Genomic DNA, 68,541 nt, shown 5'->3' on the forward strand with positions numbered 1-68,541 from the left:
GTATGGGATTATTACACCCGGAAACGTGTTCCGCCAATCGACTAACAACAACAGGATTATATTTGTATGGACAGTGACAGCATTTCAGACCCGAGCTGGGGTCGGGGAGAGTGACCAATGGTATGGTCGAAGAGGAGAGTCTAGAGGTGGGACTTGAAGGAGGTTAAGGAGGGGGTGAGGCGGAGTGATTGGGGGATGGAATTCCAGAGGTTGGGGGCAGAGTGGCTGAAGGCTCTCCCGCCAATGGTGGGGCGGGTGGGTCGGGGGACGTGGAGCAGCCAGAGCCGGCTGAGCAGAGGGAACGGGCGGGTTGGTAGGGGGTTAGGAGGTGGCAGAGGTAGGGTGGGGCGAGGCCATGGAGGACTTTGTATGTGAGGACCAGGATCTTGAACTGGATCCTCTGAAGGATAAGGAGCCAATGGAGTCGGGCGAGAGTGGGGGAGATGGGGTCACAGAGTTTGGTGTGGAAGAGGACACGGGCTGCAAAGTTAGTTCTGGATTATCTGCAGTCTGTGGAGGGAGGAGTTGGGAAGGCCGACACGCAGGGTGTTTGCGTAGTCGAGCCTGGAGATGATGAATGGATAAACAAGAGTTTCAGTGGCCTGAGGGGTGAGGTAGTGGCAGAGTCGGGCCATGTTACGGAGGTGAGGGAAGGCCGAGCGGGTCAAGGCTTGGATGTGGAGGAGAAAAGACAGTTGAGGGTCAAACAAGACACCTCGGTTCCTGACTGGCGGTGAGTTGTAGTGTCCAACCATGGAGGGTGATGTTGCCGGAGCCTGAGGTGCGGAGGCGCTGGTTTGAGCCAATCAGGAGGGTCTCAGTCTTATTCACATTCAACTGTAGGAAATTTGCCCTCATCCAGGACTTGATGTCCGACAGACAGTCTGTCAGGACAGCAGTGGTCCTGGAGTTGAGGGTGGAGGCAGAAAGATAGAGTTGGGTGTCATCCCATACATGTGGAAGTTGACCCCATGTCTGCGGATGATGTCACCGAGGGGGACCATGTAGATATTAAAGAGGAGACAAGGACAGAGCCCTGGGGGACGCCAGACGTGACAGTGCGGGGGCTGGAGGAGAAACCGTTAGAGGCAACAAAGTGGAGACGGTGAGAGAGACAGGAATCGAGCCAGGCAAGGGCAGGTCCGCGAAGATTAAGTAAGGAGGAGAGGCGGTGTATGAGGATGGAGTGGTCGACAGTGTTGAAGGCGGCAGAGAGGTCGAGGAGGACAAAGAGACAGAGGGAGTCCTGTCACAAATGTTCAGAATGTCATTAGTGACTTTGACCCCCAGGGCTGTTTCAGTGCTGTCGGCAGAGCGGAAGCCGGATTGGAGGGGTTCAAAGAGAGAATGGCGAGAGAGAAAAGAGCAGAGCTGGGACGTTCCAGGACCTTGGAGAGAAATGGGAGGTTAGAGATGGGGGATAGCTGGAGAGGAGGGATGGGTCCAGGGAAGGTTTTTCAGGATGCGGGTGATGACGGCTGTTTTTAGGGGGGCGGGAACTGAACTGGTGGACAGGGAGAGGTTGATGACGTCGGACAGGAGAGGGTAAGAAGGTCGAGCTGGGAGATGAGGAGAGAGGTGGGGATGGGATCGAGGGAGCAGGTGGTGGGTTTGAGTTTGCGAACGATGGTGGTGAGGGAGGAGGGAGAGATAGGGTTCCTACTTACTGCTAGGTAAACAGCGTGTGGAGTAAGGAAACTTGTCTAACGTTTTGGCCTGCCGGGAATCGAACCGCTGAGCTTCCCAACTCCACTAATCTAAGGATGGGCTGGTTGGGCATCAATTTTGTTGAGTTGCTCAGTAACTCATGGGAGGGTAGCTATGCATTGGGAGGTATGACTAACACTGAAACTCTTGTTTAATTATAATTTAATCTGATGTTTAAATCAAAGCCCAAAACAATTGTGGTTCTAGCTGGACAAGCAGTGGGAAAGCTTACCATTCAATCAATGGCAAACTGGACGGTTTTAGCTGGTCAGACTCCAGCAGATTTCCCCAACGTATACTCTGGGCTCCCCCCCCCCCAAGCCTTGGCTCTTGCCAACCTAAGCTGTGTAACCTCACTGAGATTCCTTATGAGAATTAATTAATTGCAGCGTCCACCGCCAACCCCCCTCCACACACATACACAGACGCGCACACAGAGACACACACACAGACGCAAACAATAACACACACAACCCGCAGTCACTACCTGACTCAATAAACAGATAAAATAATAATTCAGTTATAACGTCACTATGTCTGAAGAACTTCGCAGGGAGTTGATGCACAGTGTAGTGACTGTGTGTTGGTTGACAAACATGGCAGTAATTTTACACACAGACATGAAATGAGTGATGTATCTGGGGAGATTGTCGGGCAGGTCACCAGAGGGAGGCATCTCCTGTCTCTTTTCTGACATCCCCATAGGATTGTTGATGTCTGTCTGAACAGGGCACAGTTTGAAGTCTTATCAAAGAACAGCAACCCCCAAAGCAGCACTCCACCCCCTTTCCCTTTCCCCTCCCCCAGTGCTACACTGGAGCATCAGCCTGCACTGTAAGATAGTGAGTTAAGTTTAGAAGCTGAGAATGGTACCAAAAATAGGCTTTAATTAGTGCAGGGTATGTGTGCGTCTCTCTCTCTCCCCACCTATTACGAGTGAGTGTGTGTGTGTCTTTCTCCCCCCTTATCTTCCTTAGTGTGTGTGGGGTGGGGGGGGGAGTGGCTGCCTCTCCCCCCAATATCTGAAGTTATATTGTCTTTGCAAACCCTACATTTACCCTGTGCTCCCGGCTGGAGAGAGAGAGAGAGAGAGAGAGAGATGTTTAAGGTTTCTGCCTTACCCCAGGCATTAAATGGCGCTGAGTTCGAGCCAGTGACACACACAACATTTACCCACCAGCAGATTAAGGAGATCTTTGATCTCTATACAATCCACATAAACATATGTTTTATTTATGATTAACAATTTAAAGGAGAGTGTTTAAACGCATCATAAACACTGTAAATAACGGGTAGGTAGAGAGGCAATTGCAAAAGAAAATCCCATTTTAAATGTATTATTTAATCTGATAAATATATCAAACGTATTATTTGATATATACAAATAGAAATAAGATATATATATATACGCACACAGCCAGGGAATGGGTAATTGGCTTCAGAGGGATGACATATTTTTAAGGCTTGTTTTGTGATGTATAAAGTGATTGATACACAGAGGCACACACATGTAGAGACACACACAGACATAGAGAGACACACACACACATATATACATACATACAAACACACACACACACACACATACACAAACATGTAGAGAGCTAATTTGCAGTGATGAGGACCCAAATTAAGTGGGTTAAGGCTGCAGCTTGTCAGATGCTGCTGTGCTGAAGAGAGGAGAGGGAAGGAGATAGAGGGAGAGATGGAGAAGGTAAGGCTGGCCGGTTGACTTACCCCAGGCGCTGGACAGCAGGACAAGGAGAAAGCCTCGGGTCCAAACCCTCAGGGGTGATGGAGAAGGTGGGAAAGCAACTCTCATCCTCTCCTCCCGGCGGCTACACACAGAGTAGAGCAGAGACAGACTGGGCTGGGGCTGGGACGTGCCTTGTGCAATATGGCTGGTTCTTTCTGTGTGTGTGTATGTCTGTGTGTGTGTATGTGTCTGTGTGTGTGTGTATATGTGTCTGTGTGTGTGTTTAGGTATCTGTATATGTGTCTGTGTGTGTGTTTATGTGTCTGTGTGTGTGTATATGTATGTCTATATGCTGTGTATGTATATGTGTGTGTAGATGTCTGTGTTTGTGTGTGTGTATGTGTATATGTCTGTGTGTGTATATATGTATGTTATGTCTGTGTGTATATGTATGTGTGTTATGTATGTGTGTATATATGTGTCTGTGTGTGTATGTGTATGTGTGTGTATATGTGTGTTTGTATATGTCTGTGTATGTGTGTATGTATGTGTGTGTGTGTGTATGGCTGTGTGTATGTGTATATGTGTCTGTGTATGTGTGTGTATATGTCTGTGCATGTGTGTGTATATGTGTCTGCGTATGTGTGTGTATATATGTCTGTGTAGTGTGTGTGTATATGTGTCTATGTATGTGTATGTATGCCGGCACAAACTCGATGGGCCGAATGGCCTCTTTTTGTGCTGTACAATTCTATATGTCTGTGTATGTTATTTGTCTGTGTGTGTATAAATGTGTGTATATGTCTGTGTATGCGTGAGTGTGTATGTGTGTGTCTGTGTGTATATCTGTCTGTGTATGTGTATATGTCTGTGTGTGTATATGTCTGCGTGTGTGTATGTGTGTCCGTGTGAGTGTATTCTTTAGCCTCCCATGGCCACCATGTCCCAGGGTATGCCCCTTAAATGCCTGCTCCCAGTCTCCATGTCCGTGTTTTGGCTGCTACCCTGACCCAAGCCGCACCTCCCCTCCGAAAATGCTCCCTTTCTACTCCCCACCCTCCACTACTTCCAATTAGTCTTTCTATCCCACTGCCCTCCTCGCCTTCTCTCTCCTGGACCCCATCACTGCCTCCCCTGCTCTAGCTTGGGCATCCTCTGCCAGGTCCATTGTGGCTCTGGGCAATGGTTGTCCCAAAGCAGCCCCCTCCAACTGCCCCATCACTGACTCTCCCGACACAGATCCCTCACCCACCTCCAAAAGGCAAACACCCCTCCCTTGTCCACGTGACATGTTTTCCTAACCCTTCCCAACTCCCCCACCCTTCACGGTCAATTCTCCCCCAGAGCCTAAAACCCTCCCTTCCCTCCCTCCTCCACCAGCTCACATTTCTTTCCAAAATTTCTGCTCCCTCTCCAATAAAGCCCTCATGATCCATGGTCTCATCCTGAATGATAACATCGACACTCTTAGGCTCACTGAAACCTGTCTGACCCCTGGTGATCCTGTCTCCCTGATCGAAGCCTCTTCCCCCACCCCCGGCTACACCTTTCACCAGACCGTACCCCACCCCCCACATCCCCCGGCCAAACTGACACTGTGGTGGGGGTGGCCCTCATCTCCCAAACGTCCCTCACTCTATCCCCCTATTCCTCCAGTTCCTTCCTCTCTTTTGAACACGTAACCCTGTACCCTCCCTCCCTTTCCTTCAAAATCATCCTCATTTATCATCCTCCCAAACCATCTGGTTCCTTCATCCCTGACATCTCCTCCCTCCTTCTCCCTCCGCCTCTGCACTGACCACCTAATCATAATGGGTGATTTCAACCTTCACCTAAACTCCCCTTCCCTCATCTCCTCCGACTTCACTGCCCTCCTCTCCTCGCTAAACCTCACCCTCCACATCAGCTCCCTGACCCACGACCGTGGCCACCCCCTCGACCTCATCATCACTTACGGCCTTGACATCTCTAGTCTGTCCACAGACAAGGTCATGTCTGACCATTTCCTCATCTCTCTCTCCTCCTGCATTCCCCTCCCCTCTTCCAAACTCTCCACCATCTTTTTCCAGCTTTAGAAAAAGCTTCTAACCGAGTCCCTCTCTTCCTCGGATCTCTTCTCCTTCTGGACTTCCATTCCCAGTGATCCTGATGGAGCCATCAAGCTGCTAACCGATTGTCTCTCTGTTACGCTCAACTCTCTTGCCCCCCTCCCCGAAATCCAGGTCTGTCTCCAAATCAACCCACTCCCCCTGGTATAACAGTCACCTCCGCTCCCTCAAAACTAAAGCCCAGATGGCACAAATCCAGCCTCACAATCCACCTTCAATTGCTGTGAGAAAGGGCACAGGGAAAGATGGTGGGGGAGGGGGGAGAGAGGGGAGGGGGGAGAGAGGGGAGGGGGGAGAGAGGGGAGGAGAGGGGAGGGGGGAGAGAGGGGAGGGGGGAGAGAGGGGAGGAGAGGGGAAGGGGGAGAGAGGGGAGTGGGGAGAGAGGGGAGGAGAGGGGAAGGGGGAGAGAGGGGAGGGGGGAGAGAGGGGAGGGGGGAGAGAGGGGAGGAGGAGGGAGGTGTTTATGAAGCAGTGAGTGTGCGAGAGGTGCCAGGATCAGTGTGACAAAGCAGTGGATTCCTGTTAGATAATCTATCACCACTTTAGACCCCAAGAACAAGTTGTATATGTCCAGCGCCACTCACACTGGGCAGCCACGGGAACAGCCGGAGGTGGAGGAGGAAGGATCAGTGAGCAGTGAGGTCAGGTTAGCTTTGCCATCACACACTCACCACTTCTCCCTTCACACTCACACACTCTCGCACACACACACACCACTTGCACACACCGCCCCACTCACACACTTACACTCGCACTCTCACAAAGTCACATGCATTCACATGCACTTTCACGTATGCTCACACACGCACACTCACACACAACTCTCCACTCACACACACCCCTCTGCACATATATACACTCACACACCCCTCCCCACTCACACACACATACATACACCCTCACACACACCCTGACACACACCCTCAAGCACACACCCTCACACACCATTGCCCCACACACCCTCATACATACCCTCACACACACCCCTCCCCACACACACACACATTCATACACCTTCACACACACACCCTCATTCAAACACACACATTCACACGCACCCATCCCCACACACCCTCATTTACACACTCTTACACATACAGACAGCCACACACACTCACACCCCTCCCTCCTCCCACACACCCTCGCACACACACCCTCACAGCCACACACACTCACACACTGCTCCACACAGACATACATACTATCATACATACACTTTCTCTCACACACACTCACTTACATACCACACACACACACATGTGGGGGGGGGTTACAATCTCTCATTCACAAGGTGTTTGATCCCTGTATTTGTTCACCCTACTCCCCTCCAACCCCCATTCCCCCCTCACCTCCCCCCCCCCGGGTCCTGGTCAAAATCCCACAATTGTTCTCGATTCATTTTCTGCAGTTTATAAACAGATTTTCTTACAAAAGTTTTAAAAATTTCCTCCAGAAACTCGCTGTGACATGAGGCGTCTCAAACAGTATATAAAGCAATGTCAAAAACACAAGTTCATTCATTCTTTCCTTCTTTCCTTCACTCTTTCCTTTGCTCCTTCCTTCCTTCCTCTCGTTCCTGTGCCCAGTGAGGGCACGGAGGTGACTGATTGGCTGAGATGCCGGACACATACTCTGTGTGTTAGCATCTCAACACGACATGGCCCCGAGTGTGATCACTGTTGTGGTTCCGCAGTCAATGTTCCTGTGGCTACCCGGGAACCTCCATCGGAGACGTCTCCTGTGTTAGTTATTGCCCCTGGACATGGGTCTGGATGAGGGTGTGGATGAAGGTCTGGGTGTTGGTGAGGGTCTGGGTGTTGGTGAGGGTCTGGGTGTTGGTGAGGGTCTGGGTGTTGGTGAGGGTCTGGGTGTTGGTGAGGGTCTGGGTGTTGGTGTAGAGTCAATGCCGGGCGTGGTCTTGGACACAAACCTTTCTGGAATCCCATCCACGCACGCTGGGGGAGGAAAAACATTTATTAATGACTTTGCCAACTCCCTGCTTGTCAGACTTCCCATCACTTCATGGTCTCACTCCTTCCTTCCTCTGTGACCCCAAATCAACCTGTCCGCTCCCTCTGCTCAGTGGGATCCAGCCTGTTCCACGTCCCCTGCCCGGCCCACTCCACCATTGTAGGTTGGGCCTTCAGCCTCTCTGTGCCCATCCTCTGGAACTCCATCCCACATTCCCTCCACCTTGTTCCCTCCCTTGCCTCCTTCAAGGCCCTTCTCAGGACCTTCCTCTTCGGCCTTAAGTCCTACCCCCACCCTCCCTGCCCTCCACCCCTCCTGATACCAACCCCCAGCTCGGGTCCAAATCCCTGACTGTCCAGCGCCTTGGGAAGTCCTCTCGACATGAAAGGCACTGTGTAAATGTAACTTTGCATTGTATTTTATAATAATAATCTTTGCATTTGATATAGCGCCTTATTACAACGTTCAAACGTCTCAAAGTGTTTCACAGGATATACTGTAAAGTGAGTGATTGTGTACTTTGTGGGTGAAACCCGGCAGTCAATTGCACACAACAGCACCTCACGTGGATTGAGTGACCAATTTCTTATAATTTTTTGGGGGGAGGGATTATTACCCCTGGAAAGTGATCCACCAATTGACTAACAACCGGGTTCCTACTGACTGCTGGTAAACAGGCGCGTGGAGTAAGGAAACTTGCCCAACGTTTTGCCCTGCCCGGGAATCAAACCCAGGTCGAGTGCTCTAACCACTGAGCTACAGGACTCCAGGGAGTTTCTCACCATCGTCATGTAGGTTTCATTGGAGGCTGCTTCCTTCTCCTGATCTCTTGTTCTCTCTGTGGGTTTCCCTGGCTCCGCTCCGAGGCCAGATCTCCGGTTCACAGTCACGTAGATGTCCGGCTCCTGTGGAAACGTATTTAGTTTAAGAATAAAAACAGAAGTCGCTGATGAGATCCTGTCCTCCACCTCAATGTTTCCTTTGTTTTTCTTTCCCCGCCACCTTCTCTGCTTGTCCTTATAATCTGCTCCCTTCCAAAACCCCCCGGTTCTGACGAAAAGTCATCGTCCTGAAACGTTAACTCACTTTCCTCTCTCCATGGATGCTGCCTGACCTGTCGAGTATTCCCAGCCGCTTCTGTTTTTATTTCAGATTTCCAGCATCTGCAGTATTTTGCCTTTTCTTTAGTTTAAGAATGTTTCCTGACAGTAATTTGGATACTTAATCCACGACTGTTTTGGGGACACTGCTGTGCGCAATTGGCTGCTGAGGTTCGCCTACAAATGTACAGTCACTACAATGTGATAAGGCGCGATATCAAATGCAAGGATTATTATTATTATTAATCCTCCATTTGCTAATCTCAGTTCCATCCACCCAGACCCTGCTCTCTTTTCCTCTCCAACTCAACAATGACAACAACAAAATTACATATATAGAGCTCCTTTCACATCAGGAGGACATCCCAAGGCGTTGAACAGTCAGGGGCGGGGCCTGAGGGAAGGCAGAGAGGTGGGAGGGTGACCGAAGGCACGATTGAAGGGGAGGGTCTTGAGGCCTTGAAGGAGGCGAGGGAGGAAGTGAGGAAAGGGACCGTGGGATAGAGTTCCAGAGTGTGGGGGCAGAGAGGCTGAAAGCCCGGCCCCCGATAGTAGGGCGGGTCGGGCGGGAGACATGGAGCAGACCGGAGCCCACTGAACGGAGGGAGCGGGCAGGTTGGTAGGGAGGTCAGAGAGATAGGAGGGGGCGACGCCATGGATGGCCTTGAAAGTAAGGACGAGGATCGTGAACTCGATTCTCTGGGGGACTCGGGCGAGGGTGGGAGTGATGGGGTCGGGCGAGGGTGGGAGTGATGGGGTTATGGAGTCTGGTACATGAGAGTACATGAGCTGCAGAGCTTTGGATGATCTGCAGGTTGTGAAGGGAAGAGTTGGGAAGGCCGATGAGGAGGGAGTTTCTGTAATCGAGCCTCGATGTGACAAATGGTGAGGGTTTGGGGGCCTGAGGGGTGAGGCAGTGGCAGAGTGTGGCAATGTTGCGGAGGTGGTGGTAGGCAGTGCCGGTCATGGCGCGGATGTGGGAGAGAAAGGACAGTTCAGGGTCAAACAAGACACCCAGGTTCCTGACTGCCTTAGTGAGGGTGAGTGTGCAGCCGTGGAGGCTGTTGCTTCGGAGGTGTGGAGGTGCTGGCGTGATTGAGTGTTATCCGCATCCATGTGGAAATTTACCCCAAGTCTGTGGACGATGTCACCAAGGGGAACATGTAGAGGGTGAAGAGGAGGGGACCGAGGACAGAGCCCTGAGGAACACCGCACGAGACAGTGCGGGAGCTGGAGGAGAAGCCGTTTGCTGCGACTAAGTGGAGGCAGTGTGAAAGGTAGGACCTGAACCAGTCAAGGACAGAACCTTGAAGGTTCAGGTGAGAAGAGGCAGTTGAGGAGGATTGAATGGTCCACGGTGTCAAAGGTGGTGGAGAGATCGAGGAGGATGAGGAGGCAGAGGGAGCCCTGGTTGCACATGGTCAGGATGTAACTTGTGACCTTGACCAGAGCAGTTTCTGTGCTGTTGGCAGGATGGAAATCCGATTGGAGGGGTTCTTGGAGGAGGAGAGGAAAGAGCGTAGCTGGGAGGTGAAGGCTTTCTCAAGGACCTTAAACAGAAAAGGGAGTTGGGAGATGGGTCAGTAGCTGGATAGCTGTGATGGGTCAAGGAAAGGTTTCTTCAAGGTGGGGGTGATAATGGCTGTTTTGAGGGGGGAAGGAACAGTGCCAGATGACAGGGAGAGGTTGGTGATGTCGGCGAGTAGTGGGGCAAGAAGGTGGAGCTGGAATTTAAGGAGAGGGGTGGGGATGGGGTCCAGGGAGCAGGTGATGGGCTTCATATGGTGGTGAAGACAGAGGAGGGGTTGACAGGTTCAAAGATGTGAAACGCGGGATGGATAATTGTCGGAGTGTGGGCGTGGGGGGTAGGGGGGGGTGGAAGTTGGGGGGGAGGTGGCAGCTGAGCAGATTCCATCAATTTTGCAATCAAGGAAGTCCAGCATTTTCTCGCAGTGAGAGTCAGAGGAAAGAATCTGCGAGGCGTGCTGGGGAGGGCGGAGGAGCCAGTTGGTGGTGGAGAACAGGAGCCTGGGATTGCCTTTCCCCTCCAGGATTAACCTGGAGTAGAAGGACGATTTGGCTGAGGCGAGAGTGGAGCGGTAGTTCTTGATGAGGTCCAGCCAGATGTGGCGGTGGACCGTTCGGCCGGATTTGAGCCAAGTGCATTCGGCAGCCCACACCTGGCCCTTAAGCAAGCGGAGGTGGCTGGTGAACCAGGGTGAGGATCAGGAATAGGAGGCACTTTGGGAGGTGAGGGGGGCAAGGGCATCAAGTGTGGTGGAGAGCGTGCTGTGGAGAAGAGTAAGTGCAGCGAGTGGGTTGTTGCGAGAGGTGGGCCAGAGGGGGAGGAGATCAAAAGACTCCAGGGCAGCGGAGAGGGACTGTGGGGAGATCTTCTTCCATGGTTAGCAGAAGATGGTTGTAGGTTTGGAGACAGTGGGGAGACGGATATAGGAGTTGAGGGAGATGAAATGGTGGTCAGAGATAGCCTTGTCAGTGATGGTGACATCCGAGACGCTGAGGCCCTGGGTGATCACCAGGTCAAGTAGGTAGCAGTGAACGTGGGTAGCAGAGTCGATGTAGAGGAAGAGGTTGAGAGAGGAGAGGAGAGGAGAGAGGAGATCTGAGGAGGGAGAGTAGGAAGGGATGAAGTGGAGGTTGAAGTTACCTTGGATGATGAGGGGGTTGGAGCAGATACAGAGGGAAGCAAAGAGGGTGGAGATGTCAGAGATGAAGGTGGGGGAGGATTTTGGGGGGCGGTAAATTAGGAGGATTTTTGGAGAGAGATGGGAGGGATGACAGAGGGTAAACAACAACAACAAGATTCCATTTATAGAGTGCCTTTCACGTCGGGAGGACGTCCCAAGGCGCTGTACAGTTGGGTCAGGACCCGAGCAGGGGGGAAATGGTCAGGGTGAGGGGAGGGAAGGGAGGGGGCGAGGAGAGGGTAGAGAATCAAGAGGGGAGCTGAAGGCACAGTCAAAGAGAAAGGTCTTGAGACCGGCCTTGAAGGAGGAAAGGGAGGAAGCGGCGAAGGCACTGGGGATGGAGTTCCAGAGCCTCGGGGCTGAGAGGCTGAAGGCCACCGATGGTAGGGCGGTTGGGGCGGGGGATGTGGAGCAGACCGGAGCCAGAGGAACGGAGGGTACGGGCAGGTAAGTAGGGGGATAGTAGGTCGGAGAGGTAGGAGGGAGCGAGGCCGTGAATGGCCTTGTAGGTGAGGATGAGGATCTTGAATTCGATCCTCTGGGGGATGGGAAGCCAGTGGAGGCGAGCGAGGGCGAGGGCGAGGGTGAGGGCGAGGCTGAAGGTGAGGGCGAGGGTGAGGGTGAGGGCGAGGGTGGCAGTGATGTGGACGCGGTGTCTGGTGCGGGACAGTACACGAGCTGCAGAGTTCTGAATGACCTGCAGTGTGGAGGGAGGGCCGGGAAGGCCGACGAGGAGAGAGTTCCCATAGTCCAGCCTTGAGGTGATAAAGGTGTGGACCAGAGTTTCAGCCGCGTGAGGGGTGAGGTAGTGCCGTAGTCTGGCAATGTTTTAGAGGTGATGGAAGGCGGTGCCAGTTGTGGTGCGGATATGAGGAAGAAAGGACAGCTCAGGGTCGAACAGAACCCCGAGGTTCCTGATGGCTTTGAGAGGTGGAGAGTGCGGCCTTGGATGCTGATGCTGTCAGCGCCTGAAGTGCGGAGGCGCTGACGTGAGCCAATCAGGAGGGCCTCAGTTTTACGCACGTTGAGCTGAAGAAAGTTGTCTCTCGTCCAGGACTCGATGTCGGACAGACAGCTGTCAGGACATCGGGGGTCGTGGAGTTGAGGGTAGAGGAGGAAAGGTAGAGTTGGGTGTCATCCGCATACATGTGGGAGTTAACCCCATGTCTGCGGATGATGTCACCACAGGGGGAGCATATAGAGGGTGAAGAGGAGGGGACCGAGGACAGAGCCCTGAGGGACACCACACGAGACAGTGCGGGGGGGGAGGAAAAGCCATTCGTGGAAATAAAAAATGAAGACGGTGGGAGAGGTACGACTTAAACCACTCAAGGACAGGGCCTTGAAGGTTGAGGTGGGAGGACAAGCGGTGGAGGAGGTCGACCGTATCGAATGCTGCCGATAGGTCGAGGAGGACGAGGAGGCAGAGGGAGCCCTGGTCGCAGATGGTCAGGATGTCATTGGTGACCTTGACCAGGGCAGTTTCTGTGCTATGGGCAGCACCGAAACCCGACTGAACGGGTTTGAATAATGAATGGGTGGAGAGGAAAGAGCGCAACTGGGAGGCGACCACTCTTTCAAGGTCCTTGGACAGGAAGGGGAGATGGGCTTGATAGCTTGATAGCTTGATAGCTGCAACGCATCAATGGAGGTTTTTTTCAAAGTGGGAGTGATGATGGCAGTTTTTAGAGGAATGGGAACAGAGCCACAGGAGAGGGACAGGTTGGTGATGTCGATAAAGTGTTCGAAAGAGGGGAACGAGCCAGTGGAGTAGGGGGACAGAGCAAGTAACGCCCTGGAGATGAGGGCTATTCCGCCACCACAGCGGTTGGGGCGTAAGGCATGGTGGTAGTGGCCTCAGTGAGGGCGAAGGTATCACCTGGGGTGAGCCAGGTTTCAGTGAGGGCCATAATGTCAATGTTCTCATCAAGGATGAGTTCCTTGATGGCCAGGGTCTTGTTGCAGATGGAACTCTCTCCCAAAATTCCCGTGGATGGCTCTTATGCCAACAGACGCAAGTTATTATAGGTAAAGGAGGCATCCATTCAGCCGGTTGAGCCTGGTCTGCCATTCTATGGCTGATCTGTATCTCAATTCCAAATACCTGCTTTTGCCTCATATCTCTTGATACTTTGACCGAAGCGCTTTGGGACGTCCTCCCGACGTGAAAAGCGCTATATCAAATGCAAGGATTATTATTATTATTATTATTATCTATCCACTTCAGTCTTGTTCTTAAGAACTTCCCCAGATTCATTTTATTACCTCAGAGTTTGTGGGTCGGGCAGCCTCGTTCCTCCTGTTAAACAGGTCCCACATCAGGGGAGAGAGAGAGAGAGATGGAGAAATGACAAGTTTACAATTAGTTGTAAAAAACAACTTCTACATAAGAATTAGTTGGTGAAAGAAAACTAAGGCCCATCCCATTCGCCTTCCACCATCCTGGCAGTCGCTTACCATGTCATGTGCCAAACTATATTGTCTCAGATATAATAATAATCCTTGCATTTGATATAGCGCCTTATCTCATCGTTGAGACGTCTCAAAGCGCTTCACAGAATATACTGTAAAATGAATTGACTGTATATTTTGTGGGTGAAACGCGGCAGCCAATGGTGCACAGCAGCGTCCCACAAACAGTCGTAGATTGAGTACCAAATTATTATTTTATTTAAATTTATTTTGAAATCCCCAGAAAACTGATCTGACAATTCACTAACAACCAGTTTCCTCGTATTAGGTAAACAGAGGCGTGTGGAGTAAGGAAATTTGCCCAACATTTTTCCCTGCCCAGGAATCAAACCCAAGTCCTCTCGTATGCGAGGCGAGTGCTCTAACCACTGAGCTATAAGACTCCACATATATTCTCGAAATCTATTACCTTTGTCTCCTCAGCGCCCACACTGCCAGGAGAGCCAGAGTCACACACAATCCCAGCACTCCCACCACGGAATACACCGGTATGTGCCACAATTGCAACACCGGCATCGGAACCTTAAGTCTCCGCACCCTGAACCCTGAGGGAACCAGAGACAATTCATACAATTACACTGTACCTGTGGCAGGAGGAACTGTGTCTCTATCCCTGATCTGGGAGTGTGGACGGACGCACAGTGTAGAGGGAGTGTTACTGTGTCTCTAACCCTGACCTGGGAGTGTGGACACACAGTGTAGAGGAGCTTTACTGTGTCTCTAACCCTGACCTGGGAGTGTGGACGCACAGTGTAGAGGAGCTTTACTGTGTCTCTAACCCTGACCTGGGAGTGTGGACGCACAGTGTAGAGGGAGCTTCTGTGGTGGGAGGAGGATTGTGGTAAAAAAATAATCCTTGTATTTGATATAATACGTAATTACATCGTCGAGACGTCTCAAAGCGCTTCACAGAACACACTATAAAGTGAATTGACTGTATATTTTGTGGGCAAAATGTGGCAGCCAATTGCACACAGCAACGTCCTACAAACAGTCGTGGATTGAGTGACCAAACTATTATTGTTTATTTTGAAGGAGTATTATCCCCGGGAAAGCGATCCACCAATCGGCTAACAACCGGGTTCCCACTTACTGCTGGGTAAACAGTAAATACTGTGAAGTGTAGTGACTGTATTTCCTGGGTGAAACATGGCAGGCAATTGCACACAGCAGCGCCCCACAAACAGTCGTGGATTGAGTGACCACATTTCTTTTTGGAAGGCATTATTACCCCCGGAAAGCAATTCGCCAATCGACTAACAACCGGGTTCCTACTGACTGCTGAGAAAAGAGGTGTGTGCGCGTGTGTGTGATGTGTCTGTCTGTGTGTGTGTGGAGTAAGGAAACTTGTCTAAGGTTTTGTCATGTCCTTCCCGGGAATTGCAGTCGGGTCCTCTGGCTTGTGAGGCGAGGGCTCTAATCACTGAGCTACAGGGACACACATCGTATCCAGGCAGGAAAACTACATTGATATCTTCATTACCTGCACACAGGACCCTGACTGTCATGTTGGCTTTGCGGATGATACGATGGGTCCTGGGCGTCCGCACCTCACAGCTGTAGAGGCCGGAGTCGCTGCACTTGGCTGCGGTGAGGAGGATGGAGCAGTTGTTGTGCTGGATGTTGCCGGCCCAGAGCAGTCTGGACGTGAAGTTCGTGCCCGGGACAATCACCGATATGTTACTGTAATAATACAGGATCTGACGGCAAAGGATTTCACCTCAAAAGTTTAGTGTTTAGCTGGTCAATGACAATCACAGTCTCCAGTAGGACTTAGAGACACAGCAAAGCTCCCTCTACATTGTGTGTCCGTCCACACTCCCAGGTCAGGGTTAGAGACACAGTAAAGCTCCTCTACACTGTGCGTCCACACTCCCAGGTCAGGGTTAGAGACACAGTAAAGCTCCTCTACACTGTGTGTCCACACTCCCAGGTCAGGGTTAGAGACACAGTAAAGCTCCTCTACACTTGGCCAACTGGAGCTGGGAACCCAATCTCAGACATGGAATGAAGTCACAGTCCGTCCACATGTCCTTGAGCGGAGACTGGTTATGGTGATGCCCTCTCCCCCCCATCCCCCACCGTGGTGTGTTACCTCTTGTTGGGTCTCGGCACTGTGCGTGGAATGGTACCAATCCACCTTCACATCCCCCACGCTGGTATTGGGGGGCAGCTCGAGGTCGCACTGCAGTAAAGCCGGATCCCCCTCCCTCACGCCCTCTGGTGGCCACAACCGGAGTGCCAGGAGCCAGCGCACAGCTACAGCAAACACAGGGTTAATGTTAAAACAGTAATGATGTGATCAGTCAATCCACAGCCATTTGTGCGGCATTGCTGTGTACCATTGGCTGTCAAGTTTCACCCACAAAATGCTCAGTACACTTTGCATTGGAGTCCTGTAGCTCAGTGGTTAGACCACTCGCCTCACAAGTAAGAGACTTGGGTTCGATTCCTGGGCAAGTTTCCTTATTCCACACACCTCTGTTTACCAGCAGTCAGTAGGAACCCGGCTGTTAGTCGGTTGACGGATCGCTTTTCTGGGGATAATAATCCCTTCAAAAGTATTTTTTAAAAAGATAAGTAGTAATTTGGTCACTCAATCCACGACTGTTTGTGGAACGCTGCTCTGCGCAATTGGCTTTTGCTCATAAAATACCCGGTCACTACACTTCCTCTCCAGTGACAGAGGTGAGGAGAAAGAGAGGGGGCGAGAGGGGAGGGGGAGGACAGAGAGGCTCGAAGGTGGAGCTCCAGCTCATGGTGGGAGGGGGGCAGGGGGCTGGAGGGGTATCGGGTAGGTACATGAATAAGGTTGGTGTTTCCTGAATGAAGGAAGCGAGCCCTCAGTATGACCTTAGAGAGATTAGGGTTTGGGCGAGGATAGCTGGGGGAGGGAGCGCTGGGGTGGGGGGGGGGAGCGCTGGGGTGGGGGGGGGGAGCGCTGGGGTGGGGGGGGGGCGAGCGCTGGGGTGGGGGGGGGGGGAGCGCTGGTGGTGGGGTGGGTGGGAGAACTGGGGTGGGGGGGAAGGGAGCGCTGGGGTGGGGGGAGGGAGCGCTGGTGGTGGGTGGGTGGGAGAACTGGGGTGGGGGGGAAGGGAGCGCTGGGGTGGGGGGGAGGGAGCGGTGGTGGTGGGGTGGGTGGGAAGAACTGGGGTGGGGGGAGAAGGGAGCACTGGTGGTGGGGTGGATGGGGAGCACTGGGGTGGGGGGGAGGGAGCGCTGGTGGTGGGTGGATGGGGAGCATTGGGGGGGGGAGGGGCGCTGGTGTGGGGTGGGTGGGAGAACTGGGGTGGGGGGGAAGGGAGCGCTGGGGTGGGGGGAGGGAGCGCTGGTGGGGGGTGGGGGGAGAACGGGTGGGGGGAGGGAGCGCTGGGGGGGGGGAGGGAGCGCTGGTGGTGGGGTGGGTGGGGAGAACTGGGGTGGGGGAGAAGGGAGCACTGGTGGTGGGGTGGATGGGGAGCACTGGGGTGGGGGGGAGGGAGCGCTGGTGGTGGGTGGGTGGGGAGCACTGGGGTGGGGGGAGGGAGCGCTGGTGGTGGGGTGGGTGGGGAGCACTGGGGTGGGGGGGAGGGAGCACTGGGGTGGGGGGGAGGGAGCGCTGGTGGTGGGGTGGGTGGGAGCACTGGGGTGGGGGGGAAGGGAGCGCTGGGGTGGGGGGGAGGGAGCGCTGGTGGTGGGGTGGGTGGGGAGAACTGGGGGTGGGCGGGGAGGGAGCACTGGGGGTTGGATTGGGAGCACTGTCTGCCTCAGTGCGGTCCCTGTGACCCAGAAACACTTCACCAGTTACAGTCTCTTCATGACTCCGAGGCTCGACCTTACTTACCACCGAGGAAGAGGAAAAGAGAGGACAGGGGTAGAGCGGAGGCCATCCCGAGCACACACCGTGGGGTCCAGTGGCCACAAGAACCCTACGTCACCAGCTCCGGTTTCCCCCCTGTTGACACCCCACGTCTCGGAGCTGCTGAGCGGGTTGTGTCAGTTACTCAAACCACCAGCACTCGGCAAGAAGGAAACAGCGAGATACCAACTGTCTCTCAAGGTATTTATAGTGACTGATCTCTTCCGGTTTCATATCAGGTCACTTCAAGTTAATAACCACACACACGTACACACTCGCAGCTACACACACACATACCCGCACACCTACACACACACCCGCGCACCTACACACACACCCGCGCACCTACACACACACACATACCCGCACACCTACACACACCCGCGCACCTACACACACACCCGCGCACCTACACACACACACATACCCGCACACCTATACACACACCCGCGCACCTACACACACACACATACCCGCACACCTACACACACACCCGCGCACCTACACACACACCCGCGCACCTACACACACACATACCCGCACACCTATACACACACCCGCGCACCTATACACACACCCGCGCACCTACACACACACACATACCCGCACACCTATACACACACCCGCGCACCTACACACACACTCGCACCTACACACACACACATACCCGCGCACCTATACACACACCCGCGCACCTACTCGCACCTACACACACACACATACCCGCGCACCTATACACACACCCGCGCACCTACACACACACTCGCACCTACACACACACACACATACCCACACACCTTTACATACACCCGCGCACCTACACACACCCGCGCACCTACACACACACACATACCCGCACACCTATACACACACCCGCGCACCTACACACACACTCGCACCTACACACACACCCGTGCACCTACACACACCCGCGCACCTACACACACACTCGCACCTACGTACACACACATTCGCACCTACACACACACTCGCACCCGCCCTCACACACGTCCTCTCTCACACACACCCGCCCTTGTAAATGCACCCGCACACACTGACACACAGACACCTAACAACAAAAAATTACATTTATATAACGCCTTTCAGGTCAGTAGGACATCCCACACAAACACACACCACATTTCTGAGCCATTTTTGTTGAGCAGGTTTGGGATATTTGAGGTAAACCCAGTACATCACACATCAAAACATCTCAGATAGTCACAGCTTGTGACTCGTGCTCACCGTCACTGTGAGAGGTGAGAGACACCCCCACCCCCACCCCCACCCCCACGGCTCTCCCTATCATCCCCTTCCCTCTCGCTCTCTCACACACACTCTCTCGTACACTTTCTCTCCCTCTCTCTCTCTCACTCTCTCTCCCTCACTCTCGCGCTCTCCCTCACTCCCTCTCCCTCACTCTCTCTCTCTCTCTCTCTCACTCTCACTCACTCTCCCTCACTCTCTCTCCCTCTCTCTCTCTCTCCCTCACTCTCTCTCACTCTCTCTCCCTCTCTCCCTCTCTCTCTCTCTCCCTCACTCTCTCTCACTCTCTCTCCCTCGTTCACTCTCCCTCACTCTCGCGCTCTCTCCCTCACTCTCGCGCTCTCTCCCTCACTCTCGCGCTCTCTCCCTCACTCTCACTCCCTCGATCCCACTGTCGCTCTCTCTCTCTCCCTCACTCTCTCTCCCTCCCTCACTCTCTCCCTCACTCTCTCTCGCTCTCCCTCCCTCCCTCCCTCCCTCCCTCACTCACTCTCTCTCGCTCTCTCTCCCTCCCTCCCTCACTCTCTCTCTCTCTCTCCCTCACTCTCTCTCCCCTCTCACTCTCTCTCTCTCCCTCACTCTCTCTCCCCTCTCTCTCTCCCTCACTCTCTCTCTCTCTCTCACTCCCCCCCCCCCCCCCCCAGCTGAGCGGTTCAGGATGAAGGTGGAGGTGTTGATGTCGCTGTTGGTGTTGTTGCCGTCTCTGGTTGTGGTGGTGGCGCTGCTGCTGTGGATGGGGGTCTCAGGGCTCATCAGCTGTGATCCCCCCGACAAGGGGCTGGACACCCGGGTCACTGAGGGTGAGTACTGGGGGGGGGGGGGGGAGTGTGTGTGGGGGGGGAGTGTGTGTGGGGGGGGGGGAGTGTGTGGGGGAGGGGGAGTGTGTGTGGGGGGGGAGTGTTGTGTGGGGGCGGTGGGGAGTGTGTGGGGGGAGTGTGTGTGGGGGGGGGGGGAGTGTGTGGGGGGAGTGTGTGGGGGGGGGGGAGTGTGTGGGGGGGGGAGTGTGTGTGGGGGGGGAGTGTTATTGCCCATTTGCCAGACTTTGCCGCGTGCTGTTGTGTTCAGGACGGTGATCGGAGACGGAGACGGTGATGGAGGTGGGGGACGGGGCGAGAGGCTGTATGTGAAATGTGCGGCCTGTCTGCAGGTAGGAGCAGTGGTCCTGGGGGTCCCGGGTTCCTGGGGGTCCCGGGTTCCTGGGGGTCCCGGCGTTCCTGGGGTCCCGGGTTCCTGGGGTCCCGGGTTCTGGGGGTCCGGGTTCCTGGGGGTCCCGGGTTCCTGGGGGTCCCGGGTTCCTGGGGGTCCCGGGTTCCTGGGGGTCCCGGCGTTCCTGGGGGTCCCGGGTTCCTGGGGGTCCCGGGTTCCTGGGGGTCCCGGGTTCCTGGGGGTCCCGGGTTCCTGGGGGTCCCGGGTTCCTGGGGGTCCCGCGTTCCTGGGGTCCGGCGTTCCTGGGGTCCGGGTTCCTGGGGTCCGGTGTTCCTGGGGGTCCCGGGGTTCCTGGGGGTCCCGGGGTTCCTGGGGGTCCTGGGGGGTCCCGGGTTCCTGGGGGTCCCGGCGTTCCTGGGGGTCCCGGGTTCCTGGGGGTCCCGGGTTCCTGGGGGTCCCGGGTTCCTGGGGGTCCCGGGTTCCTGGGGGTCCCGGCGTTCCTGGGGGTCCCGGGTTCCTGGGGGTCCCGGTGTTCCTGGGGGTCCCGGGGTTCCTGGGGGTCCCGGGGTTCCTGGGGGTCCCGGGGGCTCAGACAGACAGAGAAACTCCTCTCATTCTCAACAGTGTTGCGGGAATCTTAACGTCTGTCCGGGGAGTGAATGGGGTTTAACGTCTCGTCTGAAGCCAATGTCTCTCTCCCTCCCCCCACCCCCAGCACTGTGCTGGAGCACCAGTGTGAGCCCCCCCCCCCCCCCGTGACCGCAGAAGCTCACCACTCAAATCCCCTCCCCCCCTCTCACTCCTCCCCCCTCTCCCTCTCTTTCCCTCCCACTCTCCCCCTCTTTCCTTCCCATTCTCCCTCCCTCTCTCCCTCCCCCTCTCTCTCACCCTCTTCCCCTCTCCCTCTCCCCCACTCTCCCCCGTCTCTCCCCCCCTCTCACTCCTCCTCTCCCTCTCTTCCCCTCTCTCTCTCTCTCTCCCACTCTCCCTCGTTTCCCCTCTCTCTCTCCCTCCCTCTCTCCCCCCCTTCCTCTCTCTCTCTCTCTCCCCCTCTACTTCCCTCTCCCCCCTCTCTCTCTCTCCCCTCCTCCTGTGTCCCCCCTCCCTCTCTCCCCCCCTCTCTCTGTGCTGCTGTGTCCTCACCTCTGACTCCCATGTGTGTGTTTCTCACCAGGATTCTGATGATGACGACGATGATGAAGATTTTCACCGTTTTTACCCCACATCACCGACACAGTCACCGACAGCAAACTAACCGGGGTGGGGGGTGGGGGTGGGGGCCCAGTGGTCGATTGGTTTTTAAATGCCATTTCATATTAAGAATTTGAGGCGTCTCAAAGCACTTCACAGAATATATTGTAAAGTGTAGTGACTGTGAATTTTGTGGGCGAAACGCAGGCAGCCGATTGCACACAGCAGCGTCCCCACAAACAGCCGTGGGTTGAGTGACCAAATTATTATTATTATGTTTTTGAAGGGATTAAACCCCCTTTTGTTTTGACAACTCGAACAGCAAACTGTGGTTTACTCAACAATACATCAACATATCGCAAACGGCACTCACTCCCCCACACATTGTACATTTAATGTAAACTGATTTCTCTCTCTCTCTCTTGTGGTGAATATAGCTTTTTTGTAAATAAAATAAAAAATACAATGATACATTTTGCTGCAGAGGAATGCTCTTTACATCACAGCCATCGTCAACCTGTCCCTCTCCTGTGGCTCTGTTCCCATTCTCTTAAAAACTGCCATCGTCACTCCCACCTTGAAAAAACCCTCCTTTGATGCGTCGCAGCTATCAATCTCCGGCCCATCTCCAACCTCCCCTTCCTGTCCAAGGTCCTGGAGAGTTGTCCCTCCCAGCTGCGCTCTTTCCTCTCCACCCATTCATTATTCGAACCCCTTCAGTCGGGTTTCATGCTGCCCATAGCACAGAAACTGCCCTGGTCAAGGTCACCAATGACATCCTGACCATCTGTGACCAGGGCTCCCTCTGCCTCCTCGTCCTCCTCGACCTATCGGCAGCATTCGATACGGTCGACCACACTATCCTCCTCCACCGCTTGTCCTCCCACCTCAACCTTCAAGGCCTGTCCTTGAGTGGTTTAGGTCGTACCTCTCCCACCATCTTCACTTTGTCTCCACAAATGGCTTTTCCTCCACCCCCCGCACTGTCTCGTGCGGTGTCCCTCAGGGCTCTGTCCTCGGTCCCCTCCTCTTCACCCTCTATATGCTCCCCCTGTGGTGACATCATCCGCAGACATGGGGTTAACTCCCACATGTATGCGGATGACACCCAACTCTACCTTTCCTCCTCTACCCTCAACCCCCGATGTCCTGACAGCTGTCTGTCCGACATCGAGTCCTGGACGAGAGACAACTTTCTTCAGCTCAACGTGCGCAAAACTGAGGCCCTCCTGATTGGCTCACGTCAGCGCCTCCGCACCTCAGGCGCTGACAGCATCAGCATCCAAGTCCGCACTCTCCACCTCTCAAAGCCATCAGGAACCTCGGGTTCTCGACCCTGAGCTGTCCTTTCTCCCTCATATCCGCACCACAACTGGCACCGCCTTCCATCACCTCCGGAATCGCCAGACTACGGCACTACCTCACCCCTCACGCGGCTGAAACTCTGGTCCACACCTTTATCACCTCAAGGCTGGACTATGGGAACTCTCTCCTCGTCGGCCTTCCCGGCCCTCCCTCCACACTGCAGGTCATTCAGAACTCTGCAGCTCGTGTACTGTCCCGCACCAGACACCGCGACCACATCACTCCCACCCTCGCCCTCACCCTCGCCCTCACCCTCGCCCTCGCTCGCCTCCACTGCTCCCCATCCCCAGAGGATCAATTCAAGATCCTCATCCTCACCTACAAGGCCATTCACGGCCTCGCTCCCTCCTACCTCTCCGACCTACTATCCCCCTACTACTGCCCGTACCCTCCGTTCCTCTGGCTCCGGTCTGCTCCACATCCCCCGCCCCAACCGCCCGACCATCGGTGGCCTTCAGCCTCTCAGCCCCGAGGCTCTGGAACTCCATCCCCAGTGCCTTCGCCGCTTCCTCCCTTTCCTCCTTCAAGGCCGGTCTCAAGACCTTTCTCTTTGACCTTCAGCCTTCAGCTCCCCTCTCGACTCTCTACCCCCTCCTCGCTCCCTCCCTTCCCTCCCCTCACCCTGACCATTTCCCCCCTCCTCGCTCCCTCCCTTCCCTCCCCTCACCCTGACCATTTCCCCCTCCTCGCTCCCTCCCTTCCCTCCCCTCACCCTGACCATTTCCCCCCTCCTCGCTCCCTCCCTTCCCTCCCCTCACCCTGACCATTTCCCCCCTCCTCGCTCCCTCCCTTCCCTCCCCTCACCCTGACCATTTCCCCCCTCCTCGCTCCCTCCCTTCCCTCCCCTCACCCTGACCATTTCCCCCTCCTCGCTCCCTCCCTTCCCTCCCCTCACCCTGACCATTTCCCCCTCCTCGCTCCCTCCCTTCCCTCCCCTCACCCTGACCATTTCCCCCCTCCTCGCTCCCTCCCTTCCCTCCCCTCACCCTGACCATTTCCCCCTCCTCGCTCCCTCCCTTCCCTCCCCTCACCCTGACCATTTCCCCCCTCCTCGCTCCCTCCCTTCCCTCCCCTCACCCTGACCATTTCCCCCCTCCTCGCTCCCTCCCTTCCCTCCCCTCACCCTGACCATTTCCCCCCTCCTCGCTCCCTCCCTTCCCTCCCCTCACCCTGACCATTTCCCCCCTCCTCGCTCCCTCCCTTCCCTCCCCTCACCCTGACCATTTCCCCCCTCCTCCCCTGACCATTTCCCCCCTGCTCGGGTCATGACCCAACTGTGCAGCGCCTTGGGACGTCCTCCTGACGTGAAAGGCGCTTTATAAATGGAATCTTGTTGTTGTTGTTGTTGATGAGTAGTTCAGGACATGTGTACATGTGACCACCAGGAAGGTGGAAGGCAAACTAGATGGACTTGGTCTTTTTTTGTGTAGCATTTCTTATGTTCTTATGTAAAATGAACAAACAACTCTTAACTTTGTCTCACAATGTAAACATTCCCCTTATACAATCAGCTCCGGCTGCTCATCCACAGCTCAGAAACAGTGTAAAGCTCCCAATCAAGGGAAACGTATCCAGTCAATTCCCAGCAAATTAGTTTTCCCCCTTTCCTTTGCATGTCTCTGGATTCCACTGTGCAGCACCCCCGCCACCCCCCACCCCCCCGGCATACAGTTGTTAGTTGATTAGCGGATGGTAATAAATCCCCCCCCAAAAAATAAATTACTCACTGAGTCCATGGTTGTTTGTGGGACGCTGCTGAGCACAATTAGCTGCTGCGTTTCGCCCACAAAATACACAGTCAATTCACTTTACAATATATTCTGTGAAGCACTTTGAGATGTGATAAGACGTTATATTAAATGCAAAGATTATTAGTGTTATTATTATCTGAAAGTGTGAGCAGGATCCCAAGCTGGGTCACCCTGGGTGTACAGTGTGGCTGGGTGTGTCACCCCCATCCTCACCCGGCTCTACTGGCTTCCTATCACTCAGAGGTTACAATTCAAGATCCTGGTCCTCACCTTCAAAGCTCTCCATGGTCTCGCACCCCCCTACCTCTGCGACCTCCTAACCCCCTTTCAACCTGTCCACTCCCTCTGCTCAGCGGACTCTGGCCTGCTTCACGTCACCGCCTTGGCAGGCGGGCCTTCAGGCTCTCTACCTCTGGATCTCCATCCTACAGTTCCTTCGCCTCGCCCACTCCCTCACCTTCTTCAAAACCCTCCTCTTTGACTGAACCTTCGATCACCCTACTACCCTACTTGTGGAGTCCTGTGCTCAGTGGTTAGAGCACTCGCTTTGCAAGCGAGAGACCTGAGTTCAATTCCAGGCAGAGGGCGAAACATTGGGCAAGTTTCCTTACTCCACACAGAGCCTAATAATAATCCCTCCAAAACAAAACAATAATAAATTGGTCATTTTCAATCCACGACTGTTTGTGGGACATTGCTGTGCGCAATTGGCTGCCGCGTTCACCCACAAACATAGTCAATTCACTTACAGTCTATTCTGTGAAGCGCTTCCTCCCGACGTGAAAAGCACTATATCAAATGCCAGGATTATTATTATTATTATTACTACCCGCTCTGCCCTCATACCCTCCTGAATCATTAGCTTGGGTCCAAATCCCTGACTGTCCAGCATTTTGGAACATCCTCCCGAAGTGAAAGGCGCCGTGTAAATGAAACTTGTTGTTATGTGCAGTTGGGTGTGTATGCAGTGTGTGCTCGCAGTGTGGGTGTGCAGCGTGTGTATGTGTGAAGTGTATGTGTGCAGTATGTGTGTGCACTGTGTGTGTGCGCTGTGTGTGCAGTGTGTGTGGTGCAGTCTGTGTTGTGAGCGCGTGTGTGCGCGGGCTATAACAATGCTAGTGTGTGTGACAGGGCAAAGTGCAGAGCCAGACCACCACCGGAGATGCTTTTGTGCCGAAAAGAGCGGAGCTGGTTCCGAGCTACAAACCGGTGCCCCGAGTGGAGGAGCCTCCGGGGCAGCAGGACTTCACCACAGTCACCAGTCAGGCCTACAGGTCAGTGTGGCTCAGCGTGGGGACCACTGTCCCAGTGGGAAGGGGTGGGGTGGGGGGGTCTGAGACAGGCTGCCTGTCGTTCTTCTCTTGTGAAACTCTGAAAGGTTAAAGGTCTCCCTCTCTCTCTCCAGGGCTGTCCCTCTGCCCCTGTGCAGACTCCAGCTCTACCTCCGGCAGCAGCGTCTCAAGAGCATCCGGCAAAGCCACCTCAAACCCCCTCCACCATCACCACACAGTGACCCAACCCCTCCCTCACCTTAGTGACACACTGAGCCCAACCCCACTCAGTCACTCTGACATCCTCTCTCTCCCCGAAACAGAAAGCTCCAAACCACAAGTAATGAAACACAACAGAGCCACGTTAAGATAGAATAATAATCCTCGCATTTGATACAACGCCTTATCATGTCTTCGAGACGTCTCAAAGCGCTTTACAGAATATACGGTAAAGTGAATTGACTGTACATTTTGTGGATGAAACGCGGCGGCTGATTACGCACAGCAGCGTCCCACAAACAGCCATGGATTGAGTGACCAAATTTTTAAAAAAATTCCAAGGGATTATTACCCCCGGAAAAGCGATCCATCAATCGTCTAACAACCGGATTCCTACTTACTGCTGGGTAAACAGGCATGTGGAGTAAGGAAACTCGGCCAACGTTTCATTCTGCCGGGAATCATACCCAGGTCCTCTCACTTGTGCCACATTGCCTTCCACCACCTCTGGAACATGGTCAGACTACGGCACTACCTCACCCCTCACGCGGCTGAAACCCTGGTCCACGCCTTTATCACCTCAAGGCTGGACTATGGGAACTCTCTCCTCGTCGGCCTTCCCGGCCCTTCCTCCACACTGCAGGTCATTCAGAACTCTGCAGCTCGTGTACTGTCCCGCACCAGACACCGAGACCACATCACTCCCACCCTCGCCCTCACCCTCGCCCTCACCCTCACCCTCGCCCTCGCTCGCCTCCACTGGCTCCCCATCCCCCAGAGGATCGATTTCAAGATCCTCATCCTCACCTACAAGGCCATTCACGGCCTCGCTCCCTCCTATCTCTCCGACCTACTATCCCCTGCCCTTACCCTCCGTTCCTCTGGCTCCGGTCTGCTCCACATCCCCCGCCCCAACTGCCCCACCATCGGTGGCCTTCAGCCTCTCAGCCCCGAGGCTCTGGAACTCCATCCCCAGTGCCTTCGCCGCTTCCTCCCTTTCCTCCTTCAAAGCCGGTCTCAAGACCTTTCTCTTCAACCTTCAGCCTTCAGCTCCCCTCTCGACTCTCTACCCCCTCCTCGGTCCCTCCCCTCACCCTGACCATATCCCCCCAATGCTCGGGTCCTGACCCAACTGTGCAGCGCCTTGGGACGTCCTCCCGATGTGAAAGGCGCTCTATAAGTGCAATCTTGTTGTTGTTGTTGTTGAGTGCTCTGGCGACTGAGCTACGAGACTCCACCATACAGATACAGTGAGCCCAACCATCAACATCAACCCCATTCACCCCCACCTCAAAAGAAAGCTGCAAAACCACGTGTAACGAAACACAACAGAACCAGGTTAAGCTAGAGTTATAATTCACCTCCCGATGTGTGCACATATCAAGCTGGAGGCATTACAGGATGGAGGGGGTTACCTTCAGTTGTGGTTGAATCTGTAGCATGATTGCAATAACACCATGTAAACCAGGAGGATATTTTACTTAAAAATACCATTTTACTGTCTTGTACGAAGATTGTATGATGTAAAAAATAAACCCGATCAGCATCGACCCACACAGAACACTGTGAAGCAACTAACAAACCCGTGCCCACCCACCCCGCCCACCCACCCACCCACCCAGCTCAACCACCGTCTCAGAAAGAAACACAATCTGCCGGAGACTGCCTGACACAGTGTGCTGGGATAAGAAAACTCGCATTTTGATGGTGATTTATCAAAATGCGGAATGTCTCGAGCCACTTCATAGCAATTATCGTCACGTGTTCTTTGTTGGCCAATCCGGTGGCCATTTTATGCACGGCAAGTCCCACAAACGCACACAGCCGTGAGGAGAATGGCTGATAAAGATAGAGGATCGCTGGCAGTAAAGAAACCCTTCCTCCCCTACAGGTTGAGTGCCGTCCCGCACACCTGAACAGTACGCTCCGTCTTCTTTTCCCCGAGCAAGGAAATCCCAACTGCAAGTGGAAAGAACACTCCCAATCCCGAATCCAATTGTCGAAAGGTTGACGTGAGAGACCCGGAAGCGACTCCACAGCACCTCCTGCTGGTCAGCAGTGCAGACACTCACAGCATGTCAGTCACCTCCTCCTTCACACCACACACAGAAGCACCTCATGTATCACTGCTGACCACATGGAGACGTTGCTTAAAAAAAAGCATAGAAACCATACAAACTTCTCAGAATTTACAAAGCAAAATATTCACAGGAATCCATCCACTTTAATATGAAAAGACGAGAGACTGTGGGCTCACGTTCCTCGTCTGCTCCTGGTTACGCCCAGCGGCCACAGCGCTCCGCACAGCTTCTGCCACAGGAAGAACAATACCGGAGAGTTTTGTCGACACTCAGCACAAGGTCCACCAGGTGTCCAGACCAGCATCCAGTGTGCGCTCAGTGAAGGACAGGGCTGTACACTTCACATGTCCTCCACGCTCCACTTGTACGCCATGTCCTGCACCGCCTTCTGGTCTGCCAGACGTGCATAGCGCTTCTGCTCAAAGCCATTCGACCTGAAAGTTTTTCACATGTTATTTTATAACATCGAAAGCGCTTCCCAGGGAACTGCTGTCACAGGGATTACTGTATTTCTAAACGTGACGGCCAATTTGCACACAGCTGAAGTCACACAAATGGCCATGAAGTGAATGAGTAATTTATCCAGTGGATTGTTTTAACATCCACCAGAATAGGCACAGACTGAACCTGGGTTTGACATCTCATGCAAAGGACAGCAGCTCTAACAATGCAATACCCACCCCACACCCATACACACCTGCAGACACACACCCCACACACACACAAAACAACACTGAAGTGCCAGCCTAGACTGTGAGCTCCAAAGTCCCTGCTGTGTAACTTGAATCCACAAACCTATGCGCGCACACGCACACACACACATCAGACAGCTGTACCAGTATTGAGTGCACGGAAACAAGGTTAAGTGGACCCTGAGCACATTGAAGCTGTGGCTCCAACGAGATCTCATCAGCCTTTCAGAGGGAAAGTCAGACACGGGCTCAGAAATCAGTGGACGATCTAAAGCTCAGATTGAAAGACATTTAAAATAAAGATTAAACGTTATGTTACCTGTCCACGCCGTCCCAGCGGTATCCTGGGTATATGTTAAAGCGGTTTGGAGGCGGCATAGGCCCGCTGTAGCGTGGTTTCTCTGCAAAGGGAAACCGAGACCTTTACCCAAACATCTCGTTTGATCAGTCAGAGGCAGTTAGTAATAATAATAATCCTTGCATTTGATATAGTGTCTTATCACGTTGTCGATACGTCTCAAAACACTTCACAGGATTTATTGTAAAGTGTTTTGACTGTATTTTGTGGGTGAAACGTGACAGCCAGTTTGCACGTAGTAATGTCCCACAAACAGTCGTGGAGCGAGTGACCAATTTTTTATCTGAGGGATTGTTGGCAGAGAGAGAAACTCCCTCTTTTCAAACAGCGCTATGGGATCTTTAGCTTGGTTTAACGTCTCATGTGAATATCGGCTCAGATCAGCTGCCATATCAACCTGTCCGCTCGCTCCGCTAGCAAGCTCTGGCGACCCTACCATTGGCGGTCAGGCCTTCAGTCTATTTGCCCCCACCCTCTGGAACTCCATCCCACAGACCGTTCTCCTTGCTCCTCTCCCTTGCCTCCTTCAAGACCCTTCACTTGGGCTGCGCTTTCGGTTACCCTCCTAACCCTACCCTCCACCACTCCTGAACCCAACCCACGTCTCGGATCCAAACCCTGACTATTCAGTGCTTTGGGACGTCCTCCAGATGTGAAAGGCAGATGCTGTATGTGTTGTGTTGTTGTCTGACCTGAGTTCTGTCCGCACGTGTACACTGAACTCACCGTTCCTGTTCTTGGCCTCTTTCTCCTTTTTCCTCCTGAGCAGCCCCGCCATGGGGTCTCCATCTCGCTCTCGTTCCCTCAGCATCCGCTCCAGGTCCTCGTCATCCGCGTGGCGTGTCAGCGGTTTCTGCATCTCATGCAGCGCAGCCTCAGTGTTTCTCTTCTGCTGCTCTCCCTGAGCCAGGCTGGCGAGCGTCAGAGAGGGGGAGAGAGAAAGAGGAAGAGAGAGAAGCAGAGAGAGGCAGAGAGAGAGAAAGAGGGAGAGAGGCATAAATAGGGAGAGAAAAGGTGGCAGAAAGAGAAAAACAGGTAAATAGACAGTGGAAGAGAGGAAGAAAAATATTAATAATATTGAGATGTCTCAAAGCGTTTCACAGGATATACTGTAAAGTGAATCAACTGTATATTTTGTGGGAGAAATGTAGTAGCCAATTGCGCACAGCAGTGTCCCACAAACAAGTCGTCGTTTGAGTAACCAATTATTATGCTTTTTGAAGGGATTATTACTCCCAAATTATTAACCCAACAGAATATATTATATATATATAGAATAATAATATTCCTGCCGGGAATCAAACCCAGGTCCTCTCTCTTGCAGTATATAGTGTGACCCATTAACTAACAATGACAGTTAAGCAGAAGGTTTGTTGATTGGTCCTTATTTAAAAAAGGACATACTTGCCCCAGAGGGGGTGCAGCGTAGATTCACTCGGTTAGTTCCTGGGATGAGGGGACTGACCTATGAGGATAGGCTGAATAAACTAGGGCTGTATTCTCTAGAGTACAGAAGAATTAGGGGAGAACTTATTGAAATCTTTAAGATTCTTAAAGAGCTGATAAAGTGGTCACTGAGGGACTGTTTCCCCGGTGGGAGAATCTCTAACCAGGGGTCACAGTCTGAAAATTAAGGGTCAGTCTTTTAGAACAGAGTTGAGGAAACATTTCTTCGCTCAGAGGGCAGTGACTTTATGGAATTCACTCCCCCAGAAGGGCTGTAGATGTCAGTCCTCGAACATCTTCAAGGCTGAGACTGAGAGATTTTTTAAAAATAGAGGGATTAGGGGTATGGAGATAGGGCAGGTAATTAGAGTTTAGTCTGAAGATCAGCCATGATCTTATCGAATGGCGGGGCACAGGCTCGAGGGGCTGAATGGCCGACTCCTAATTCTTATGGGGAGATGTCTCACCCTTTCCCCCACTGAGCATATTTTTCAGCTGTCGCCGCCATCTCATTCTGTTTCTTCCGGTGTTCAATCCTCTCCTGGCGCAGATCTCTCTTCTTCCCGGATTTATCTCGGAAAACAGTTGTGGCGTTTTTCGATTCATCTGTTGTGTTCGGGGAGAAGGGGTGGGGGGGGAAGAAGGGAGGATGAGAGGGAGGCAGAGGGGGTAGAGAGGGGGGGGGATAGAGAGGGGGAGAGAGGGGGATGAGAAAACATTTGTGAAGTTTCCCAGATGATAGTTTCTGTGGCTTTTGGGGAGTTTGACGGTAAAACCTGTTTCTGGGGCGGCGGCGGATACTGATTCCTGATGCTGAGTCTTTTAAACACCGTTACATTTATTTAAATTTAAAAAAATAGAAATTAAGTAATTTCTGCCTCAGGGTCCCTTTAACCCTTTCGCTGCGCATGCTCCCAGCGCCGCCCGGGCAGCTGTGCTCCGGCCCCCCCCCCCCGCCCAGCACTCTAACGGAAGCTTACTGGAACTCCCAACCAGGCATCGCTCGGATATGGAAGGGAAGTCGGACTGGGATGTCGGAAAACTCTCGTTAATTCTGCCTGATATAAGCAGGTATCTGCAGCTCGTGTACTGTCCCACACCAGGCTTCGGGACCACATCACTCCCACCCTCGCCCTCACCCTCGCCCTCGCTCGCCTCCACTGCTCCCCATCCCCCAGAGGATCGATTTCAAGATCCTCATCCTCACCTACAAGGCCATTCACGGCCTCGCTCCCTCCTACCTCTCCAACCTACTATCCCCCTACTTACCTGCCCGTACCCTCCATTCCTCTGGCTCCGGTCTGCTCCACATCCCCCGCCCCAACCGCCCGACCATCGGTGGCCTTCAGCCTCTCAGCCCCGAGGCTCTGGAACTCCATCCCCAGTGCCTTCGCCGCTTCCTCCCTTTCCTCCATCAAGGCCGGTCTCAAGACCTTTCTCTTTGACCTTCAGCCTTCAGCTCCCCTCTCGACTCTCTACCCCCTCCTCGCTCCCTCCCTTCCCTCCCCTCACCCTGACCATTTCCCCCTCCTCGCTCCCTCCCTTCCCTCCCCTCACCCTGACCATTTCCCCCTCCTCGCTCCCTCCCTTCCCTCCCGTCACCCTGACCATTTCCCCCCAATGCTCGGGTCCTGACCCAACTGTACAGCGCCTTGGAACATCCTCCTGACGTGAAAGGCGCTCTATAAATGGAATCTTGTTGTTGTTGTTGTTGCCTCTGGAGCAGAGCGGAAGCAGCTGATCCAGACAAGTCCAGTATTGGAGACACACAGACAAACAGCCCAGCGCAGAGGACAATCATACAGAACAGTTAGAGCCTGACTGAGCAGCTATACCTGCCAGGTGCTCCCCCGCCGTGTCCCGCAATCTCTGCTCCTCCCTCTCTTGTCTCAGGACATCGGCTGACAACAGACCAACCTTCCTGCTCGCAGGCGAACGGCTCTCCTGTGAACCAACAGCAAGTCAGGGCTTTCTCCACAACGCTGTGTACAGTGAGTGTGTGTGTATGTGGGTATGTTGTGTGTGCATGTATAGTGAGTGTGTTTGTGCATTTGAAGTGAGTGTGTGCATGTGCATGTGTGGTGTGTGTGTAGTGTGCGTGTGGAGTGTGCGTGGTGCATTTGGAGCGTGCCTGTGTAGTGCGGGTGCAGTGTGTGTGTACGTGTGGGGAAAAACTCCAACCAGGGCTTTACTGCAGCTGATCCACAACCCTCTCCCCTCACGCGAAAATCAACCGGCCATGTACCCGCACAAAACCCTATCGACCTCTGTCCCAATCGGCAGCTGCAGGGAGCTGGAGGCTCTGACATGATCTCCCTGAAGCCTTGTACCGTGCGCCCAGTGACAAGCAGCTGATGTGTCACTGACCCGTTGACGCGCTTTCCCCTCGTGAGAGGACTGTATAGATGCAAGTAGTTGTTGTTGTTGATCGCCGTCTGTACCTTTCCACCAGGACTCGTGGCTCGGCTGTTTCCTCTTCGATCAGTGATGTGTCCACGCCGCGGGGGTGAAAGGTCAGGTTCGGCATTCCTCCTCCGGGGGGGGGAAAGGTCGGAGTCAGAGGAATATCCTGAGCCCTTCCGTGGTGGGGAGAGGTCGGAGTCGGAGTCGTGTCGGCAACGCGGGGCGGCTGCTGATCTTCCCTCCCTCTCGCCTGCTGCTCGGGAATACGGAAAGCAAATTTTAAACTCCTATCGATGGAAATTTAGGGTAGAAAAAAACACTGTCCATACAAAGCATTTAATTTACAGGACTGAACTGTACTAATCATTAATTCACTGCAACATTTAACGCAGTCAGAGGGGACCTTGCCTTGCGAGCACAAACGTACCTTTCACACTGCTCCGCTTCCTCGCGGCAGCTGAATTGGAGTCTGGAGAAGGATTACGTCCTTTCCGAGGAGGCGACAGATCGGAATCAGAGCCCAATCCAGAGAGCGAGTCTGAAGAGAAGTGGGATTTTTTGGAAACGACTGAAAAGTCGTCACAATTCTGCCGAGTCCTGGATGGGGATGGGTCTGCAGACCCGCTGTGCTGTGACCTCTCTCCGGCTCGTTTTTCAGGCGAAAGTTCCGGAGAATCGTGCCGTCCCCTCCTGGGAGGTGAAAAGTCACTTGTTTTCCGATCAAGTGGAGGATTATCTCCCTTTGCTATCCGTGCAGATTCACCAGCATCAGGTAAAGCGCTGCGGACAGTCAAGCATTTATAGCAGTTAGAACCAACAACAACAAATGACATTTGTAAAGTGCCTTTCACGTCGGAAGGACATCCCAAGACCCAGGGATTTGGACCCGAGCTGGGGGCTGGGATCAGGAGGGGTGGAGGGCAGGGAGGGAGCCAAAGGCATGATTGAAGAGGAGGATCTCGAGGCGGGCCTTGAAGGAGGCGAGGCAGGGAAGGAGCGAGGCGAAAGGATTGTGGAATGAAATTCCAAAGGGTGGGGGCAGAGTGGCTGAAGGCCTGACCGTTAATGGTGGAGCAGACCGAGCGGGAGACATGGAGCAGGATGGAACCTGCTGAGCAGAGGGAGCGGACAGGTTGATATGGCCCCACAGAACATTTCACTTTATCGCAAGAAACACTCAGCAGTTCATGACAGAGTCATCAACCTGAAAAATTAACTCACTTTGCTCTCTCCATAGATGCTGCCTGACCTGCTGAGTGTTCCCAGAGACTTGTTTTTATTTCAGATTTCCAGCTACTGAAGTATTTTGCTTTCACTGACACTGAGCCGGGGGCAGGTGGGGGGGGAATGGGAGGTGACTGTAAGCACGACAAAAAGGAGGGTCTTTAGGCAGGATTTGAAAATGTGGAAGGAAGGAAGACTAATAGACTATTTCCCTGTGGAACTCCATGGTTGAAAAAAAGAAAGCGAGTTAGGCAGCATAACGACACAGCTCGGAGTGAGGTCACTGGTCAGCAACGTGGAGGCCAGCACATTTGGGGCCCACAGTACCCCGTGTAGTGAGTGTCACCAAGTGTCAGGGGAAGGTCCTACACAGAGCGGCTGAGCATGGGGAGGGGTGTGAATGTGAAGACAACACAGCAGAATCTTTACATACATACTGGACATCAGCAATTGACAGACACTTACCTGCCTGTGTGCAGGGGTGGCTCAGATTCGTTCTCATCTACAATAGGAAACAAGCAAAGGTTACACGTCTGCCCACAGAAGGGAGGTGGGGCGGGGGGGCTCCCTGTCTCTGAAAAACAACAGGGCTCAGAGCACGCGACAGTAATAGGAAGACTTTCAATCCATCCAGTCTGTTCTGCCAATTTATTAAATGGTAGCAGATATATTTATCATATGTCCCTGGCTTTTATCCATATTAGTTGCCAAATATCGATCTGCCTTTTAAACATCCCCGTTATTGGAGTGTGGAATGGTTCAATATCTCCCTGAAGGCTGGAGGAGGATGACCCTAATTTATCTTACTGGTAAATACTAGCCCAGGAACATTGATCTCATAAACAACTTTCAGATTTAGAGTTAACAACTGGCACCGCCTTCCATCACCTCCAGAATGTCGCCAGACTACGGCACTACCTCACCCTTCACGCGGCTGAAACTCTGGTCCACACCTTTATCACCTCAAGGCTGGACTATGGGACCTCTCTCCTCGTCGGCCTTCCCGCCCTCCCTCCACACTGCAGGTCATTCAGAACTCTGCAGCTCGTGTACTGTCCCGCACCAGACACCGCGACCACATCACTCCCACCCTCGCCCTCACCCTCACCCTCACCCTCACTGATTCCTGATGCTGAGTCTTTTAAACACCGTTACATTTATTTAAATTTTAAAAAAATAGAAATTAAGTAATTTCTGCCTCAGGGTCCCTTTAACCCTTTCGCTGCGCATGCTCCCAGCGCGCCCGGGCAGCTGTGCTCCCCCGCCCCCCCCCCGCCCAGCACTCTAACGGAAGCTTACTGGAACTCCCCAGCAGGCATCGCTCGGATATGGGGAAGTCGGACCGGGATGTCGGAAAACTCTCGTTAATTCTGCCTGATATAAGCAGGTATCTGCAGCTCGTGTACTGTCCCACACCAGGCTTCGGGACCACATCACTCCCACCCTCGCCCTCACTCCCCCCCTCGCTCGCCTCCACTGCTCCCCATCCCCAGAGGATCGATTTCAAGATCCTCATCCTCACCTACAAAGCCATTCACGGCCTCGCTCCTCCTACCTCTCCACCTACTATCCCCTACCTACCTGCCCGTACCCTCCTTCCTCTGGCTCCGGTCTGCTCCACATCCCCCGCCCCAACCGCCCTACCATCGGTGGCCTTCAGCCTCTCAGCCCCGAGGCTCTGGAACTCCATCCCCAGTGCCTTCGCCGCTTCCTCCCTTTCCTCCATCAAGGCCGGTCTCAAGACCTTTCTCTTCGACCTTCAGCCTTCAGCTCCGCTCTCGACTCTCTACCCCCTCCTCCCTCCCTCCCTTCCCTCCCCTCACCCTGACCATTTCCCCCCTCCTCGCTCCCTCCCTTCCCTCCCCTCCCCCTGACCATTTCTCCCCAATGCTCGGGTCCCGACCCAACTGTACAGCGCCTTGGGACGTCCTCCCGACGTGAAAGGCGCTCTATAAATGAAATCTTGTTGTTGTTGTTGTGGGCAGAATTGGCTTAGAGCAGTTAATGAGAATGACACACTGAGGAGGGCTGGACACAAGCACTAAACTGCATTGAATTACTTCTAAAGATTATCGATCCAGCAATGATTCTGTTCCCTAATATGTCAAGTTCAAACAAAAAGAAAGATCACAAATCACAAACTTCTGGGATTCAAAGATTTTACTCGAGACAAAAAAATTCTACCACTTGGTTCAGTTAGAATTTACCCCATTGGGTGGCCGCACTGAGGGCCCAAGCACTCTCTGCTCTCTCCTCAGCTCAGCCTCCAGCTACTAACATCCTGTCACAGACTCGGAAAAAACCCTGCAGATTCAGATAGGATTTGGGTATCTGTCTGCAACAAGTTCATCACAGACCTGCTAGAATCTTCCATTTACTGCTCGATCGAAACTCTTCCATTCGTCGAACAATCTCGGGCCTTTCATCAATGAACTCCACCACCTGAAAGCAACAACAACAAATTATACATGCAACGCAGAGAACGAACAAAAGGAAATCTTAAATAAAAGCAAGTCGCTGGGAACATGGAGCAGGTCAGGCAGCATCTATGCAGAGAGGAAAGTGAGTTAACGTTTCAGATCAATGACCTTTTATCAGAACTCAAATGTGAAAGGTTATCAACCTGATACGTTAATTCACTTTCCTCTGTCCATAGATGCTGCCTGACCTGCTGAGTGTTGCCAAAGAACGAACAAACTGATGGAACTGGTTTCAATGGCTGATCAGGCGCCTACCATTCTGTCACACTGTCCCTATGGCGCAACAGTACCAGTGTAAGTAATGCAGAGAACATTGCTTCCCTTTCTACGCTAGATTCAATTCAATAAACACTGGCCAATTCCTGATAAGTGACACGGACACACAAACAAGTTATGAGGCGTGTCATTGTACATGAACCTACCAGGGGGGCTTCATCCTCTTCCTCACACTCTCTCTCCTCCTCATTCTTCACCTGCATCAGGTTCTTCCAGGTCACATCATCGTCCACAATCCGCATCCTATAGTAACAGAGCAGAGAGCTCTTCAACCAGCCCATCACCAACCCCAGCCCAGCATGTTCACAATGGCCACAATTTCATTTGAAGGGAGGCAGCCTGTGGCTCAGTTGATCACATCCTCGTCTCTGTGGGCTGGAAGTTGTCGGTTCGAGCCCCACGTCGGGAACTTTTGAGCTCACAATCCAGGTGCAGTGCTGGGGGAACTTTGGATGAGACGTTAACCCAAGGTCTTGCCTGTGCCTATTCAGGTGGACATTAAAGACCCTGCGAGTTTCTCTCCCGGTTTCCTTGCCGACAAAACCGTGTGGGTAAGATGGCCACCACACCTCAAACAGCCACTACACCCGACAGCGACTCCTCGCAAAGAATTCTGAGACACAGAGGCATCATGACTGCGCCTGAGCTTGTGGGGAGGGATTCACTCTGTGACCATAACTGCTAGTAATAATCTTTGCATTTGATACAGCGTCTTATCACATCATCGAGACGTCTCAAAGCGCTTCACAGGATATACTGTAAAGTGTAGTGACTGTGTGTTTTGTGAGCAAAACAGTTACAGGCCAAAAGGGTTACATTAGTTTTTACATAATTACATAATTGTCATGTGGGTCAGTAACCCGAGGACACCGATTTAAGATAACTGTTAAAAGAAACAGAGGGGAGGTGAGGATAACATTTTCACCCCAGCGAGGTGTTGGGATCTGGAAGGGTAGTGGAAGCCGATTCAATAACAACTTTTAAGAGAGAAGTGGATGGTATTTGGCGAGGACAGGATTGCAGGGCTGTGGAGAGAAAGCCGCCAGTGGGATTGAGTTGGAAGCTCTTTTAGGAGCCGGTGCAGACACAATGGGCCGAATGGCCTCTTTCTCTGCTGTATGATACTATGAGTCTATGATTAGGCCATGGGGTGTGGTGCTGCAGGGAGAGGGTCAGGGGCCAAGGGGGCAGGGTGACAGGGTCAGGGGGAGAGGGTCAGGGGGAGGGTCAGTGGGAGAGGGTCAGGGGGAGAGGGTCAGTGGGAGAGGGTCAGTGGGAGAGGATCAGGGGGAGAGGGTCAGGGGGAGAGGGTCAGGGGGAGGGTCAGGGGGAGAGGGTCAGTGGGAGAGGGTCAGTGGGAGAGGATCAGGGGGAGAGGGTCAGGGGGAGAGGGTCAGTGGGAGAGGGTCAGTGGGAGAGGGTCAGGGGGAGAAGGTCAGGGGCCAAGGGGGCAGGGTGACAGGGTCAGGGGGAGAGGGTCAGTGGGAGAGGGTCAGGGGGAGAGGGTCAGTGGGAGAGGGTCAGTGGGAGAGGTCAGGGGGAGAGGGTCAGGGGGAGAGGGTCAGTGGGAGAGGGTCAGTGGGAGAGGGTCAGGGGGAGAGGGTCAGTGGGAGGGGATCAGGGTGACAGGGTCAGGGGGAGAGGGTCAGTGGGAGAATCACAGCAGGCGCTGTGCGCGGGGAGAGGCCCACAGCCGTCAGTCCCCTCCACCCCGGCCTGAGTGAGAACTCGAGGCCGAGGCTTGAGGCCTGAGGCTGCTGTGAGGCTCGCACTCACCCTCCGGTTTTCATCACCTTCACTTTCTTCTTCTTTTTCCCGGCGGGGGCCTCTCCATCGCACAGGTAGCGCTTCAGGTATTCCTCCTTACTGACAGCCGCCATTGCCAGCCCGCCAATAACCCGCCCCCATAGCAACCTGGCACGTGACCGGCACCGCCATCTTGGTAAAGGTCTTGTGACGCCAGCTGTCAGCCCCTGCCGCCATCTTGGGAAAGGAGACATCTACGTCAGCAATCAGCCACTCTGCCGCCATCTTGGTAAAGGAAACGTGCTATCAACTAGGTGGTATATCAATTGCTATTTATCACTTATCAAGCTCACAGCCTGTGTTACAGGTCAAACCTGTACCCCTCAGCACATAAGAGTTATCAGGAGAGGCAAGAGAAGCTGAGATTATTATTCTCCTCAGAGCAGAGAAAGTTAAGAGGACACTTAATAGAAGTTTTCAAAATGATGAGGGGATTCGATAGAGTGAACAAGGAGAAACTATTCCCACTGGCGGGTGGGTCGGTAACCTGAGGACACCGATTTAAAATAGTTGTTAAAAGAAACAGGGGAGTTGAGGAGAAATGTTTTCACACAGCGAGTTGTTGGGATCTGAGTGAGAGACATGGGTTCGATTCCTGACCACTGAGCTACAGGACTCCACAAATAGCATGAAACCTGCAGCCTGTTCCCATTGTTTAGCATTAAGTTTATCATTATGTCGTGTTGCCTGGTTGAAAGAATCATTCATAATAATCCTTGCATTTGATACAGCGCCTTTTAACCTCCACTTCACCCCCTCCTGCTCAACCTCTGCTGACTTCTCCTCCCTCCTCATCCACTCCCCCACCTACGACCGTGGCCACCCCCTTGACCTGGTGATCACCCGGGGCCTCACCATCTCGGACATCATCATCGTCAATAAAGCCAGCTTGGACCAGCACTTCATCTCCCTCAACACCTCAGTACCCCTTCCCCTTTCCCAACCCTCCACCATCACATACCGTCCATGGNAAAAAATTTCCTCCTTCTTCCTCCACTGTCCTGGAGTCATCTGAACTCCTACACCTCTGGCCCTCATTGACCGATCTACCCTCCTCACTCTCCTTTCTCCACAACCCCCTCTCCTCTATTCTGGGCTCCCTTGCCCCCCTCACCTCCTGAACTGCCTCATACTTCCATAAATCCCCCTGGTACACTAGCCACCTTCGTTCCCTCAAGGCACAAGTGCGAGCTGCCGAACGTGCCTGGACCAAATCCAAACTAACGGTCCATCGGCAGATTTGGCTTCATCGACACAGACACAATGGGCCGAATGGCCTCCTTCTGTGTTGTATAATTCTGTAATTCTAAGAGGGGTATTTACCCACATTCCAATTTCCTTTACTGCCCCTTCTCAGCCCTCAGAGACGCTAACCCAGGATGAAGGGCATTATAATAAAGTCAAGTAGTTATTGAAAATTTCTGGGTTTCTGTTTCACACACGCAGCGTTCGGCGATTTTTAATATTTTCCACAGCTACATCAACATTTCATTTCTAAACCAAAATGTGACATAGCTTCTCAGAATGCGTGTCATTTTAACGGGTCTGCTTTAAAAACAAGCTGTGTGGTTAGCAATTTCCAATGCTATAACCTTTAGGGCCTGAAGGTCACTTATACAGTAGTTTCAATATTAAATGCAATCAACATGTACTGACATTCCTGGATATAAATTACTATGATATAACCGTGCAAACTGGAATTCCCCTGAAGATGAGTTTCCCGAAATCCTCAGTGTATAATCTAAAGTGAAGACAAAGTCTAACGTAGTAAGTGAGCAAGGCAAGCAGGAAGGGACAAAGACTGAGTCACGAAGCGTTTCCATGCAATAAACCATGTTTATTAAACACAAAAGAATGGTTAGTAACACCAAAATGAAAGGTCCACTGCACCAAACTCATACACTTGGAAATCTGGAACTGCCCTCCCAATCCAAAATAGCCCCGAAAACAAGGTCACAAAGCAGCCTCTTGATTGCGGTCAGAATTGAAATGCTCTGGTCAGGGAAGCAGTCAGGGTCACAGTGGTTTGGGTCCCTTTGATGACACCCCATGTTATAACCCGCTGCGCTATAGTTACGGATAATGTCAGCCACGTTGACGTGGTTGAGTTGTGCAGGTGGATTGCTGGGGCTGTACGCTGTGAGCCAGGCAGTCAGCCCCAGGGGTGTTGAGGCCTGATTGGAGGGTTGCCTTTTCACGATACAATATGAGGTGCAAAACAAAGGACAATATACAGGCCCATAGTGCAGCGCAGTAGAACGAGGTCCGACTGTGCAACTGGATACTCGATTAGTGTTAGCAACTGCTGCATCACAGCAAGAGTCAGAAAGCTGGGAGTTGAAGCACTTTGTTGAAGGCTGGTGCCCTCTGCACATCCTGCTTCAGTCCCACATCCGGAGCTTCCGCCTTCGCCCCTAATATGATGAATAAATACTTGCTCATTCGCTGTGTTGTGGCCATTGCAAATGTTAAGCATCACTTAAGGTCTTGAATCTAACAGTCAACCACCATCTAAACAGCAGCTTCTCAGGCAGCAGAGTCACGTCAAGCTGTGTGGCCACGTGAATGAACTACAATCTCCAATAAGATCTAACCTGTTGCTCTGATCCCACGTGGGTCAGGATAATGCTGGCACACACCACACACACACACCCTGTAGCCTGGGCGAAGCAGCAACAGTACAGCAGGTATGAGGACATGTTGATCTGCATTGATTAGACCACAAAACACTGCTTTTCAAGGCTATAAGATTTCCCAACTTGTTGAGGAAGTTAAATGTGTGAAAATTACAATTCTTTTAACCTGAGCCTGTACTGATAGACAGGAGCCTGGGAGGAGGGACACTGATACTGATGTGCCAAGACCCTGTGTCCAGTGCAGATGGAGACAGTGAGTTTACACTTGGGGTAAAACAGCCATGAGAGGCAGAGGCAGCCACACTGACAGTCCTCGCCCAGCCTGACGTTTGTGTTACATTGTAGAAAACTCAATCTGAAAGCCCATTGTTTTTAGGAACTGGGCTTTCAAATTAGGACTGCGTTTGGGAATTTTCCACATTACTGCACAATATTCAATTGATGACAAAATGGTGTAATGGGCTCAGACCAGGTGGAATTTCAGGTCTTAAATCCTGTCCTTTGTTTTGCACCTCAAGTTGTATCATGAAAAGGCAACCCTCCACTCAGGCCTCAATACCTTACAGTTTAGTGAGGATCATCTTGCTGGTGTGATCAGGACTCAATGAACTGTTTCACACAATCACCCCATCATGTACATCAGTGTTCCGCTGGCTCGGCGTAATCTTCTGTCTTCATGTCATTCAGTCCCAGATCATCGTTCTGTTCAAAGCTGCGCTCGTATTTCTCAATCTTCAGCTCGGGGTCGGGGTCTGGGGCGTACAGATTCTACAGAGAGGGAAACAGCCAGAGGCAGTTAGCTTGTATCAAAAGGCAATCACTCAGCTGCGTCTTTTTATTAATCGTCTGATAGGCCTATAATAATCCTTACATTTGATATAGCGCCTAATCACGCCTTTAAGATGCCTCAAAGCGCTTCACAGAATAAACTGTAAAGTAAAATGACTTTATATTTTGTGGGCGAACCGCGGCAGCCAATGGCGGAGCAGCGTCCCACAAACAGTCGTGAATTGAGTGAGCAAATTATTATTTTTTTTTGAAGAGATTATTATCTCACGAAAAGCAATCCGCCTACATACCAGGTTCCTACTTACTGCTGGTAAACAGAGGTGAGTGGAGTAAGGGAACTTGCCCATTGTTTTGCCCTGCCAGGAACTGAACCCAGGTCTTAACTGGCTGTGGGACTTGCTGTTGTGAAACAGTAGTCACTGCACTCCATGATAATTACTGTAAAGCTTTTTTGAGGGGATAACGTGAAAAGGTGCTATAAAAACGCAAGTTCTTTCCATCTTTCCTTTCCTCACTGAGATTCAAGTCCACACCGGTGGGTTTGTAAATGGACAACTTGCATTTACACATAATAATAATAATAATAATAATCCTTGCATTTGATATAGCGCTTTCCACGTTGGGAGGACGTCCCAAAGCTCTTCACAGAACACACTGTAAAGTGAATTGACTGTATATTTGTGGGTGAACGTGGCAGCCAATTGCGCACAGCAATGTCCCACAAACAGTCGTAGACTGAAAATGACCAATTTATTATTGTTTTGTTTTGGAGGGATTATTATTAGGCTCTGTGTGGAGTAAGGAAACTTGCCCAAGGTTTCGCCCTCTGCCTGGAATTGAACTCAGGTCTCTCACTTGCAAAGCGAGTGCTCCAACTGAGCTACAGGACTCCACAATGAGAGCGAGTGGTAGCGAGACAGAGCACTTGACAGTGGCGGAGCACGACCCCCGAGCCAGGGAGAGGGGGAGGTAACCATAGGCACGGTCGAAAAGGGACGACGTGAAGATGAGGAAGGAGGGGGCAAGGCGGAGGGAGAGAGGGAGAGTGTCCCAGAGTGTCGGGGCATAATGGCTGAAAGTGCGTTAGAAGGCAAATGTGTGTGTTCAAGTTTCCCCGCTGGCAGCAAGTCAAATGTTCTGCTCACGCAGAGCAGCTGTGCGTCCTGACACCATGCAGGGTCCTCTCCTTGTCTCGTTAAGATGCTCTGAAGCGACCTGCAGACAACCTGCGTATATCAGCACTGACCTGAAGGTAGCTGTTCCCCGCTGGGTCATCCAGGACCACGTGAGCTTCTCTTTTAGCTGAAATGATCTGTTTCAGGAAAAGGAACAAAAATTTAAAATGTTATCCTCCTCCTCCAAAAATAAACACGTGAAAAGTGGTGACTTTACAAAGTGAAAAGTTTCCCTCAAAAAGCTCCTCAGAGGGAGAGTCAGTGGTTAGTGTAGTCCTGTAACTCAGTGATTAAAGCACTTGCCTCGCAAGCAAGAAACCCGTGTTTGATTCCCAGTAGGGCGAAACTTTGGGCAGTTTCCTTACTCCACACCTCTGTTTACCAGCAGCAAGTAGGAGTCCGATCATTAGTCGATTGGAGGATCGTTTTTCCGGGTATAGTAATCCCTCCAAAAAAAATTGGTTTGTGGGACTCTGCTGTGGGCTGCCGGTAAAAGTGACAGAATCGCTGCCGCATTTCGCCCACAAAATGTACTTTATAAATCACTTTAGAGTATACAACGTGAAAAGGCACTCTATCAAATGAAAGATTGTTATTATTATTAGTCTGCACAGATTGGGAATCAGTGGTTGATGCTACACGTGGGTTTGTCTGACCCGTGTTCAGGACATCACTGATTATCAGTCACAGGCTGGAGTTGGTCAGGAATCTGATATCAGTTTAATGTGAGAGTTGGGAATGTCGATCCTGTCACTTTTACCCGCAGCTCCTTACCTCGCTCAGCTTGTCCCCAAATTCCTGCAGCTTCTCGGACCTATCGGAGGTGATGCTGTCACCCACGATGAATGGATTCTTCTCCACGATCTGAGGACAACAAGGAGAGAACGGCATCAGTCTCTCACTCACTGCGATTGGCAGGAACCCACAGCCACACAGGGAACACAGGGCAGCCGAGTGCTGCTCCCTCAAAATGGGCAACAGCTCATCATACAACCGCCTGTCGCGGGTACAGGCCGGCGCCGCGGGTACAGGCCGGCGCCGCGGGTACAGGCCGGCGCCGCGGGTACAGGCCGGCGCCGCGAGTACAGGCCGGCGCCGCGGGTACAGGCCGGCGCCGCGGGTACAGGCCGGCGCCGCGGGTACAGGCCGGCGCCACGAGTACAGGCTGGCGCCGCGGGTACAGGCCGGCGCCGCGGGTACAGGCTCGTTATAGAGACATGCAATCAGTGCAGTGTGTATGTCCACACAGACTGTGTGTGTTTTGGTCGGTGCGCGTGTGGTGGGAAATGATTTATGTATATATGTGAGCGAGCGAGTGTTAGTGTAAAGACAATCATGTGGTAAAACCATAGCAACAGAAGTGCCAGCTGCACACTCAAGAGTCACTAACGAACACTAGGGAAGGACACAGGTTGACAGGGGACAGGGTTCACTCCACTAATTTGGGGGGTGGGGGGGAGAGAGATAGGAAAGCACCCACTCCTGTCCCCTCCCTCGCCAGCAGCTTGAGCCCTGCCCCTGGAGAAGTCTCACCAGCTCTTTTATGTCCTGCAGCAGCCCTTCCAGAGTGGTGAACTTGCCTCCGAGGAGTGCTTGGCCCAACTCAAACTCCAGCTCAGGAATCGCAATGGAGCAGGTTTCAGACTAGGACAGAGAGAAAGACAGAGAGAGATTTCAGACAAGGAGACACAGAGTGGGGTCAGTGGGGCCCGAGCCTGGGCTGGCCCGAGTCAGGCCTACCTTCAGCAGGTCCCTGGTCATGTCGCTGGGGTCGGTGATGCGGAGGGTGATTCTGGTTCCCAGAGGCTCAGTGCCTCCTCCCGACTTCACCTGAAACATCAAACTGTGGTGAGAGAGGGGCTCCGGCTCCACACACACCCACATACACAGAACCACCCCCACCCCATACACAGCCCCCCCCCCCCCACCCGCCGACACAGCCCTCCCACCCCATACACAGCACTCCCCCACACACACAAACACCCACACGCAGGCCCACCCACCCACACGCGCAGCCCCACCCACCCACACGCGCAGCCCCACCCACCCACACGCGCAGCCCCACCCACCCACACGCGCAGCCCCACCCACCCACACGCGCAGCCCCACCCACCACACGCGCAGCCCACCCACCCACACGCGCAGCCCCACCCACCCACACGCGCAGCCCCACCCACCCACACGCGCAGCCCACCCACCCACACGCGCAGCCCCACCCACCCACACGCGCAGCCCCACCCACCCACACGCGCAGCCCCACCCACCACACGCGCAGCCCCACCCACCCACACGCGCAGCCCCACCCACCCACACGCGCAGCCCCACCCACCCACACGCCCAGCCCACCACCCACACGCCCAGCCCCACCCACCCACACGCCCAGCCCCACCCACGCCCAGCCCCACCCACGCGCAGCCCCACCCACACACACGCGCAGCCCCACCCACACACACGCGCAGCCCCACCCACACACACGCGCAGCCCCACCCACCCACACGCGCAGCCCCACCCACCCACACGCGCAGCCCCACCCACCCACACGCGCAGCCCCACCCACCCACACGCGCAGCCCCACCCACCCACACGCGCAGCCCCACCCACACGCGCAGCCCCACCCACCCACACGCGCAGCCCCACCACCCACACGCGCAGCCCACCCACCCACACACGCGCAGCCCCACCCACCCACACACACGCAGCCCCACCCACCCACACACACGCAGCCCGACCCACTCACACACGCAGCCCGACCCACTCACACACGCAGCCCGACCCACTCACACACGCAGCCCCACCCACACGCAGCCCCACCCACACGCAGCCCCACCCACACGCAGCCCCACCCACACGCAGCCCCACCCACACCCAGTGCCCCTCCACACAAAGCTGTTACCTCATTAGTGCGGTGCCCGCAGGTCTCACAGACAGTAGCCATGATAATGACCTCCCTGAAGTGTGGAATTTCTGGATAACATCAGTCAAAGAAAACAAGAAAAACACAGCAGGAACCGTGGGGCTGAGGGTGACAGCGGGGCTGGGGGTGACAGCGGGGCTGGGGGTGACAGCGGGGCTGGGGGTGACAGCGGGGCTGGGGGTGACAGCGGGGCTGGGGGTGACAGCGGGGCTGGGGGTGACAGAGGGGGTGGGGGTGACAGAGGGGGTGGGGTGACAGAGGGGGTGGGGGTGACAGAGGGGTGGGGCTGGGGGTGGCAGAGGGGGTGGGGCTGGGGGTGGCAGAGGGGGTGGGGCTGGGGGTGGCAGAGGGGCTGGGGGTGGCAGAGGGGTGGGAGTGGCAGAGGGGTGGGGCTGGGGGTGGCAGAGGGGGTGGGGCTGGGGGTGGCAGAGGGGTGGGGCTGGGGGTGGCAGAGGGGGTGGGAGTGGCAGAGGGGTGGGGCTGGGGGTGGGGCTGGCAGAGGGGGTGGGGCTGGGGGTGGGGCTGGGGGTGGCAGAGGGGGTGGGGCTGGGGGTGGCAGAGGGGGTGGGGGTGGCAGAGGGGGTGGGGCTGGGGGTGGCAGAGGGGGTGGGGCTGGGGGTGGCAGAGGGGGTGGGGCTGGGGGTGGCAGAGGGGGTGGGGCTGGGGGTGGCAGAGGGGGTGGGGCTGGGAGTGGCAGAGGGGGTGGGGCTGGGGGTGGCAGAGGCAGGAATCGGGCACAAGGCAAGAGGAGAAGCCGGGGAGCGACAGTAACCGATCAGGTCTGGGCCGAGGGTTCCCAGCAGTGACAGCGCCCACACGTGTGCCACCCGTGTCCTGGTCTCCCTCGTCGTTTCCACAGTAATCTCAAACATTTCCTGCCATCAAAAGGATACTCAGCAACTTCATGTTGGTCTCAGCGGGAGCGTTACACTCCGGGCAGTTAGTAGCGAACTGCAGCACCTGAGAGAGGGAAGGAGAGAGGGAGAGGAGGGAGGGGGAGAGACAGGGCGGGAGGGAGGGGGAGGGTGTGTGTGAGGGAGGGTGTGAGAGGGAGAGAAACAGGGAGGGAGGGAAGGGAGGGGGAGAGAGAGGATGTGAAAGGGAAGGTGTGAGAGAGTGAGGGGGGGGTGGGAGGAAGGGCGTGAAGGAGAGAGAAGGTTGGTGTGGGAGGGAAAGAGGGGGGAGACAGAGAGGGAGGGGGGGGAGAGACAGAGAGGGAAGAAGGGAGGGGGGAGACAGAAGGAGGGGACAGAGAGAGAGGAAAGGAGTGAGGGGGGGCCAGAGGGGGAGGGAGGGGAGGGAGGGAGAGCGAGAGAGGGGGGGGGGAAACAGAGAGGGAGTGAGCACGGAGAGAGGGAGGGAGGGAGTGGGGGGGGGCAGAGGGGGAGGGAGGGAGAGAGAGAGGGAGGAAGAGATTGAAGGGGGAGGGGGGACAGAGAGGGAGGGAGGGAGTGTGGGGACAGAGAGAGAGGGAGGGGGGAGAGAGGGAGGGGGGGGAAGAGAGGGAGGGAGGGGCGGAAGAGAGGGGGGCAAAGAGGAGAGGGGGCGGGGACAGAGAGAGAGGCAGGGAGGGGGCAGGGGGGTGGGAGAGAGAGTGAGTGAGGGGAGAGAGAGTGCGAGTGAGGGAGTGTGGGGGGAGGGAGTGGGGAGAGAGGGAGGGAGAGAGAGTGGGTGAGAGGGAGGGAGATCTCAGAGAGACATCCCGTACTCAGTTCATTAAACGCGAGCGAATAAAATGCCCCCCATGGCTCCGTCTTACTGTACCCCCCATAAGAGATGAGAATGCCATCAGTAATCAGGCTGAGTGTTACTGTCAGGCCCTTACAGTCAGTGATGGATGGCCAGACAGACACTTACCTCTTTCCTCATTTCCTCCAGAGTGTTTCCTGGCTTCTCCTCTTCCTCTTCCTCCGCCTGCGAACACACAACAAATATCAGTGTTTGCACCTCCTCGCACACAGGGTCTGTCTCCTGTAAACAGCTGTGTGTGTGTATTCTGCCCTTTCCTCTGGGTTCCGGCCTCGCCTGGGAGTCCTGCAGCTCAGTGGTAAGAGCACTTGCCTCGCAAGCGAGAGGACCTGCGTTTGATTCCCAGGCAGGGCAAAACCTTAGGTAAGTTTCTCTACTCCGCACACCTCTGTTTGCCTAGCAGTAAGTAGGAACCTGCTTGTTAGTCAATTGGTGGATCGCTTTCCGGGGTAATAATCCCTTAAAAGTAATAACAATTTGCATTTATATTGCGCCATTCACACTGGACGGCATCCCAGAGCGCTTGATAATAATTTGGTCACTCAATCCATGATCCACAACTGTTTGTGGGACACTGACTGATGCATTTTGTCAACAAAATATACAGTCAATTCACTTTACAGTATATTCTGTGAAGCGCTTTGAGACGTCTCAAACTCATGATAAGGCGCTGTACCAAATGATTATGATGATTATCGCTGCCCACCTTCAGGCCCAACGCGCTGTCCTGCTGGGCGTCCCGTCTGTACTGAGTCACAGTCAGCGCCTCATCCTTCTGTGGAGCGTTGGGATTCTCCACAAAGCTGTTCCCTGAGGGATCATCAATGATCTGTGCTGTGACAGAGAGGCTGCATTACCCACAGTAAACACAAACAACAACAACTTGCATTTACACAGCCCCACCCTCACGCAAGGTAAGGTCCCGGAGTGCTTAACGGTGGCAGAGCATGACACTGAGCCGGGGGGAAGGGGGAGTTGACCATAAACACAATCAAAAATGTCTTTAGGAGGGATTTGAAAGTGAGGAGGGATGGGGCAAAGCAGAGGGATTGAGGGAGAGTTTGAGTTTCGGCGTAGTGGCTGAAGGCACGGAGCAGGGGACAAACAGGAGGTTGGAGCCAGTCAATCAGAGACGGGCATAGTGGGTTGAGGAGCAAGAAGGTGGAAGAGCTAGCGAGGTTCCAGGGTGTGAAGGGATTTGAAGAGGATCTTGAAATAGGCAAGAAACACTTTGAAGCAGGTCTGTGAGTGGCTGGCCTAAGATGGGGAGGGGGGGAATGGGGGGGCTGGTTCAGGACTGAAGCGAGGCACAACCTCACTGAGGCGGTGAGGGGGGTGGGGGGCAGGCACCCACCAATGTGAATGGCGTCTCCACATCCTTCAGCTTCTTCATTTTCTCAATGAATTCATCGATTTTGGCTGCTAACGTCGGGTCGGTTGCCTGGGTGGAGGGGACGACAAAGAGGAATAAAAAAATCCTTCATTAGAGGCTCAACGCACCCCCCCACACTGCCCCCACCACCAACAACATACCAGAACTACGATTTTTGAGATGTTCATCTAGGGGAAACATTGTTGTGGCTGAGTGTTTGACGCAGAGATTCATCCAGTGTCAGCACTCACAGCTTTGGCTGTGAGTAACAGCCCGTGTTCAGCCTTCAGCAGCTGCAGTTTATTAGTGTCTGATCCACAAGCTGTTACACACAAACTCCAGACACGAATGTTAACACGCCAACGTCATGGATAGGCAGGGCTCTATGCCCAGCCCAGCACAGTGCCTGAGCCTGGGGTGCGTGGGGGGGGATAGAGGGCACCGAGTACTGGTAACAGCCCGTGCTCACCATGACGTCTCTAACACAGACCCCTACCTTGCGTACGGGCTGCTCCTGCTCCAAACCAGTGATCGTTCGGTCAATCAGACCCTCCAGCGTGGAGAGAGCTGCAGGGAGAGGGACAGGTCAGGGTGGAGATTCAGTCCATAGTATACAGCCCTCAGCCCCCAGCAGCCTCAGTAGACACGCCCTGAAACTATAGAACACTTTCCTTCTATCACTCCGCCTTGCCCCTTCTTTCCCCATCTTCAGGTCCGCCGGAAGACACTTTTAAGCGCTTTGAGACGTCTCGAAGATGTGATAAGGTGCCATATCAAATGCAAAGATTATTATTATCACATCTTCTTCGACCATGCCTACGGTCACCTCCTCCCTCCCCCGGCTTGGAGTTGTGCTCCGCCACTGTCAAGCTCTCTGGGACAATGCCCTGCGTGAGCGGTGCTGGGAAATGCAAGTTGTTGATGCGCTGCAGCCCCCGGGTTCACTGTATAAAAGCTGCTGTTATTCTGCGACACTCACCCCCTTTCTGTGTGAAAGCCGGAATCTCAAAGTCCAGCTCCGGGATTCGGGTTGTTGCCGAGTCGGCTTTCACCACCTCGCGGTTCATATCCTGTAAACACACACATGGTCCCATTCACAAACACGGACACACAGACCCAGGCAGTTCACACTGGTACACACAAAGCTGGGAGGATCCCTGATACAGCCATTCAACAAACATTTAACCACCTCAGTCTTGAAAATGTGAATGGATCCAGCCATAATCCACAGCCTTTTGGGGATGAGAGTTCCAGATTTCCACTCCACTTTGTGAAAAACTGCCCCTGATTTCACTCGTAAATGGCCTGGCTCTAATTTTAAGACAATGCCCCTTGTTCTGGATTCACCCATCCACCAAAGGACATGGTTTCTCTGTGTCTACCCTATCAAATCCTTTTATTATTTTAAACAGGTCAAACAGATCAGCCTCGACCTTCTAAACACAAGAGAATATGAGTCAGGAGTGCGGCCCAGAGCGCAGAGACTTACCTGCATGGAGGAGACGCGGAGTGTGTATCTCACTCCCTGCTCCTGGATCCTCCCAGCTGACTGGACCTCACTGTTACTCCAGCCGCAGTGATCACACATGAAGGAGCTCACGATAATCTCTTTGAAGAACGGGATCTTGGTCAGCAGTAATCGCGTCACCCCCTGAGGCAAACGGGACCCACCGGGGAGAGGGTTAGAGCAGAGTGTCAGCCCCCCACCCCCACACAGAGAGCACAGACACACCCGTTGATACAGGGACAGACCACCCCTCCACAAACACACACAGACACAGCACCCGCACCACACACCCCACCGCACGTTCGCCCCGACACTCGCTCCCCAGCACATTCCACTCCACACCCTCGACCCGGCACATTCCCCCCCCAGCACGTGTCCGCCCACTCCCCCAGCACATGCTCCCCCACCCCTACATCCCCCCCCCCATCACATGCTCTCCCCCACTACATACCCCCCCATCACATGCTCCCCCACTCCTACATCCCCCCACCCCCCCATCACATGCTCCCCCCCACTACATACCCCCCATCACATGCTCCCCCCACTACATACCCCCCCCCCCCATCACATGCTCCCCCCCACTACATACCCCCATCACATGCTCCCCCCACTACATCCCCCCCCCATCACATGCTCTCCCCCACTACATACCCCCCAGCACATGCTCCCCCACCCCTACACCCCCCCCCATCACATGCTCCCCCCCCACTACATACCCCCCACCCCCCATCACATGCTCCCCCCCCACTACATACCCCCCATCACATGCCCCCCCCACTACATCCCCCCCAGCACATGCCCCCCGGGGCAGGCCCAGGCCCAGGCCCAGGCTCACATTGCTGTAGCAGTTCATACACAGACTCTCCAGCTCTGTGAGCTCCGGCGCCTCCTCCTCGGCGCTCAGCTCCGGGAACATCCGCGGCGCGGACTCCTGGATAGCGACGGCCATGGCGTCTCCCTGTCACAGCCCCGGCTCAGGCCCGTCACCGCACCGCCACCGCCACCGCCCGCTCCCGGCGCCGCACTCTGCTGCCCCCTCCGGCCTGGAGGACCCGCCGGGAGGACTGGGGTTGGCACGTGGGGCAGTGGCCACGTGACAGCCCCAACACACGGCAATAGCAATAATAATAACCTTTGTAACAAAAGGCAAAATACTGCAGATACCGGAAATCTGCTGCAAACACATAGCAGCTCAGAGGCGGCGCCGGGGAGAGGGCAGTGAGTTACCGCTTCAGGTCAATGACCCGACGAAAGGTCAATGACCTGAAATGTTAACTGATTTTCCTCTCTCCATGGATGCTGCCTGATCTCCTACAATAAATCCTTGTATTTGATACAGCGCCTTATCATATCTTCCAGGCGTCTCAAAGCACTTTACAGAATATACTGTAAAGTGTAGTGACTGTATATTTTGTGGGCGAAACGTGGCAGCCAATTGCGCTCAGCAGTGTCCTACAAACAGTTTTGGATCCATTTTTTCTCAAGGGATTATTATCCCTGGAAAACAATCCATCAATCGACTAACAAGCGTCTTCCTACTTACTGTAAGGTAAACAGCGGAGTGTGGAGTAAGGAAACTTGCCCAACATTTCGTCCTTCCTGGGAATCAAACCCAGGTCATCTTGCTTGAGAGGTAGTTGCTCTAACCACTGAGTTACAGGACTCCACACGGCACCACATGTCCTGCCACAGCCTTTTGGGGGAACTCTCTTCCCCAAAAGGCTGTGGATTATGGCTCAATCCATTCACATTGTCCAGACTGAGGTGAATCGACGTTTGTTAGGTCAGGGGATCAAGGGATGTGGGGCAAAGATGGGTAATTGGAGTTGAGTTATAGATCAACCATGATCTTACAGAATAGAGGAACAGGCTTAAGGGGCTAAATAGCCTACTCCTATTTTACACCGACACCCCACCCCCCACCACCTGGCCTGCCACTGCCAGCCTCACCTGGAACAGGTTACCAGGAGGTCAGGACAACAGACTCATAATATTCCTTATTCCCTAATCTAATAAAGCACATCAGGAGGGCGCTTCACAGGATTCACCGTGAAGTGCAGTGACTGTGTTTTGGGAGACAATCGGCACTGAAGGAAGAAGGTGCTGCTGCAATGGGAGGACAATGGGGTCACTATTCTGGCAGAATGAGGTCAAATAGGACACCTTGACACTTCCTGATAGGAAAAGTTTACAGCCATAAACATTTACAGCGCAGAAAGAGGCCGCTTTGCCTGTCAGTGCTGGCTGTTTTACAGTTCAAGCCTTTTAGGCCCTTTCCCCTCCCACCCCCATAACCTTATCATTCGCCAGCGATATTATTGTGCCCCTCAAGCAAAACACTTCGCTTATCAAGTAAGATAGTCACGGACAAAGCCACGGGAGATGGCCGCCTTTTCACCCACCGGAGACTTTGAGGTGGAATAGGGGTGAAAATTGGGAGGAAGTGAAGAACCCGAGACAGTTTAAAATCAACAAATAAACAAACAAACAAACAAACAAATAGCCCTAAAAAAATTCGATCCACGATTCTTTATGGGACGCTGCTGTGTGCAATTGGCTGCTGCGTTTGCCCACAAAATATACAGTTTATACGGTGAAGACCTTGGAGACGTCTCAAAGACGTAATAAGGCGCTGTATCAAATACAAGGATTATTGCTATTATTATTTATTATAAATCACAGATTATAAACAGTGACAACAATCCAATTAGATGCTGTTATTTATTGAGTGGGGCTAAATTACAGTGATGTTTAGCTGATGGTTTACATTTGATTTCTGTTGCTTTACTTCTGGAGTTTCTGACGGAAGGTTTCCCACAGGGCGGTGAGGTGGGCTCTCAGCTGCATCTCCACGGGTGTCAGTGTCTGACGGACCTTGTCTGTGTGTGGCTGGAGGCTCTCTCTCATCTTCTGGATGTTCTGGCTGATCATGGTGTCCAGCTGCTCAGTGTAGGGAGCCATGTTCTGACGGAACTCCTCGATCCTCTGGTTGACCTGGTTGTTCAGTGCTTCGGCCCTGGGCACCAGGTCCTCGAAGTTCTCATTGAGTTTAGCCTTGAGCTCGGCGGCGAAGGGGGCCAGCTGTGCCTTCAGCTGCTCAGCATTGGCATTGAGCTGCTCCTGGAGCTGCTGTGTGAACGGGACAATCTTCTGGCTCAACTCCTCAATCTGCTGGTTCATCCTGTCCTGGACCTCTTGGGTGTAAGGAGCCAGGCTTGTGCGCAGCTCTTGGACATTCTCAGTAAACTTGGCCAAGTACTCGTCAGTAAGAGGAGTCAACTTCTGTCTCACCTCATCCACGTTCTCGTTAATCTTCTGCTGGAGGTCTTGGGCGAAGGGGACCAGAGCTTGCTGGAGGCTGTCTGCGTTCTGCTGGAGTGTTCTCTGAAGGTCCTCAGTGTAGGGAGTCAGCCTCTGGCGCAGTTGCTCAGTCTTCTCGCTCACCTGGGCACTCAGCTCCTCAGTGTAGGGAGTCAGCCTCAGCTTGAGCACCTCAATCTTCTGGCTGATCTGTTGTTGGACCTCCTCAGAAATGGGAGACACTTGTGCGCTCAGTTGCTCCACCTGCTGCCTGATCTGCTCCTGCAACCTCTCGCCATCCTCCGTCACTTTGGTACGGAACTGCTGCGCTAGAGGGGTCATCTTCTCTCGCAGATCGTCAGCGTAGACAGTGATCTGCCCAAGGTTTTCCTTAATCAGCTCACTGCAAAGCACACCAGAAAGCACACCAACTCTTACATCATTTCCCACATTCTTTTCAAAGCAAATTATAATAATCCTTGCATTTGATACATCGCCTTATCACATCGCTGAGATGTCTCAAAGCTCTTTACAGAATACACTGTAAAGTGCAGTGACTGTGTATTTTGTTGGCGGAACACAGCAGCCAATTGCGCACAGCAGTGTCCTACAGTCATGGATTGTGTGACCAATTTATTTTGTTATGGAGGGTTTATTACCTCCCGAAAGCGATCCGTCAATTGACTAACAACCGGTTTCCTACTTACTACTCGATAAACAGGTGTGTGGAGCAATGAAACTTCCCTCGGGTTTCACCCTTAATCTAATGGAATTAGACCAATAATGAGAAAGTCACTGCACTTCACAGTGAATCCTGTGAAGCACTTTGGGACAGGAAAGGCTCTAATTAAATGGAAGGATTATTATGAGTGATTCTTTCAACCGGGTAACAACATGTGGTGATAACCTCAGTGCTAAACAATGGACACAGGCTGCAGTTTTCATGCTATTGGTGGAGTTCTGTAACTCAATGGTTAGACCACTCGCCTCACAAGTGAGAGACCTGGGTTTGATTCCCGGCAGAGGGCGAAACCTCAGCCAAGTTTCCTTACTCCACACAACAAGGCATCAACAAACAGTGATATACTCAACGCTAAGCGATGGGAACAGGCTGCAGGTTTAACTCTATTCTGTGACGAAGGCAAAGTGAGGAGACTCCTCAGCTCAGGAAACCAATGTCCCTGACGTTAAACCGTGTTCAGGTTCAAGATGATCTTATTTTATGCGCACACACACGCACATGCACACTTACGCACACAAACACACACACACACACCTATGCACACACCACACACACACGCACACAAACACACACACCAACACACGCGACACAAACACACGGCACAACACACGACAACACACACGCACGCTCGAACGGGAACAATAGAGACCAAAGGTGACCCTTCACTGGGCTCCTGTACTTACTCGAGATGTTTGCCAACCTCAGAGCTCTGGATCTTCCCCCACGTTCTCCCTGGCGGTTTCGCTCAGTTGGCTAACGTACTCCCAGAAGGCATCCTGCACCTGGTCATGGCTGACGTCAGCACGAGAGCCTACAGCGAGGACAGGACAGGACAGGACAGGTCAGGTCAGCGTGGGGGCGAGAGTCAGAGCCGGACACACATCAGCACTGAACCTTCAAGCACAGAATGAGGCCATCGAGCCTGTGCCTGCTCTTACCCCAACTAGCCCCCACTCCCCCTCCGCTCTTACCCCAATTATCCCCCACTCCCCCCGCTCTTACCCCAACTAGCCCCCACTCCCCCGCTCTTACCCCAACTAGCCCCCACTCCCCCCGCTCTTACCCCAACTAGCCCCCACTCCCCCCGCTCTTACCCCAACTAGCCCCCACTCCCCCCGCTCTTACCCCAACTAGCCCCCACTCCCCCCGCTCTTACCCCAACTAGCCCCCACTCCCCCGCTCTTACCCAACTAGCCCCCGCTCACCCGCTCTTACCCCAACTCAGCCCCACTCCCCCCGCTCTTACCCCAACTGGCCCCCACTCCCCGCTCTTACCCCAACTAGCCCCCACTCCCCCGCTCTTACCCCAACTAGCCCCCCCCCCCCCGCTCTTACCCAACTAGCCCCCACTCCCCCCCTTTACCCAACTAGCCCCCATTCCCCCAGTCTTACCCCAACAAGACCCCACTCTCCCACTCTTACCCCAACTAGCCCCTACTCTCCCTCGCTCTTACCTCAACGAGCCCCCACTCCCCCGCTCTTACCCCAACTAGCCCCCACTCCCCCGCTCTTACCCCAACTAGCCCCCACTCCGCCACGCTTACCCCAACTAGCCCCACTCCGCCACGCTTACCTCAACTAGTCCCCACTCTTACCCCAACTAGCCCCACTCTTATCCCAAATAGCCCCCACTCCCCCACTCTTACCCCAACTAGCCCCACACCCCCTGCTCTTACCCCATCTAGCTCCCACTCCCCCGCTCTTACCCCATCTAGTCCCACTACCCCCGGTTTTACCCCATCTAGTCCCACTCCCCCACTCGTACCCTAACTAGTTCCACTCCCCCGCTCTTACCCCAATTAGCCCCACTCCCCCTGCTCTTACCCCAACTAGTCCTACCACTACTCGCTCTTACCCCAGCTAGCCGCACTCTCCCGCTCTTACCCCAACTAGCTCCATTCCCCTGCTCTTACCCCAACTAGTCACACTCCCCACTCTTACACCAATTAGCTGCACTCCCCCGCTCTTACCCCAAATAGCCCCACTGACCCACTCCTACCCCATAGCCCTGCAATTTCTTCCTTTTTAAGCCCATATCCAATTCCCTTCTGAAAGCTATTATGGAATCTGTTCCCTTTCAGGCAGCGCAGTCCAGATCGTAACAACTCTCTGGGCAACACTCAACACACATTTCCCATCTCACAGGACAGTGAGCTGAGGTTAGTGTTGGGGAGCTCCTCACACTGACTGCAGCACTCTGCTGACTGATCGACATGACTTCAGAACATACTCTGAAACCCCCTCTACCCACCTCCGCCAAAGGTCATGACCATTGACCAGTTAGATCTCAGTGGAATGAGCCTAAACTCTGCTGTGAACTGGGTTCCAGACTGGCAGGACCTGGGACTCAGGGACACAGACAGTCTCGAGTCCACCACACAAGAGCTGACAACACAGCACAGCTTTACGCACAGTCAATACATGGCGTCGTAGTAATCTGATCTCTACAAACCTGAGAGGACGACGGCTAAGGCCACGAGGATAGTCCTGAGATACATGATGGTTCTTTCTCACTTCCTTCAACCTGGAAGAAAAACCCAAACCAAGTGTTAGATCCACAGCGTTGATCTAAGAGTTTTAGGCTCAACTGACACCTCACCTGTCCCCCTCCTGGGACACTGTGGAGAGATCTCAATCACTGTATTTTACTTTCCAGAGAGGATCAGCTCTTGCGCTCAGTGACTGCAGTGTGTCTCTTACCTGCAGGTGCTGCCTGTGACTCTGTGCCTCCTGCCTCGCTCCATATAAAGGGATCTTATCGGGGAGGTGATAAGGAGTTGCCACGCTGGGCTCAGCCTGTGGACTTTCATTGATGAAAAAGAAGGAAAACGTGGAAGTTCCAACAAAGCTCCAGGTGCAATCCTGATGTCACCGGCCACATGTTACCGAACAGGCAAACTCCAGCCCAGAGGCTGCTCTTGTTAACCCTTCACACATCTACTCTGTGACTGGCATTCTCACTTCTGAGTCAGAATGTTTGTTTATTTCCCCATATCAGGCCTTTGAGCTCACAGTCCAGGCTGACACCGGTGCAGTGCTGGAGGACTGCTGGATTATCAGAGATGTGGAGTTCTGTAGTTCAGTGGTTAGAGCTTTTGCCTCACAAGCGAGAGGACCTGGTCACTCTCCTCCATAACGCCCTCTCCACCACTCTCGATACCCTTGCTCAATTCACTTCCCACCGTCTCCTACTCACAAAAGTCAGACCGCTCTCCCCTCTGCTAACTCGTGGTTCTACTCCAAGACAATCTTGGAGGCCAAGAACAACCCTAGGCTCCTCTTCTGCATCACCAACCGACTCCTCCACCCACCCTCTCATGCCTCGTCTATCCCCTCCTCCAACGCCAACTGCGAGGCAATGCTGGACTTTCTCGAAACCAAAGTCAAGAGGATCCGCTCAGTTGCCTCTGCGCTTCCGTCTACGACACCCTACCCATCTGCCCCTCACACCCCGGCCCCTACTCATCTCTTCCACACCTTTGACCTCTCTCCTCCTCCCCTCTCACCACCAGTACAACCCACCTGCTCCCTCGACCCCATCCCTACCCCTCTCCTTACCTTCCAGCTCCACCTCCTTGCCCCTCTACTCACAGACATCATCAAACTCTCCCTGTCCACAAGCACCATTCTTTAAAAACAGCCGTCATCACTTCTATCCCTCCCTGGACCCATTCCTGCTCTCAAACTACTCCACATCTCCAGCCTCCCTTTCCTTTCCAAGGTCCAGGAATGAGTTGTTGCTTCTCAGCTTTGCTCCTTCCTCTCCCGCCAATCCCTTCTCAAAACCCTTCAATCGGGTTTCTGTTCCGCCCACAGCACAGGAACAGCCCTGGTCAGTGACAAGTGATTTTCTGTCCATCTGCAACCAGGGCTCCCTCTGCCTCCATGTCCTCCTTGACCTCTCTGCTATCTTCGATACCATTGACCACACTATCCTGACAACCAATTCCATCTCTCTGCCTCCACTCTTGACTTCATGACAACTGTTGTCATAACAGAATATCTGTCAGACATCAAGTCAACAACAACAACAACAACAAGATTCCATTTATAAAGCGCCTTTCACGTCAGGAGGACGTCCCAAGGCGCTGCACAGTTGGGTCTTGACCCGAGCAGGGGGAAATGGTCAGGGTGAGGGGAGGGAAGGGAGGGAGCGAGGAGGGGGAAATGGTCAGGGTGAGGGGAGGGAAGGGAGGGAGCGAGGAGGGGGAAATGGTCAGGGTGAGGGGAGGGAAGGGAGGGAGCGAGGAGGGGGGAAATGGTCAGGGTGAGGGGAGGGAAGGGAGGGAGCGAGGAGGGGGAAGAGAGTCGAGAGGGGAGCTGAAGGCTCGGTCAAAGAGAGTCCTGCATGAGAGGTAACTTTCTTCAAATGAAAGTCAACAAGACCGAGGCTCTCCTGATTTTCGGACCTGAACCACAGCGTGTCCACACCTCAGACGCTGACAGCATCACCATCCATGGTTGCACACTTCATCTGATTAAGCCAGTCTGGAACCTTGGCGTCTTGTTTGACCCTCAACTATCCTTTCTACCCAACATCCGTGCCATGACCTGCTCTGCCTTCCCCACCTCCACAACGTATCAAGTGTCCGCCACTGTCTATCACTGCAGGCCGCCGAAACCCTCATACACGCATTCATTACATCCAGGCTTGACTACGCAAACTCACTGCTTGTCGGCCTCTCCAACTCTTCCCTCCACAGGCTGCAGATCATCTGGAACTCTGCAGCCCGTGTCGTCTCCCACACCAGGCTCCGTGACCCTATCACCCCAATCCACTTGCCCCGCCTTGCTCGCCCCACCATTGGGCGGGCCTTCACCCACTCTGCCCCACTCTCTGGAACTTCATCCCGCAGTCCCTCCACCTTGCCCCTTCCCTTGCCTCTTTCAAGACCCATCTGAAGACCCTCTTCTTTGACTGTGCCTTTGATCACCCTCCTTCTCCCCGCCCTCCACCCTCCTCGATCCCGACCCTCAGCTCAGGGCCGAAACAATGACTGTTCAGCACCTTGGGAAGTCCTTGGAGGATGTGAAAGGCGCTATAAAAATGTAATATTGTTGTGTTGAATTAACTGCCAGGGTTCATAATGTACTTGGAATGATTTTCATTTGGAAGGTGTATTAAGCACTTGAGAGGCTACTCTGCATAGAGGGCACTATATAGGTGCCAGTTGTTGTTGTAATTTTATATAAATCTTGGGTGTTGCTGATTAGAGTCAGATTACAAGGAACGAGGGGTGGGTGTGAAGAAAGAAAAAAATAATGTGCATTTTTATAGGTCTGTCATGTTTTACAGGTAAATACAGCAACAATTTGCGTTTATATAGTGCTTCTCACACAGGATAGCATCTCAGAGAGCTTGGGACACGACCCAAGGAAGCTTGCCCAATGTTTGGCCCTGTCTGGAAATCAAACCCAGGTCACCTCGCTCATGAGGCAAGTGCTCTAACCACTGAGCTACCCACCTAACCCACTCCCCGAGCAGCCCTCCCCACCCACTGATCTGCAGATATCCCTCCCGCAAACACAAGCGTCCCTCAATGGCAGATGATCAGAGGGACCCCACTGCACACTTTGATTGAAAGTTTTGGGGTCATTGACCATCCCCTTGATATAGGAACATAGTCGCTGTAGCTTAGTGGTTACCGCGCTCGCCTCGCAAGCGAGAGGACCTTGGTTCGATTCCTGGTCAGGGAGAAAGGTTGGGTATGTTTCCAGACTTCACATACGGAAGGAACACGATTGATAGTCGATTGGCGGATTGTATTTCTGGGGGTAATAATCCCTTCAAAACAAATAAAAATAATAATAATAATTTGTTCACTCAATCAACGACTGTTTGTGGGACACTACTGTTGGCTGCTACGTTTCATCCACAAAATAATTCACTTTACAGTATATTCTGTGAAGCGCTTTGAGACGTCTCAAAGACGTGATAAGGCGCTATATCAAATGCAAAGATTATTATTATTATTACTATAACATAGGAACAGGAGTGTACTAGCAATGAATATGTGACCAGTGACATCAGTTTTGTTGGAACTTTGGCTCATTTGGGACCATAACATCCACCTACTTACTGTCTTCCCAGGAGTGTCAAGTTGTTTCTTAAATTAATCTAACTAACTTTCCTGATAAGCCGCTCCAGGCCTTGATTTTACTTTGTGTAACAAGGTTGGAATCTGCCAGTCTCTCACAGTGCCTGACTTTGACCCTGCGTCAGCGTGCCTAACACGCTGGAATCCCAGAGCAGACTTTATGTTCCTTGATCAAAGTTCACCAAGAAGTGAGGTGGGTGTCAGCCTGGACTGTCAGTCAGTGGCATTCTCACCTCTGGGTCGGAAAGTTATGGGTTCAAACCCACAAGCCTCATTTTGGAGACTATGTGCTCACAGTCCAAACTGGAGCTTCAGCGCAGTGCTGGGGGTGGGGCGGGGGGAGCCCCACAATGTCAGAGGCCCCGTTCTTTTGATGACAAGTTAAACCAAGCTCCCGTCTGCCTATTCAGGTGGACATCAAAGACCCTGTGCCACTATTGGTGTGAGGGGCCCTACATAACAGTGGTGCTCCTCACACAGGGTAGTGTCCCAAGTTCTCTGGGACCTTATCCTGCGTACGGAGCGCTATATAAATGCAAGTTGTTGTTGTTGCATATTATCTGCAAAATATGACGTTCCCTGTAACCTGACTCTAATCAGCAACACGCAGTAAAATGAAAGTCGCTGCAAGAACATTACAAACCAGGGCCGATAACTTCCCAAACCTCACTTCAGAGGTCATTTAAATGTATTATTTGTAGGTGAATGATCGCAGCAGCCAATTTGCACACAGGCAATGGTGCACAAACAACCATCAAGTGAATGATTGTTTTATCTGGAGAATTGTGAGTCACCAGGAGAAATTAACTCCTTTCTCATCTCTAATAGCGAAATAAATAATGAGCATTTTTATAGGTCCGTCATGTTTTACAGGTAATTACAACAACAACTTGCAACAACAATATAGCGCTTCTCACGCAGGATAACATCCCAGAGCACGTGGGACACTACCCAAGGAAGCTTGCCCAACGTTTGGCCCTATCTGAGAATCAAACTCAATCATCTCGCTTGTGAGGCAAGTGCTCTAACCACTGAGCCACAGAACTCCACATGTGCTGCCACAACTCTTTCCCCAAAAGGCTGGGGATTATGGCTGGATCCAATCCACATTGTTCAGACTGAGGTGGATAGATGTTTCTTAGAGTCAGGGTATCAAGGGATATGGGGCAAGGGTGAGCAATCGTAGTTGATCAACCATAATCTTATAGAATGGCAGAACAGGCTGGAGGGGCTGAATAGCCTACTCCTGTTACTATGTTCTGAGACGGTTCAACACCCCTATATGTACACCCACGACATGGCTTGCTCTCCCTTGCAGAGTGCACTCTGTGGCCTCTGTGTTCAGTTGTCACTAATGAGTCAATTGGCTGCTGCGTTTCGCCCACAAATATACGGTCAATTCGCTTTACAGTATATTCTGTGAAGCGCTTTGAGACATCTGGAAGACGTGAAAAGCGCTATATCAAATGCAAGGATTATTATTACAACAACAAGATTACATTTGTATAGCGCCTTTCACGTCGGGAGGATGTCCCAAGGCGCTGGACAGTGTACAGCATTTCAGATAGACAACAGAAACTCACGTCAGCCAGAGCAGGTTTATAATCTGTGTCCAATTCTGTTCTGCACCACCACTTAAACAAGCTCTTCGAAATACTTCTCGTGCCAGGAAAATATTATTATTATTATGAATGCAAGTCCCTATAACTAGGTGTAACTTGACTAATGAGTTCGACAGATACTAACAATTGCTATTGAAATTAAAGCAAATTGGGAAGCTTCAGTCAATCAGAGGTTTATTTTACACCTCTGTGACCTAGCCCGAACCTGTTTGTGTATTCCCTCCTTCCTTGATTTATACAGAAAGCTCAAGTTCAGCACGGTTAGGTAAGCTCAACAGAATTTTATTGTAGCTTCAATGAAATCCACAACACTCGGCATTAAATCTTAAACGACACAATAAATATCAACAAACACAACTATGAGATAACAAACATTAATCACACCTAAACTACACATGCTAGCAGCCACTTATAATGAAGTTAATGTAAAGTGCACGAAAAACCAAGGTCTGCCTCCTACTCATCAATAGTCAGAGCATGTATCTTTGTTGTCATCAGGTACAAAAACAGCGACCGCAAGCACATGGCGCTCCTTCTTTTATGGGCATTGAGTCCCTCCCCAAATTAGGGGAATTACCACAATGGTAATTGTAATTGGTGCCTTTTTTATGGCCCAATCAAAATCATCCTTTAAGTCACCCGATAGGGAACCAGTGCACCTTCCTCTCCACTTCTGCAAATTATAGATACTCAGTTACTGCCAAATTGACGTTGGAGTCGGACGTGATGTCACCATAAGCATCAAAAATGTTAAATACATAAAAAGCAAACGCATCAACTTTATAGAACATATTTTTAACAACAGACAGGCATAGAACACAAAAGGGGTGTCTGTGACAACATTATAAACAGTGACAACAATCCAATTAGATGCTGTTATTTATTGAGTGGGGCTAAATTACAGTGATGTTTAGCTGATGGTTTACATTTGATTTCTGTTGCTTTACTTCTGGAGGTTCTGACGGAAGGTTTCCCACAGGGCGGTGAGGTGGGCTCTCAGCTGCATCTCCACGGGTGTCAGTGTCTGACGGACCTTGTCTGTGTGTGGCTGGAGGCTCTCTCTCATCTTCTGGATGTTCTGGCTGATCATGGTGTCCAGCTGCTCAGTGTAGGGAGCCATGTTCTGACGGAACTCCTCGATCCTCTGGTTGACCTGGTTGTTCAGTGCTTCGGCCCTGGGCACCAGGTCCTCGAAGTTCTCATTGAGTTTAGCCTTGAGCTCCGCGGCGAAGGGGGCCAGCTGTGCCTTCAGCTGCTCAGCATTGGCATTGAGCTGCTCCTGGAGCTGCTGTGTGAACGGGACAATCTTCTGGCTCAACTCCTCAATCTGCTGGTTCATCCTGTCCTGGACCTCTTGGGTGTAAGGAGCCAGGCTTGTGCGCAGCTCTTGGACATTCTCAGTAAACTTGGCCAAGTACTCGTCAGTAAGAGGAGTCAACTTCTGCCTCACCTCATCCACGTTCTCGTTAATCTTCTGCTGGAGGTCTTGGGCGAAGGGGACCAGAGCTTGCTGGAGGCTGTCTGCGTTCTGCTGGAGTGTTCTCTGAAGGTCCTCAGTGTAGGGAGTCAGCCTCTGGCGCAGTTGCTCAGTCTTCTCGCTCACCTGGGCACTCAGCTCCTCAGTGTAGGGAGTCAGCCTCAGCTTGAGCACCTCAATCTTCTGGCTGATCTGTTGTTGGACCTCCTCAGAAATGGGAGACACTTGTGCGCTCAGTTGCTCCACCTGCTGCCTGATCTGCTCCTGCAACCTCTCGCCATCCTCCGTCACTTTGGTACGGAACTGCTGCGCTAGAGGGGTCATCTTCTCTCGCAGATCGTCAGCGTAGACAGTGATCTGCCCAAGGTTTTCCTTAATCAGCTCACTGCAAAGCACACCAGAAAGCACACCAACTCTTACATCATTTCCCACATTCTTTTCAAAGCAAATTATAATAATCCTTGCATTTGATACATCGCCTTATCACATCGCTGAGATGTCTCAAAGCTCTTTACAGAATACACTGTAAAGTGCAGTGACTGTGTATTTTGTTGGCGGAACACAGCAGCCAATTGCGCACAGCAGTGTCCTACAGTCATGGATTGTGTGACCAATTTATTTTGTTATGGAGGGTTTATTACCTCCCGAAAGCGATCCGTCAATTGACTAACAACCGGTTTCCTACTTACTACTCGATAAACAAGTGTGTGGAGCAATGAAACTTCCCTCGGGTTTCACCCTTAATCTAATGGAATTAGACCAATAATGAGAAAGTCACTGCACTTCACAGTGAATCCTGTGAAGCACTTTGGGACAGGAAAGGCTCTAATTAAATGGAAGGATTATTATGAGTGATTCTTTCAACCGGGTAACAACATGTGGTGATAACCTCAGTGCTAAACAATGGACACAGGCTGCAGTTTTCATGCTATTGGTGGAGTTCTGTAACTCAATGGTTAGACCACTCGCCTCACAAGTGAGAGACCTGGGTTTGATTCCCGGCAGAGGGCGAAACCTCAGCCAAGTTTCCTTACTCCACACAACAAGGCATCAACAAACAGTGATATACACAACGCTAAGCGATGGGAACAGGCTGCAGGTTTAACTCTATTCTGTGACGAAGGCAAAGTGAGGAGACTCCTCAGCTCAGGAAACCAATGTCCCTGACGTTAAACCGTGTTCAGGTTCAAGATGATCTTATTTTATGCGCACACACACGCACATGCACACTTACGCACACAAACACACACACACACACCTATGCACACACACACACGCGCACACACACACGCGCACACACACACACGCACGCACGAACGTGAACAATAGAGACCAAAGGTGACCCTTCACTGGGCTCCTGTACTTACTCGAGATGTTTGCCAACCTCAGAGCTCTGGATCTTCCCCACGTTCTCCCTGGCGGTTTCGCTCAGTTGGCTAACGTACTCCCAGAAGGCATCCTGCACCTGGTCATGGCTGACGTCAGCACGAGAGCCTACAGCGAGGACAGGACAGGACAGGACAGGTCAGCGCGGGGGCGAGAGTCAGAGCCGGACACACATCAGCACTGAACCTTCAAGCACAGAATGAGGCCATCGAGCCTGTGCCTGCTCTTACCCCAACTAGCCCCCACTCCCCCCGCTCTTACCCCAACTAGCCCCCACTCCCCCCGCTCTTACCCAACTAGCCCCCACTCCCCCCGCTCTTACCCCAACTAGCCCCCACTCCCCCCGCTCTTACCCCAACTAGCCCCCACTCCCCCCGCTCTTACCCAACTAGCCCCCACTCCCCCCGCTCTTATCCCAACTAGTCCTACCACTTCTCGCTCTTACCCCAACTAGCCGCACTCTCCCGCTGTTACCCCAACTTGCTCCATTCCCCTGCTCTTACCCCAACTAGTCACACTCCCCACTCTTACACCAATTAGCTGCACTCCCCCGCTCTTACCCCAAATAGCCCCACTGACCCACTCCTACCCCATAGCCCTGCAATTTTTTTCCTTTTTAAGCCCATATCCAATTCCCTTCTGAAAGCTATTATGGAATCTGTTCCCTTTCAGGCAGCGCAATCCAGATCGTAACAACTCTCTGGGCAACACTCAACACGCATTTCCCATCTCACAGGACAGTGAGCTGAGGTTAGTGTTGGGGAGCTCCTCACACTGACTGCAGCACTCTGCTGACTGATCAACATGACTTCAGAACATACTCTGAAACCCCCTCTACCCACCTCCGCCAAAGGTCATGACCATTGACCAGTTAGATCTCAGTGGAATGAGCCTAAACTCTGCTGTGAACTGGGTTCCAGACTGGCAGGACCTGGGACTCAGGGACACAGACAGTCTCGAGTCCACCACACAAGAGCTGACAACACAGCACAGCTTTACGCACAGTCATTACATGGCGTCGTAGTAATCTGATCTCTACAAACCTGAGAGGACGACGGCTAAGGCCACGAGGATAGTCCTGAGATACATGATGGTTCTTTCTCACTTCCTTCAACCTGGAAGAAAAACCCAAACCAAGTGTTAGATCCACAGCGTTGATCTAAGAGTTTTAGGCTCAACTGACACCTCACCTGTCCCCCTCCTGGGACACTGTGGAGAGATCTCAATCACTGTATTTTACTTTCCAGAGAGGATCAGCTCTTGCGCTCAGTGACTGCAGTGTGTCTCTTACCTGCAGGTGCTGCCTGTGACTCTGTGCCTCCTGCCTCGCTCCATATAAAGGGATCTTATCGGGGAGGTGATAAGGAGTTGCCACGCTGGGCTCAGCCTGTGGACTTTCATTGATGAAAAAGAAGGAAAACGTGGAAGTTCCAACAAAGCTCCAGGTGCAAACCTCTCTTAAAAGCCATTATCGAATCGGCTTCCACCAGCCTTTCAGGCAATGCATTCCAGATCCCAACAACTCACTGTGTGAAAACATTTCTCCTCACCTCCCCTCAGTTTCTTTTACCAACTATTGTAAATAAGTGCCCTCGGGTTACTGACCCCACCCCCCCGCCCCCCGCTCCGCCAGTGGGAATAGTTTCTCCCTGTTCACTCTATCAAATCCCCTCATAATTTTGAAAATTTCTATTAAGTCGCCTCTTAACCTTCTCTGCTCCAAGGAGAATAATCCCAGCTTCTCTCCTGATAACTGAAGTCCCTCATTCCTGGTACCATCCTGGTCAATCGCCTTTGCACCCTCTCCAATGCCTTGACATCCATCCTAAAGTGTGGGGACAAGAACTGAACCCATTCTCTCGCTGAGGCCCAACGAGTGTTTCATAAACGTTCATCATAATGTCCTGACTTTTGTATTCTATGCCACTATTTGTAAAGCCTCGTATCCTGTGTGCTTTTTTAACAGCTTTATCTATCTGTCCTGCCACCTTCAAAAATGTACTTAAGTCTCAGAGGGCTTAAGAGTGGTGAATCCTGAGGTTGGAGATTTGAGAGCAGTGATGGGTCCAGTGAGGGTTTTTTAAGCTTAGGAGTGATGACAGCCATTTTAAAGGGTTAGGAACAGTGGCAGTGGACAGGGAGATGTTTAATGTCTGTGAGTAGAGAGTCGAGGAGGTGGAGCTGGGAAGTAAGGGAGGTAAGCCCAGAGGGGAAGGACTTCAGGGGACTCCAAGGCAGTAGAGATGGAGTTGGCGAGGAATGATTATTTAAGTAGGGTAGGAAATGGAGGTGGGATGGGTAGTGTGGGGAGAGGGATGGAGGAATTAAGGGAGATGAAGTAATAGTCCAAGATGGCTTTGTTGGTACTGGTGAGGTAGAGGTGGTGAGGCCCCGGCTGATGACCAGGTCGAGGGGATGACCGCAGACATGGGTGGTGGAGTGGATGTGGAGGGAGAGGTTGAGGGAGGACAAAAGGGAGAAGAAGTTAGCGGGGGTAGAGCAGGTGGGGGTGAAGTGAAGGTTGAAGTCGCCTTGGATGATGAGGTGTTCGGAACATTGGAAGAGGGAAGATAGGAGTGTAGAGATGTCGGAGAGGTATGTAACATTACAGTGACCATGTGGCCGGTGACATCAGGATTGCACCTGGAGCTTTGTTGGAACTTCCACGTTTTCCTTCTTTTTCATCAATGAAAGTCCACAGGCTGAGCCCAGCGTGGCAACTCCTTATCACCTCCCCGATAAGATCCCTTTATATGGAGCGAGGCAGGAGGCACAGAGTCACAGGCAGCACCTGCAGGTAAGAGACGCACTGCAGTCACTGAGCGCAAGAGTTGATCCTCTCTGGAAAGTAAAATACAGTGATTGAGATCTCTCCACAGTGTCCCAGGAGGGGGACAGGTGAGGTGTCAGTTGAGTCTAAAATTCTTAGATCAACGCTGTGGATCTAACACTTGGTTTGGGTTTTTCTTCCAGGTTGAAGGAAGTGAGAAAGAACCATCATGTATCTCAGGACTATCCTCGTGGCCTTAGCCGTCGTCCTCTCAGGTTTGTAGAGATCAGATTATTACGACGCCATGTATTGACATATTGACGTATTGTAAAGCTGTGCTGTGTTGTCAGCTCTTGTGTGGTGGACTCGAGACTGTCTGTGTCCCTGAGTCCCAGGTCCTGCCAGTCTGGAACCCAGTTCACAGCAGAG

General features: G+C 52.9%; 7 protein-coding genes across 8 annotated transcripts in view; 1 reads left to right on the forward strand and 6 right to left on the reverse strand.

Annotated features, from left to right (window-relative positions):
• LOC103171748 (sodium channel, voltage-gated, type II, beta) overlaps window positions 1–3,649 on the reverse strand; it is a 12,616-nt gene extending 8,967 nt beyond the window's left edge. For both annotated transcript variants that reach the window (XM_042343848.1, XM_042343849.1), the window contains exon 1: window positions 3,445–3,649. In XM_042343848.1, coding sequence (XP_042199782.1) covers window positions 3,445–3,529 — 85 coding nt within the window. In that variant the 5' untranslated portion in view covers window positions 3,530–3,649. The remainder of the gene's footprint in view (window positions 1–3,444) is intronic.
• Window positions 3,650–7,184: 3,535 nt separating this feature from the next.
• LOC121850758 lies at window positions 7,185–17,897 on the reverse strand. The gene is made up of 7 exons (XM_042343839.1): window positions 17,586–17,897; window positions 15,858–16,021; window positions 15,246–15,462; window positions 14,172–14,307; window positions 13,556–13,589; window positions 8,265–8,387; window positions 7,185–7,466 (listed from the first exon to the last, which is right to left on the reverse strand). The coding sequence occupies exons 1-7, from the start codon at window positions 17,629–17,631 to the stop codon at window positions 7,185–7,187; spliced, it is 1,002 nt and encodes a 333-aa protein (XP_042199773.1). The 5' UTR covers window positions 17,632–17,897.
• A 10,116-nt stretch (window positions 17,898–28,013) lies between these two features.
• Window positions 28,014–38,721, reverse strand: bud13 (BUD13 homolog). Its single transcript, XM_042343847.1, has 11 exons — window positions 38,546–38,721; window positions 36,916–37,012; window positions 36,371–36,455; window positions 34,479–34,515; window positions 33,217–33,569; window positions 32,828–33,042; window positions 32,222–32,330; window positions 30,854–30,992; window positions 29,667–29,851; window positions 28,902–28,983; window positions 28,014–28,324 (listed from the first exon to the last, which is right to left on the reverse strand). The coding sequence occupies exons 1-11, from the start codon at window positions 38,647–38,649 to the stop codon at window positions 28,231–28,233; spliced, it is 1,500 nt and encodes a 499-aa protein (XP_042199781.1). The 5' UTR covers window positions 38,650–38,721; the 3' UTR covers window positions 28,014–28,230.
• A 1,670-nt stretch (window positions 38,722–40,391) lies between these two features.
• On the reverse strand, window positions 40,392–51,745 carry zpr1 (ZPR1 zinc finger). Its single transcript, XM_042343959.1, has 14 exons — window positions 51,553–51,745; window positions 50,700–50,861; window positions 50,190–50,280; window positions 49,707–49,777; window positions 49,193–49,279; window positions 48,545–48,667; window positions 47,947–48,003; window positions 46,983–47,049; window positions 46,069–46,139; window positions 44,916–45,005; window positions 44,709–44,819; window positions 43,950–44,039; window positions 43,247–43,312; window positions 40,392–41,979 (listed from the first exon to the last, which is right to left on the reverse strand). Exons 1-14 carry the CDS (start codon window positions 51,664–51,666, stop codon window positions 41,851–41,853), a joined length of 1,329 nt encoding a protein of 442 aa, XP_042199893.1. The 5' UTR covers window positions 51,667–51,745; the 3' UTR covers window positions 40,392–41,850.
• A 1,622-nt stretch (window positions 51,746–53,367) lies between these two features.
• Window positions 53,368–57,503, reverse strand: LOC121850780 (apolipoprotein A-IV-like). Its single transcript, XM_042343916.1, is given in 5 exon segments — window positions 53,368–54,420; window positions 55,443–55,474; window positions 55,476–55,570; window positions 57,212–57,283; window positions 57,460–57,503. Coding segments are annotated over 4 exon segments (1,092 nt in total). The 5' UTR covers window positions 57,258–57,283; window positions 57,460–57,503; the 3' UTR covers window positions 53,368–53,501.
• A 5,837-nt stretch (window positions 57,504–63,340) lies between these two features.
• Window positions 63,341–66,677, reverse strand: LOC121850787 (apolipoprotein A-IV-like). The gene is made up of 4 exons (XM_042343937.1): window positions 66,634–66,677; window positions 66,386–66,457; window positions 65,324–65,450; window positions 63,341–64,341 (listed from the first exon to the last, which is right to left on the reverse strand). The coding sequence occupies exons 2-4, from the start codon at window positions 66,429–66,431 to the stop codon at window positions 63,423–63,425; spliced, it is 1,092 nt and encodes a 363-aa protein (XP_042199871.1). The 5' UTR covers window positions 66,432–66,457; window positions 66,634–66,677; the 3' UTR covers window positions 63,341–63,422.
• A 1,418-nt stretch (window positions 66,678–68,095) lies between these two features.
• LOC103172996 (apolipoprotein A-IV-like) overlaps window positions 68,096–68,541 on the forward strand; it is a 3,261-nt gene continuing 2,815 nt past the window's right edge. Inside the window, exons 1-2 of the mRNA XM_042343942.1 lie at window positions 68,096–68,139; window positions 68,316–68,387. Coding sequence (XP_042199876.1) covers window positions 68,342–68,387 — 46 coding nt within the window. The 5' untranslated portion in view covers window positions 68,096–68,139; window positions 68,316–68,341. The remainder of the gene's footprint in view (window positions 68,140–68,315; window positions 68,388–68,541) is intronic.

Source organism: Callorhinchus milii, unplaced genomic scaffold (assembly GCF_018977255.1).
Source record: "Callorhinchus milii isolate IMCB2004 unplaced genomic scaffold, IMCB_Cmil_1.0 Scaffold25, whole genome shotgun sequence".
In the NCBI taxonomy this organism is placed as follows: Eukaryota; Metazoa; Chordata; class Chondrichthyes; order Chimaeriformes; family Callorhinchidae; genus Callorhinchus; species Callorhinchus milii.

Bases quoted from the DNA above. Each gene is read 5' to 3' on its own strand.
- LOC121850758 (XM_042343839.1), bottom strand. From the start codon at position 17,631: ATGGCCTCCGCTCTACCCCTGTCCTCTCTTTTCCTCTTCCTCGGTG. The intron at 15,463-15,857 runs GTAACACACCAC...CTTTGCCGTCAG, and splicing joins GTGCCGAGACCCAACAAGAG to ATCCTGTATTATTACAGTAA. The intron at 14,308-15,245 runs GTAATGAAGATA...TGGTTCCCTCAG, and splicing joins AGTCAGGGTCCTGTGTGCAG to GGTTCAGGGTGCGGAGACTT.
- bud13 (XM_042343847.1), bottom strand. From the start codon at position 38,649: ATGGCGGCTGTCAGTAAGGAGGAATACCTGAAGCGCTACCTGTGCGAT. The intron at 37,013-38,545 runs GTGAGTGCGAGC...CTGTTACTATAG, and splicing joins AAGGTGATGAAAACCGGAGG to GATGCGGATTGTGGACGATG. The intron at 30,993-32,221 runs GTATAGCTGCTC...CGAACACAACAG, and splicing joins GGCGGGGGAGCACCTGGCAG to ATGAATCGAAAAACGCCACA.
- zpr1 (XM_042343959.1), bottom strand. From the start codon at position 51,666: ATGGCCGTCGCTATCCAGGAGTCCGCGCCGCGGATGTTCCCGGAGCTG. The intron at 49,280-49,706 runs GTAGGGGTCTGT...CCCTCCACCCAG, and splicing joins AGGAGCAGCCCGTACGCAAG to GCAACCGACCCGACGTTAGC. The intron at 43,313-43,949 runs GTAAGGAGCTGC...TTCCTGAAACAG, and splicing joins TTGGGGACAAGCTGAGCGAG to ATCATTTCAGCTAAAAGAGA.
- LOC121850787 (XM_042343937.1), bottom strand. From the start codon at position 66,431: ATGTATCTCAGGACTATCCTCGTGGCCTTAGCCGTCGTCCTCTCAG. The intron at 65,451-66,385 runs GTTTGTAGAGAT...TCCTCGCTGTAG, and splicing joins CTTAGCCGTCGTCCTCTCAG to GCTCTCGTGCTGACGTCAGC. The intron at 64,342-65,323 runs GTAAGTACAGGA...TGTGCTTTGCAG, and splicing joins GAGGTTGGCAAACATCTCGA to TGAGCTGATTAAGGAAAACC.